Here is a 72,089-nt window from a genome sequence, read left to right on the forward strand (position 1 = left end):
CAGGACACCTGATATTACCACTTCTCTTTAGTATCATGTTTGAGTTCCTAGTCAGTGCAATAAGTGAGATAAAAGGAAGTTTATGTATTAAAAAAATGAATAAAACTATCATTATATGATTGTGTTTGCATGAAATCTAAAATAACCTAAAGATAAACTATTAAAATTAATAAGTAAATTCAGCAATTTTAGTAGATATTAAAAGGTCAATAAGACCGGGCATGGTGGCCCATGCTTGTAATCCTAGCACTTTCAGAGGCCAAGGTGGGCAGATCACTTGAGGTCAGGAGTTTGAGGCCAGCCTGGCCAACATTGTGAAACCTCATCTCTACTAAAAATACAAAAATTACCTGGGCGTGGTGGCAGACACCTATAATCCCAGCTACTTGGGAGGCTAAGGCAGGAGAATCACTTGAACTTGGGAGATGGAGGTTGCAATGAGCCAAGATTGCGCCAGTGCACTCCAGCCTGGGGGACAAGAGCGAAACTCTGCCTCAAAAAAAATAAAAATAAAAATAATGGTCAGTAAAACAAAAAAGCATTATATTTCTATATACCAATATACATTTAGAAAAAAATCTAATGATATCACTTACAATATCATCAAAAACATATCAATAACCTAAGGATAAACCTACCAAAAGATATACTTTCCACAGGCAAAGCTACAGAAAATTACTGAAAGAATGTCAAGTTAACCTAAATAAATGAGGGAATATTTATGTTTATGGATTGGGAGACTAAATCTTTTCTAATTTATACAAATTAACTTATAAATCCAATGCAATTCCAGTTATTAAAAGTCTACTAGGCTTCTGGGGAGAGAGGGGACAGGAATTGACTAGGTGATTTTTAAATGTATAGAAAAATACAAAAAGCCAAAAATAGCCATAATAATTTTGAAGAAGAACAGCATTTTATGACTTAAACTATCAGTTAATAAGAGTTATTATAAAGCAACAATAATTAGAAGAGTGTGATATTGGAATGAGGATAGACAAAATAGACTAATGGACAAGAAAGGAGTTTCCAAAAATAGACCTACATGGCTTTTTGTTTTATAACAAAGGTGAAATTTCACTGTACTGTGGAAAAAAATCAACTTTCAATAAATAGGGCTGGGTAAATTATCTGTATTTACGTTAAAAGTGAATATAAACACTCAAACTGTACACAAAAATCAATTGCAATGCTATTATAAATGTAAAATAAATGGTAAAAAATAAAGTTTCTAGAAGATAACCTGGGAGAGTATCTTTACGATCTTGGAGTAGACTAACTTTCTTAGAAGGGATGCAAAAATCTCTAACCACAAAGGAGAAGATTAATAAGCTGGACTATGTCAAAGTTAGAATGGTTGTTCATCAAAAGGCACTATCAATGAGCAAAGAAGCAAGCCACAGATTGAAGGAAGACATTTGCAATACATATATCCAACAAAGGGTTTATATTCAGAGTTTAAAATAACTACAAAACAGGAAGAGAAACACTGAAAGTTAAGAGAAAAATGAGGAAATATTTGAACAGAGATTGCACATAAAAAGGATATCTACATCACCAATTAGACTTTGAAAAAATGCTCATTCTCAAATTCACCAGAGACATACAAATTAAAACCACATTGAGATAATTCTAGCAGAATGGCCAGATATTACTAGATGACAATACCAATATCAGCCAGAATTTTAGAACAATGATAACTCTCATACATTGGTTGGTGGGTGTGGTGTGAACTGGCACAACCACTTTGGAAAATAATTTGGTAATACTTCCTAAACTGAATACATGCATACCTTATAAGCCAGGAATTCCACTCCCAGGTATATACCCAATAGAATTATGTGTGCACATGCCCCAATAAATGTATACTAGAATGTTCATAGCAGCATTATTTGTTTTAGCACCAAAAGTAGGTAAAGACTCTATGTTCCCTTTGAAGTTCTCCTCTTAATCTCTATTCACCCCTGTAACCCCTGTATGGTTTTCTTGCCTCAGGGTGCAGTGGGTCAGATGTGACATAATATACCTAAGGTGATGTGCATTTGTAGATATAAAATTAAATGCCCCCTTAGGAAGACCAAGGTATGGGCCCAGAGAGAAAGGGTGGGAAAATATTTGAAAGAAAGAAACTGGCACTCCTCATGGCAGGCAATGCCTTAGGAACCTCTGTTGACCAGTATACCAGGATGGAAACTTGACTTTTAGAAAATTGCAAGAGCTATACATTCACCTGGTAATTTTTTTTAAAAAAATCAAACAGTACGGAAATACATAAAATAAATTGTCTTCTTCCCACCTATTGCTCCTCAAACATAATCAATATTTTTGTGTGTACTTTCCAGGAAAAGAAGCAAGTATACTTAAAAGAGTTGATGTACACATATATCCTATTTTTTATATTTACCCAGTGGGATAATACTACAAAACCAATCTATATCTCACTTTTATTCTCTTCACATCAAACAAGGTGGTCTTCCCTTCTTGGCATGTTCAGATTTACCTTATTCTTTAATGATTGCTTGTCATCGTACGGATGAGTCAGAATATTCTTAAACAGTCCCCATATCGTGGTTTTTTGTTTTGTTTCCACTGCTTAGGCAATAATGAATGCTACAATAAACGTTCTTATAGAACTCTCTTCAGATACTTCCTTCAGGGTAATTTCCCAATAGCAAAACTGTAGGGTCAAGGATATTTGATTTTTTAAAACCTTAACTTTTTTTTTCCTTTGATCATCGGGTAGGAAACTGTGATTAGTAGCTGAAGACGGGTACTCCCACTTCCTTTTTTCAATTCACTAATGCATTCTGCTCCTTTTGAGAGTGCAGCTTCGCAGATGTGCTCCTTGGAGCTGGTGTGCAGTGTCCTGACTGTAAGATCAAGTCCAGACCTGTTTTGGACTTGAGAGAACTTCTCTTTTGATCTCAGCCCTTGGTGGTCCAGGTCTTCATGCTGCTGTGGGTGATATTACTGGTCCTGGGTGAGTAAAAGGGCTCACCATGGGCCCATGGGTGGGGTTTGGACGGCTTCTCTCTCCACCACAGGCCTGGTCCTTTCTTGGGGCTCAGCCCCTGCTGAGAGAATCTTTCCTACATTAGGAGACTGTATTTTTGAACTTTACTCTGTAGCTCAGGACTTTCTCCTGGGGCCAAAGAAAATGGTCACAGCTAGAAGGAATTTTCAGTCTTAAAGAGTAGGAAACCACAGTAACCATGACAATTAAAATTTCATTTTTTTCTTTAAAAAGTACTTCATAAAGTCCAGAAAATGTTTCATGTTTGTTTGTTCATATTGTCTTATTCATAGAAGAGCCCACTCTCCTCTCTGCAGAGGAGATGTATTTATTCCTTGTATGACAAGGCCAGATCCTGGCCCCGAGCATGAGAGCGCAAGGTTTCTAACGGGAAAGATGGCTCTTTCTCTTGCACATAATTGCAAACCACTGCAGCAATTGGCTGATTAAGAACATGGGGTGGAGGAGGTCACAGAGGAGTAGGTGTACAAAGCAAGGATAAATCTAAAGCACATGACTTTCTCTTTGTCCCTGTGGGTGTGCATAAGTCTCTATCAACTCATATGTGCGAACTGGTTGATTTTTACTAAAGTTTAAATATTAGAATTAAATATGTTTATTTACTTGTTCAGCAAATGTGTTTAGTAATATCTATGCACAGTATTGTACCAGGTGCTGAACAATAAGAGTCCACAGGAGACACTATGTCTGTGTTCTGGAAAGTCATGACATAGAAGGGCTTCCAGCAAGGCTAATGTACTTTCCTTCAAGCAGCTATGCAACAAGATCCCAGTTAAATAATTTTCCAGGCAAAGTTACCAATGAATGCTGTAGGCAGATAATAAACTGTATTCAAAATAGCTAGTAAAGACTTCATGTAACTTAGAGGTGAGTAGGAGCTAGAGGAGCAGAAATGGAGCAGGCATGGTATAAGAAAAGAGGACCTCATAGTTGGAAGGTGCATGGACTGTAATTCCCGAAGCAGGAACACATCTCAATGTGGCCCCACACAATGTGGGTAATGGCCAGGTCCTGGGCATGAGAGGGCAAAGTTTATAACATGGGCTCTGGTGTCAAACAGGATCTAGGTTCAAAACTTCATCCTGCCACCTACTGGCTACGAGATTCCTGGTCTACAAAATGGGGTTAATCCTAGTGCTTACCTCATAGGATTATTGGCATGGTTATAGGAAATAACCTATGTAAATGCAGACCATAAAAAACCACTCACAAAAATATTAGCTTCATTTAAAACAATGCAAAGAGCAAGGAAGCCAAAATATTCAGGTGAATGGTGAATAATTTGTGTTCTCAGTAAAACACTTAAGTTTGGATAAGTCTCCAACAGCCTCATGTGGACAGGGATGATGTGTCTCTCACACACTCCTGGATTTCTATTGCCTTGCTCTGGAGTATGATTGGCATTCCAAAAATCTGTTGAATAAATAAATCAACCCATATGCAGAATATCTACTCAATTGATAAATCTGCCAGTTTTGTGTCCTCTCTCTCTTCATTACCCATTTCTCAAATCTCTATCCTTCTACCCCTATATTATTAACCTAGTTCTTTAATTAATTCTTTATACAACAAAAATATATTTAGTGAATATTAAAGGAATATCTTTTACATGCCAGTCACTGTTATAGGTCCTGGAGGATATATGGTGAACAGAAGAAAAGTCCTAGGTCTCATAGAGCTTGCATTATAGAGAAGGGAAAATAAACAAGCAGATAATGAAGATAATTTGCATAAATGCTCTGACAAAAATTACACATTACCATCTCTTGGGCTGAGCATCAGATCTAAATAATCTGAGCATCAGTTGATTGTTTAAAAATTAGGCATGATGATAGCAAGCCCTTGGATTCAATGATCTCATGAAAAGAGTATAGCCTGGAGTCTGGTGCCCAAGGGAGGCTTAATTCATGTCCATTTCCTTGCCCTGCCTTCTAATCAGTCTTCCTGCTTCATATTGTCCCATTACATTCTGTCCACTGACAGAGGGCTCCATCAAAGTTTGAAATTCTAACCTTGTCAATCTCCTCCTTGAAACCATTCCATGACTCCTTATGACTTTTATAATAAAATTAGAACCACTTACTCAGGCCCTACATGCTTCTCTGGCCTTATTGCCCCCAACACTCCCAACTCCTGAGCACCAATGTCATTTCTCCACTTCTGTGCCCTTTCTACCTTGATTACCCTCCCCATCGCCTCTCATCACACACAAATGCTAACATCCACCTGCAGATTCATGTTCTCACTCACAGTTTTGTGAAGTATCATCTCCTTCAGGTACCTTCAAGGATCCACCCATCCTGTTCAACACATGTACACACAAACACACACTCTATGCACACACACATATATCCTACACACTGGACTAGGTGGCCCTTCTGCCCCCAACATACCCCATGTGTATCTCTGTTATTGCACTTACACCCTGTGTTATATTATTTTAAATCGTGTTTCTGTTTTTCCACTAGTCAACTTTTTGAGGGCAGATACAATTTTTAAAATTCATTGTAAAAGTCTAAATACCATGCCATATATATGTGTATATAACATATGTACATATATATGTATATCTATGTGTATATATATATACTTGATGAATAACTATTAGAGTTTTTAAATGAATAATTTAAAGGGACAAGCAATATATGCATGGGTAAAAAAAGGATTATTTTCTTAAAACAAAATAATCATGGTTCTGTGCTCATCTCTGGCTCTTATTTTTTGCAGCTCCTGTCAGTGGACAGTTTGGTGAGTTCTCCTGTCTTTGGCTCTTCAGCGTCTCTGGTTAAGAGTGTCTCTTCCTAATAAATAGAAAACATTTGTGATGGCTGCCTGAGCTCTCTAATATCTCCTATTTTCTTGCTGAGGTCAGCAGGGATTTGAAAGTGATGACTGGTTTTTTGGCATCGCCCAAGGGCCAGGATGGCTCCATGGTCACCCTCTGATCCTCCCTGGGGGAAGGGGAGCTGCCCAAGCAGCTCCTGGCCTTTGCTAAGCCCTGCATTTACTGTTATTGCCAACAGACCCCATATAGCCAGGCAGGACATCTTCAACTCCATGGCAAGCATACTGGACTCAGGATAGGATCCTCTCCATCAGCGAGCCAGAAAAATCCCCTGAAAACATCCCACTGTGCTGATGCCAGCAGGAATGCTGCATTCTCTACACTTTGGAGTCAAATCCTCCAGGACATCCAACAACTGGGTCCTTACAAAAAAGAAAGGCACAGAAAGGGGAGATGGGGAGAAGACAAGTTATCTGCATTCCACATTTAATTAGTTCTGGCTCTTAAAGCCATTCCTTTGGCTCAGAGTGGATAATTGAGAACCCATGAATAGCAAGAACCCTCTACAACCCCTCTCCTTGTCCTAATCAGTGGCCCCAGCTGTAACCTTGTCCTGGTCACCTCTGGATGCCAGTAAGTGACTTGTCCCTTCCTTGCTCTGACACAATTAGCTATGATGGGATTCTTCTGGGCATTTGAATCATCATCTACAAAATGAAGATGTTAGGTAAGTTGAGCTCTCAAGGTTTTCTCAGTGACAAATCTTAAGATAATATGATTTATTCTCTTAGGGAAAGTGCAAACTTGTGATTTTAACATAACCTTTGGAGTTTCTTATGAGTGTATGAACATGATGAAATGACAGGGCAGCGTTGATTTTCTCTGGGACCCACTTCCATGTAAGGCTACCTAACTGTGATATTTGATGGCGAATCCTGCTGGTGTCACTCTCCTGAAATCATTTTGCTCATTGCCATCCCCTGGGCAATTTCTCCCTTGGGTGAGGTGAGGGCCACTGGCTGACAGGGAGCTTTGAGCTATCAGTGACCCTCCCAGAGGACCTCTTTCAGATCCTCGAAACCCAGGTCCTCCAGGCTATGCAGCAGGAGGCCCTGAGGCTGGGCCTGCAGGAGCCTGCACCTCAGACTCCTTTTCTCTTTCCTCTTCAGCAACGACACACAGGTCCGTTATTTTCCTCCAGCCTCCATGGACCACAGTCTTTCAAGGAGAGAGAGTGACTCTGACTTGCAAGGGATTTCGCTTCTACTCACCACAGAAAACAAAATGGTACCATCGGTACCTTGGGAAAGAAATACCAAGAGAAACCCCAGACAATACCCTTGAGGTTCAGGAATCTGGAGAGTACAGATGCCAGGCCCAGGGCTCCGGTCTCAGTAGCCCTGTGCACTTGGACTTTTCTTCAGGTGAGAGAGCGTGAAAGACGCACCAACTTTAGAAATCAATTCAGCCCATGTTTCTCTCTAGCTGTTATTACAGTTTACCTCAGACCCTTCATGAGTGGACAATTTTATTTCACACTGTGGTAAGACAGGGAGAGAATAAAACGCTCAGAATGCAACCAGACAGGGAATGGGATTAGCTGCTTAATTTTAAACACTAAAATGATTAGAATTTTTACTTGAGTGGATTAATGTCTCTAAACTTGTGGTTCTTAAAGTTTGATTTGAGTCAGAAAGCCTGGGCAGCTTATCAATCATACAGATACTCAGGACCTACCTATGCTTATTCAATCGAAATCCATAGAAGTGGGGTCCAGCAATTTGTATTTTTTACAGGCTTCTCCAGTACCAGAAAGTCTGAGGACTAATTTATTTGAATGGTTCCTGAATCTATGTATAGTTTTTTGGTTTTGTTTTGTTTTGTTTTTTGAGATGGAGTTGCGCTCTGTCACCCAGGCTGGAGTGCAGTGGTGTTATCTCGGCTCACTGCAACTTCCGTCTCCCGGGTTCAAGCAATTCTCCCACCTCGGTATCCCTAGTAAGTAGGACTACAAGAACCCGCCATCACATCTGGCTAATTTTTGTATTCTTAGTAGAGAAGGGATTTCCTCATGCTGCCCAGGGTAATGTTGAACTCCTGGGCTCAAGTGATCTGCTCACCTAAGCTTCTCAAAGTGCTGGGATTACAGGTATGAGCCACTGCGCCTGGCGTCTATGTATAGTTTTAAGTCATATTATTTACTTGGAATAATAAGTGGCAGGAGAATTGTTCATACTTATGGGTAGATAATGCATAGGCAGATAAATACACAGAGAAAGAAAGATAATGGAAGAGACATTTCCTTTTTTGTCCTAAAGCCGCCTGTTTTGAAGTTGAAGTTATATCATCTTTTAATGTAGTGGAAGCAGTGTACTAGCAAGGAATAAATAAAAATGCTTATACTCTTTGACTTAACAATCCCTCTCTTAAGAATTTGCCTACTGAAACAATCATAGATATCCATCCCTGAAAATGGCAGGCCTTAACATGATTTAAAAAAAGAATACTCGGCTGGGCAAGGTGGTTCATGCCTGTAATCCCAGCACTTTGGGAGGCCGAGGCGGGTGGATCACGAGGTCAGGAGATCAAGACCATCTTGGCTAACATGGTGAAACCCCGTCTCTACTAAAAATACAAAAAATTAGCCGGGCTTGGTGGCGGGCGCCTGTTGTCCTAGCTACTCGGGAGACTGAGGCAGGAGAATGGCATGAACCCGGGAGGTGGAGCTTGCAGTGAGCCGAGATAGCACCACTGCAGTCTGGCCTGGGCGAAAGTGCGAGACTCCGTCTCAAAAAAAAAAAAAAAAAAAACTCATTAAAGAAATTACATTACTGTCAGTGAAGGAAAACTTTGTGAACATTAAAATCAGGTTCAATAATGATACTAATGACATAGGAAAGTGTTCATAGCATAATAAGTGAAAGGAAAGTTATCAAATCTACAAATATTATTATTATTCCATAAAAGAAATACACATGAGCTCTCAAGTACTTGAAAGTGGAAGAGAAAATCGGAAAAACATATGCCAAAATATGGGTGGTGAGATGGTAGGTGATTTTACCTACATTTCTGCTTTTCAACTTTTCTCAAGTGTATGTGTTCATTTTTAAATCAGAAAAAAAAAATGATAATTATTTTAAGAGTTCTTTTTCCCAACCCATTTTTTTTACATAAAATCTACTTGGAAAAACAATGAAAAGAAAGGGGAAACAATAGGATAAACCAAATAACTCTGTTATGTTTCTCATAGCTTCCCTGATCCTGCAAGCTCCACTTTCCGTGTTTGAAGGAGACCCTGTGGTTCTGAGGTGCCGGGCAAAGGCGGAAGTAACACTTAATAATACTATTTACAAGAATGATGATGTCGTGGCATTCCTTAATAAAAGAACTGACTTCCATATTCCTAATGCAAGTCTCAAGGACAATGGTGCATATCGCTGTACTGGATACAAGGAAAGTTGTTGCCCTGTTTCTTCCAACACAGTCAAAATCCAAGTCCAAGGTAAAGTGTTCATTATTTTGTGAAGTGAGTTGGTCAAAAGGAGTCTCCTTGGGGTCGTAGAGATAGAACAGGAGGAAAAGGGTGGACTGGAATACCACTAAACCACAGGGCACATTCCTGCAAGGACCAGAGGAAGTATAGTAGTGCTTTGGGCTGAAGGAAGCTAAGGATCAATGGCATTCCTTTCTTTGCCTGCTTTTGGATGTGCTGCTGCTTGAAGTGTGTTTTTCTCCAAAGCAGTTCCAGCCTCATTGCTCTCGGACTGTTGTGATTCTTCTTTCTAGAGCCATTTACACGTCCAGTGCTGAGAGCCAGCTCCTTCCAGCCCATCAGCGGGAGCCCAGTGACCCTGACCTGTGAGACCCAGCTCTCTCTAGAGAGGTCAGATGTCACGCTCCAGTTCTGCTTCTTCAGAGATGACCAGACCCTGGGATCAGGCTGCAGTCTGTCCTCGAAGTTCCAGATTACTGCCATGTGGAGTAAAGATTCAGGGTTCTACTGGTGTCAGGCAGCAACAACGCCTTACGGCATCATATCTAACAGCCCGAGATCTTGGATACAGGTGCAGAGTAAGTGTTGGTGGAATCTGAGATTTGCTGCAGAGAGGGCTGGAAAAGTGGGACAGAACTGCATATCAGCTTGGGTCACCAGTCTCTGTAGAAAAAACTCGTACCTATGAGAATGGGAGTTGTGCAAGCAAAGAGACCTCTACTCTTGTGAACATCTTAGAAGATCTTAGACCCAGGAAAATCCAAGAAAAGAAAGGTCTATTTTTCTTTTCTTTCAAAGCCATTAAATACAATTCTTTCTTTTCTCTCACAGGGTTCTTTTCCCTGACATCATTTTTTTTTCTTCTAGTCCCATAGGGATAAGCCATGGGCTGTGGCATAGCTCTCTGACTCTGGGGTACAGAGGTATCTGTTGTCCCAATTAACATTACTTATTGACATTTCCCGTAGGATACAAAAACAGGTTGCAACATCATAGTTACTCCAAATGTGTAAGTCTGGAGGTTTACCATTCCCTAGTTATGAGTATAAATATGCATGCCAGATTACATCACCTCCCTTACTAGTATACAGCACCATCCTTCCTTCAAAGCTATTGTGGTAGTTACAGTGATGAGGGAAAAACAGCTTCTGTAGATCCCTGTGTCACCCCTCCACTCATGGCAAACTCCAGGCTCACTTCTAAGGAGACAATGTGGTCATCACCAGACTAGGAGTCAGGACACCAACTCTGGCCCTGGCTGGCCCTGAAAACAGCCTACACAGGCAGGTCTCCTAGTCTCTCCCTGACTCAGTTTTCTCACCTGAGAAAGAAGGTCAGTCTGAGCCAAGGGAGAGATTAGGAGCAGAAGAAAAAGCTCTAGAAGACTATGCTAATCTTTAAGGAAAAACTATCAACGGCAAATAAATCCCTGAGGCCAATGCAAGTGAAGGAGAAATGAACAGGAATAGGAAAGAAGACTCAGAATAACTGGGCACTTCAGGTGCAACGTTCCATAGTCATAGGGCAGAGGGAAGGAGCAAGAAGCAGGTGCAGGTAAGGGTGTGTGGTTCTGATGGCAGCAAGGTAAGGGTGGAGACTGGAGACTGGGCATTTGCATTGGCCATGCCTTGTAATCTACAGTAAGAGGCAAAAGCAATTCTTGACTAATTTTTTCTCTTGCTCAGTCCCCGCATCTCATCCTGTCCTCACTCTCAGCCCTGAAAAGGCTCTGAATTTTGAGGGAACCAAGGTGACACTTCACTGTGAAACCCAGGAAGATTCTCTGCGCACTTTGTACAGGTTTTATCATGAGAGTGTCCCCCTGAGGCACAAGTCAGTCCGCTGTGAAAGGGGAGCATCCATCAGCTTCTCACTGACTGCAGAGCATTCAGGGAACTACTACTGCACAGCTGACAATGGCCTTGGCGCCACGCCCAGTAAGGCTGTGAGCCTCTCAGTCACTGGTAAGCCCTGCCTTTCTGCCAATCACCCACCTCTGGCCTGAGTCCTGTCTCACCCCACCCTTCAGAAGTCAGCATATTCCTTCCAGTATCCTCTGTTTCTTTCTTGGGAAAACTTAATGTCTTCTTCCACTCTCCAGCTCACTGAACCAGCTGTCTGCCTCTTGAGTCTCGTTGCATTGCAGTCTAGGTGCCTTCACACCCCTGCCTGATGGTGCAGCGGCTTTCTATCCCCTCGTCCCCAATTTCTGAGAAGCCAAGTACTTTTCTTGTGCTTTCCACTTGTCGTGTGGCTCCCCAGATGCCTGATTTTCGTTCACTATATTATTCTCAGTAGACACAGACTCAATTTCCAGTAGCACAGGGGTATCTCTTGTTCTGTTAATATCAGACATTAATCTATAAACCAGAGGCAAAGACATGTAAGACACAAAGACAAGTCGCTGGATCATAGTTAACCCAGCATGTCCTTCTTGTTCAAGCCTTTTTTAGAGTTGATAGGCAGTAGGTAAGAAAGGCACAGGCAATGGTGGGCTGCGGGCAGGCCAGGAGATAGCTTCACCTCATCTTGCTTGGCTTAATGCCCTCAGAGCTATTCAGGTGGCTGCCAAATAGTTATGACATCAAAAAGGTTTCCACTGAGCTTTGGATCTCAATTTTGAACCATCCATGCATGGCTGAATGCCAGGTCCAATGTTGAAGGAGACAGTGTGATTTGGGTCTATACTGGTGACAGAGAGTCCAGTCTTGGTTGGGCCTGGAAGCAGCATCAGTTTCCTCTCTTGTAAAACAATAATACCAGCTTGGAAGACAAGCAAGAATCCAGTCCCTCCCACATGGATGTGTGAGATTATAAAGGAGAGGACCAGGGTACCCAGAAGGAGACATCAAATGATGTAGAAAGAAAACAGTGTCCCTGACATTCAGAGGCCCAAGGAAAGTGGAAACAGTGACATCATGATCAAACATGCTCAGAGATGTATAAAATTCTATTCAATGATTCATTCCTTCACCTAATAAACACTGATTGCATATATTCCATGGAACAGACTGTAGCAACATCTAAGGATGCATCTAAGGCTACACTAACCTGGCCCTGCCCACACAGTTTGCAGGGGCTAATAGCAAAAACAGACAAGTAATAGAGAAAAGATCTACCTGAGGATAGAAGTACCTGGTGGCTGCAGGAGCAGATGGAAAGGCATGCCAATCTGAGCTGGGAAGTGAGAAAAAATTTCTTGGAAGAACTCATGTGTGAGTTGAGACCTGAGGATGAGTGGGAACATTTCAGGAGAAGAGGATTGTGGTGAGGGAGGGAAGACATGTTCCAGGAACTGGAGAGGCAGTCGGTTCTTGACGACTGCAGCACAGACTGAACAGTGGAGAAAGGTAGGATGAGGTTGGAGAGGAAGGTATGGTGGGACCATATTTAGAAGCAGAGTAAGGGCTTGGGCCATATTCTGCCGGGCAATCTGGGCTCCACGAATGCTTTAAATCTTGGGGAAAACCACTCCAGCAGCACAGTGAGAAACGAGTCACAGAGCAGCCAGTTTGGGGGGCAGCCAGGAGTGAAGGAGAGGGCTCATCAAGAGAGTGTCCAACTGGACCGAACCCCCAGGCCAGTCCCAGTAGAGGAGATGGGACTTGAGAAGGAAGGACTCTGGTCGAGGCAAGAGGCACTGTGAGAGTGTGCCCCACTGTCACCAAGGGCAGAATGTGTTCTAAGCAGAAGAGAAGGAGCTGGTTTGGATAAGGCAAAGCTAAGAGATGATGAAAGATAAAAACTGAGTCACATCCAGTGAATTTGGCCACAAAGTACTCTTTGGCAGAAGACAGACTAGAATCAGAATACCTGGGTTTGACTGCTGCCTCTGCACTTACTAGCTGTGTGACTCAACCACTTGGGTCCTCAGTATCTTCATCTGTGAAATAGGGGCAACAATTGTACCCACCTCAATGAATTGCTTTGATGATTAAATTAGTGTCTCTCTATATATCAATATTTACAAATTACATCCAACAAATACACACACAACAGAACTTAGTTAAAGACACTATAGTGTCATTATAACAAACATCTATTTTATTATTTTTATCTTTATCATCATAATTATATTCCAAAACATGAAAATCCACTTTAGTAGATTGTTGGGGATAAAAACTGAGTTGTAATGGACAAAACATGCATATGAAATATGAGATAAAGAAGTAGAGATGTTAAAGGTAGGTCACTTCTTCCAGAAGACTGACTACAGAAAGGTGGAGAAACCGACTGTGAGGAACTTCAAATGCAAATAGGGTTGTTTTTCTATTGTCTGATGGTTTTTTTTTTTTTTTTTAACATGGAGAGGGTTAAACACATGCAAATGGTGTTTGCAAGAAGCCAGTAGAGGTAAAAACGTTTTATCTAGGATAGAGGCAGGTGTGCACAAGGATGAAAAGACAGAAGAAAATCCCCCCAGGCAGGCCAAGGAGGGCTCTTCCATAGTTTCCGGGCGCAGTACGCAGTGAGGAGATGGTGTAGGTAAGGGTGTGGCTCCTCTGGTGGAAAGACAAGGGAATTCTTCTTTGAGAGCAACAGCTCTGTACAAGAGAGGCAGGTCCTACAATAAGGGGAGCTGGGAAAGAAGAAAAGACAAGAGGTCTGATGGAAAAGGAAGAGATAGGGAATGACTAGCATGGAGGACAGGAGAGATGGTGAGAGTAGCCTGGGAAGTGACTGGGTCACCCTGCAGGTGGGTGGAGCCTGTGGACTGGAGACTGAACATCAGCATAGGTGAAACATTGAATCTGTGAACCAAAAACTATCTGAGACAGGTCTCAATCAATTTGGATAGTATATTTTGCCATGGCTAAGGACATGTGCCCCAGATTCAGCTCCCTGCCTTCTCCAAAGATGATTTTGAGGGTTTCAATGTTTAAAGGTGAAAGGGAAGATACTGGAGAAAAAGGAAGAAATTTTTTAAAAAGTATGTGTAAATAACAGACAAACAGTTGCATTCTTTTGAGTCTTTGATCAATCTTTAGCAGAATACACAATTTACATCTGAGAGAGGGGCAGAGGAATAGTCACTTCTGTCTTCCTTTAGCCCAGTGAGTCTGCATTTTTAAGTCAGGGAAACAATCAGATATGCATTTGTCTCCTGTAAGCAGGAATGACTTAAAGTTCTGTCTTTTGTCCTGCACTTGTGAAAATCAGCTATCAATTTACATTGTTAGGGTAAAACAGAACCATTTAAAACAGAACCATTTTAGGGTAAAGATCTTGGGGCCCACAAAGAAATATTTCAGTGGACAAATTTTGAGGGAGGTATGTAGCTTTTAAAAAAGTCTTTGAAGTTATCTTATTAAGAAATAAAATAAAAGGCAGGTTTGCCTGAAATAGTGCCCAGCTTGACTTTTCCCTTTGGCTTAGCGATTTGGGGTTCCCAAGATTTATTTTCCTTTTACGAAATCTACAGCAAGAGGCAGAAGCAAATCTTGACTAATTTTTTCTCTCTCTCAGTCCCTGTGTCTCATCCTGTCCTCAACCTCAGCTCTGCTGAGGACCTGACTTTTGAGGGATCCAAGGTGACACTTCACTGTGAAGCTCAGAGAGGTTCACTCCCCATCCTGTACCAGTTTCATCATGAGGATGCTGCCCTGGGGAATAGGTCGGCGAACTCTGCAGGAGGAGTGGCCATCAGCTTCTCTCTGACCGCAGAGCATTCAGGGAACTACTACTGCACAGCTGACAATGGCTTTGGCCCCCAGCGCAGTGAGGCAGTGAGCCTCTCCGTCACTGGTAAGCCCTGAGTTCCTGCCAATCACCCACTCCTGGCCAAGAGTCCTCTCTCACCCAGCCCTTCAGAAGTCAGCATGTACCTTCCAGTATCCTCTGTTTCTTTCTTGGAACAACCTAATATCCTCCTCCACTCTCTAGCTCACTGAACCAGCTGTCTGCTCCTTGAGCCTCATCCCGTTGCAGTCTGGGTGCCTTCCCATCCCACCTAATGATGCAGCAGCTTTCTTTTCCCTGCTCCTCAAATTCTGAGCAGCCAATTGCTTTTCTCGTGCTCTCCACTTGTCCTGTAGATCTGCCAGATGCCTGATTTTCATTTACTAAATTATTATTAGTAGATATAGACTCAGACTCAGTTCTCAGGAGCACAGAAATGTCCCCTGTCCAGTTAACATCAGACATCAATGAATAACCGGATGCAAAGTCATGTAAGACACAAAGACAAGTCACTGGATCACAGTTAATCCAACATGTCTCCCTTGCTCAAGCCTTTTTTAGGGTTGATTGGGCAGTAGGTAAGAAAGGCACAGACAGCAGCAGGCTGGGGGCAGGCCAGGAGACAGCTTAACCTCTGCTTGCTTGGCTTAACGCCCTCGTGGCTACTCAGGTAGCTGTCAAATAGTTATGACATCAAAAAGGTTTCCTTTGAGCTCTGGATCTCAGTTTTGAACCATCCATATGTGGCTAAATGGCCAGGTTCAGTGTTGAAGGAGACAGTGTGATTTGGGTCTATACTGGAGACAGAGAGTCCAGTCTTGGTTGGTCCTGGAAGCGGCCTCAGTTTCCTCTCCTGTAAAACAATAATACCAGCTTGGAAGACAAGCAAGAATCCAGTCCATCCCACATGGATGTGTGTGATTATAAAGAAGAGGACCAGGGAACCCAGGGGGAGACATCAAATGATATAGAAAAAGAACAATACCCCTAACATTCAGAGGCCCAAGGAAAGTGGAGACAGGGACATCATGATCAAACACACTCAGAGATGTTTAAAGTCCTATTCAGTGACCCACTTCTTCACCTAATAAATGCTGATTGCATATATTCCATGGACCAGACTATACTGATATCTAAGGATGCATCTAAGACTACACTAACCTGGCCCTGCCCACACAGTTCATAGGGGCTAATAGCAAATGCAGACAAGTTATAGAGAAAACATCAACCTAAGTTTAGAAGTACCTGGTGGCTGCAGGAGCAGATGAAAGGCAAGCCAATCTGAGTTGGGAAGTGAGAAAACAATTCTTGGAATTTGAGATGATGTTGGGGGAAACTCACCCCCGATATTTCATGTAGGTTCTTTTCTATTTTCCCTAAGTGTCAGCTGGTCTGAGAAATAAAGGGACAGAGTACAAAAGAGAGAAATTTTAAAGCTGAGTGTCTGGGGGAGACATCACATGTCAGCAGATTCCGTGATGCCCCCTGAGCCGTAAAACCAGCAAGTTTTTATTAGTGATTTTCAAAAGGGGAGGGAGTGTACAAATAGGGTGTGGCTCACAGAGATCACATGCTTCACAAGGTAATAAAATATCACAAGGCAAATAGAGGCAGGGTGAGATCACAGGACCACAGGACCAGGGTGAAATTAAAATTGCTAATGAAGCTTCGGGCACGCATTGTCATTGATAACATCTTATCAGGAGACAGGGTTTGAGAGCAGACAACCGGTCTGACCAAAATTTATTAGGTGGGAATTTCCTCGTGCCAATAAGCCTGGGAGCACTACAGGAGACCGGAGCTTATTTCATCCCTTAGCGACGATCATAAGACAGCCATCCTCAAAGCGGCCATTTCAGAGGCCTCCCCTTAGGGATGAATTCTCTTTCTCAGGGATGTTCCTTGCTGAGAAAAATAATTCAGCGATATTTCTCCTATTTGCTTTTGAGAGAAGAAAAATATGGCTCTGTTCCGCCCGGCTCACAGGCAGCCAGAGTTTAAGGTTATCTCCCTTGTTCCCTGAACATTGCTATTATCCTGTTCTTTTTTCAAGGTGCCCAGATTTCATATTGTTTAAACAATTTGTGCAGTTAACGCAATTTTGACAGGGTCTTGAGGTGACATTCATCCTCATCTTACAAAGATGATGGGATTAAGAGATTAAAGTAAAGACTAAAGACAGGCATAGGAAATCACAAGGGTATTGATTGGGGAAGTGGTAAGTGTCCATTAAATCTTCACAATTTATGTTCAGAGATTTCAGTAAAGACAGGCTTAAGAAATTATAAAAGTATTAATTTGGGGAACTCATAAATGTCCATGAAATCTTCACAATTTATGTTCTTCTGCCATGGCTTCAGCTGGTCCGTCCGTTCAGGGTCCCTGACTTCCCACAACAAGATGAGACCTGATGGAGAAGAGGATTGTGGTGAGGGAGGGAAGACACTTTCAAGGAACTGGAGAGTGGTCAGTTCTTGATGACTGAAGCATAGACAGAACAGTGGAGAACCGCAGGATAAGGTTGGGGAAGACAACATCGTTAGAACCTACTTAGAAGCAGAGTAAGGGATTGAGCCATATTCTGCAGGGCAATCTGGGCTCCATGAAGGTTTTAAATGTTGGGGAAAACCACTCCAGCAGTACAGTGAGGATCAGGTCATAGACCAACCCGTTTGAGGAGCAGCCAGGAGTGAAGGAGGGGGCACAACAAGGGAGTGTCCAGTTGGACAGAACCCCCAGTCTAGTCCCAGTAGAGGAAACGGGACATGAGAAGGAAGGACTCTGGCCAAGGGAAAAGGCACTCACTATGAGAGTGTGCCCCACTGTCACCAAGGGTAGAACATGTTCTAAGCAGATGATAGTGAGCCAGTTTGGATAAGGCAAAGCTAAGAGATGATGAAAGATAAAAACTGAGTCACCACCAGGAGAGGTGGCTTATGCCTGTAATTCCAGCACTTTGGGAGGCTGAGGCAGGTGGATCACCTGAGGTCAGGAGTTTGAGACCAGCCTGGCCAACATAGTGAAATCCTGTGTCTGCTAAAAATACAAAAATTAGCCAGATGTGGTGGCAGTCACCTGTAATGCCAGCTACTCGGGAGGCTGAGGCAGGAGAATTGCTTGAATTCAGGAGGCAAAGTTTGCAGTGAGCTGAGATCATGCAACTGAACTTCAGCCTGGGAGACACAGTAAGACTCCATCTCAAAAAAAAAAAAAAAAAAAAACTGAGTCACATCCAGTGAATTTAGCCACAAGGTACCCTTTGGCAGAAGAACACAGACTAGAACCAGAATACCTGGGTTTGACTGCTGCCTCTTCAATTACTAGCTGTGTGACTCAACCACTCGGGGCCTCAGTATTTTCATCTGTGACATAGGGACAACAATAGTACCCACCTCATTGAATTGTTTTGATGATTAACTTAGTGTCTTTATACATATAGATATTCACAAATTACATCTGACAAATATACACACACCAGAACTTAAAGGCACTATAATGTCATTATAACAAATATCTTTTTTATATTTATCATTATCATCATTACTACATTCATAAACACGAAAAATCAGCTTTAGTAGATTATTGCGGGTAAAAACCGAGTTGTAATGGACAGAATATGCATATGAGATATGAGATAAAGAAGTAGAGATGATAAATGTAGGCCACTTCTTCCAGAAGGCTGTCCACAGAAAAGTGGAGAAACCAACTGTGAGGAACTTCAAATACAAATAAGGTTGTTTTTCTATTGTTTGATAGTTTTTCTTATATGGAGATAGTTAAACACACCAAAATGTAGTTTGAAAGAAGCCAAAAGAGGTAAGGACTTTATATTTAGGACAGAGGCAGATGTGCACAAGGTCAAGAGACACAGGAAAATCCCCCTTGGGCAGGCCAGGCGTGGCTCTTCCATGGTTGCAGGGAAGCCTGCATGGTTGCAGGAAGAAGTGAGGAGCAGTGCAAGTGAGTCTGGTGGTGGCAAGACAAGGAATTTCTTCCTTGAAAGCATCATCTCCTCTGCAAAAGGGAGGCAGATCACACTACAAGAGGAGCCATGAGAGAAGAAGAGACTATTGGTCTGCTGGAAAAATGAACAGATAGGGAAAGATCAGCATGGAGGGCTGCTGGTCAGAGAAACCTGAGAAGTTGCTTGGCTGCCCTCCAGGTAGGTGAAGCCTGGAGATCCTGGACTGGAGACTGGGCATCTGCACTGGCCAAGTGTTGAAATCTACAGTAAGAGGCAAAAGCAAATCTTGACTCAATTTTTCTCTTCCTCAGTCCCTGTGTCTCCTCCTGTCCTCACCCTCAACTCTGCTGAGGCCCTGACTTTTGAAGGAGCCACTGTGACACTTCACTGTGAGGTCCAGAGAGGTTCCCCACGAATCCTATACCAGTTTTATCATGACGACATGCCCCTGGGGAGCAGCTCAACACCCTCTGTGGGAAGAGTGTCCTTCAGCTTCTCTCTGACTGAAGAACATTCAGGGAATTACTACTGCACAGCTGACAATGGCTTTGGTCCCCAGCGCAGTGAGGCGGTGAGCCTTTTTGTCACAGGTAAGTGCTGGGTTCCTGCCAATCACCCATCCCTGGCCGAGTTCTTTCTCACCCATTCCTTTAAAAATCTGTTTGCACTGTCCAGTTTCCTCCCCTAGTCAACTTAATCCGCTTCTTGTCAACTTAATCCGCTTCTTGGCTTCCTCCTCAACTAACTAGCAGGGGTTCTCAGTCCTCATAAGTCCTGGCTCAGCCAGACCCCTCAAACAGCTCAGTAGATTCCCCAGCTTTTACCAGATGAACTTATTTATTGTATTTTCTCCTCATTCCTTGTATGTTCTAACAGTATGCCAATTTTTCTTGATGCACAGAGCGTGTCCTACTTCTCTACTGACATTTACATATAAACTTAGCTACAAGCACAGTCTTATAGATAACTATTGGTCAAGACCTTAAATTCTCCAAAGGATTTCCAATCTTATGGTAGATTTGGGGAAAGCTGCTGGTGAACAAAGGGGGAAATGGCTCCCTAGGAACCAGCTCCTCAAACTTCTGGAGTTTTTATGATCCCTTGTTTCCTAACCCGCTAAAATCAGTATCATTTTATTGCATTATTTTAAAAAACTATTGTTGAAGTATGACATACATTCAACAAACGTGTGCAAATTGTATGTGTATGATTTGCTGTCATTATAGGAGTTAAGCTGCTTCTGTTTTTACTTCAATCTTTGTTTATTAGAAACTGGGGGAAAGTTTATTTTCTTTTCAGAGAAGCAAAATGGTATGATAGAAAAATCTTAAGCCTGATGTGTCAGACATGCCCCTAGCATAACTTGTTGAGTAAAGAGGTTATTTTTAAAATGTGAATGTTCTGAGACTACTCCAAAGTCAGAGCCAAATCTATCTAGGAAGCTTCTAGACTTCACTCAATCTGTATCCCATTATCATGTTTTTATCCATGTTTTGCTTTCTTCTCATATTTAGCAGCATCTTAAGGCTCTGTATTTTCTGTTCCTTGACTGTCACCCTTAATGCCAGTAGAATGTAAGCTTCATGAGAACAGAACTGCATCCATCTTGGTCTCCACAACATCCCTGTGCCTACTTAGTATTTGGCACACAGTAGGTCCTCAGTCAACATTTGTAATTTAGTGGACAGATGATATGACAAGATGATAAGAGAGGATTTTAAAAAATCATCTAGCAAAGCCCAAGAGGAAAAAAAAACAAAGGTATTTTATAAATGAAATACGAATTTGAAGCAGTAAGAATAGAATGGATACCTTTGAAAACCGTTAATTGAATGAAGAACCAATTTGAGAAAACAATACAGAATACAAAGTAGAAAGATACAGAAATAAAGGCAAAAATTATAATATGGAAATCAGACAATGGAGCCCCCCCCTCCATTATCCAGTTATGTGGATAATTAAAATGGAGACCCTCAGAAAATTGAACCGGAGTAAAATGAAGCTCAAAGATGTAGTAGAAATTGTTGGGAAGTAAAGAAAACTTGAATATGTAGATCAGAACATATATGTTTACGAAGTTATTGACCTTTGAGGTTAAAAAAATATATATGTGTATATGATTATGGGGAAAAAAGCAGTCATCTCAGAAAGAAAAATATCAAGTTAGTCTTAGACTTTGCAGCACACTCAATACCAAAGAGAGAGGAGGTTCAGACTTGGACCTGCGAGGGAAGAATAATAACTGAAAATTTTATATCAAAAAGGCATCATCAAAAATACAGGGATTCAGGAAACTGAGAATGCACTAAGCCTTCTGGAAAAACCACCTAATGACAAAATCTAGCCCAACAAGATGTAAATGAATATAAAAGACTCATAATGAGGAAACCACATTATGACTGGCTCTCAACCCTGGCTGCACATTAGACTCATCAAAGACCTTTATAAAAGACACATTACTAAGCCCCTCTCCAGACTAATTCAATTCAGAATCTCACAGATGGGGCCACAGAATCAATATGTTTTGACACGACCTCAAGTGAGAGTATTGTGTAGACAAGATTGGAAACCACTGATTTAGATATAGAAACAAAGGCTAATCAACTGTGAGAATTATGGTCACAGAATAGAAAGTAACTATTATGAACACTGAAAATGTAAAAAAAAAAATGTAACAAAGAAAAATCAGTTAGTCAGAGGAAGGAGAGGAAGTAAAGGAACAATCATTTCCTCATGATTATTATTATTTCAGAGTAAATTGTGAATTATTTCACAATTCAAAAAGAATGGACAGTTTTAAAAAATTGGTGACAGATTTCAAAATGTCCATTTTGTAAATCGTTTCTGAATACTTTGTCAACAGTTACTTATCATTAATGGCTTATACTTCACTAAAATTCCATGGAAAACCAACTAGTAGCCTGTAGGGTCACATAGGAGAGAACAAGTGAATTCTTCGGATGGCGCAACCATAGATGTTAGGACTGACAAAAAAATAAATAATAAAAATAAACCTGTGCATTGATATGATCATAAATGATCAGGGAAAGAGGAAACAGAAACTCTCACACACCATTATTACAAGTGTCAATTGGTTCAACCTTTTCGTCTTAATTGACACATTGTAATTATATATATTTATGGAAGTACATTTTGATATTTTGATACATATACATGGTATATAATGATCAAATTAGGATATTTAATGTACCCATCATCTCATGCATTTATCATTTCTTTGGAATAAAAACATTCAAAAGCCTCTCTTCTAGCTTTTTTGTAATATATTATAACTGACTGTTAACCGTCATCACCCTACTGTCCAATAGAACAGAATTTATTCCTCCTGTTGAATTACAACTTTATACCCATTGACCAACTTCTCCCTATCCTCCTCTTCCCTCTCCCCTCCCCAGTCTCTGATAACCACAGTTCTATTCTCTGCTTCTATAGTATCAACTTTGTTTTTTTTAGATTCAAAATATGAGTGAAATCATGCAGTATCAGTCTGTCTGTGCCTGGCTAATTTCATTAAATATGACATCCTCCAGGTCTTTTCATATTGCTGCAAATCACAGGATTTCATTATTTTTTATGGCTGAATACTATTCCATTGTGTATATATTCCACATTTTATTTATTTATTCATCTGCTGGGGGGCACTTAGATTGCTTGTATATCTTGGCTATTGTGAACAGGGCTGCAATAAACTTGAGAGTGCAGATATCTCTTCAACATAGCGACTTTATTTCCTTTGAATATCCACCCAGCAGTGAAATTGCTGGATAATATGGTAGCTCTATTTTTATTTTATTGAGAAACTTCCATGCTGTTTCTTGTAGTGGCTGTACTAATTTACAATGCCACCAGCAATGTAAGGAATCCTTCCTCTCCACAACCTAACCAACACTTGTTTTCTTCTGACTTTTTGATAACAGTCATTCTAACTGGAGTGAGGTTATACTTCATTGGCGTTTTAATTGTATTTCCCCAATAATTAGTGATATTGACCATTTTTTTCATGTACCTGTTGTCCATTTTTATGTCTTCTTTAGAGAAATGTCTGTTAAAGTCTTTTGCCCATTTTTTAATCAGCTTGTTTGGTTTTTTCCTGTTAAGTTCTTTATATATTCTGGATATTAACACCTTGTCAGACATAGACTTTGCAAATGTTTTCTCCCGTTCTATAAGTTGTCTTTTTACTCTGTTAATTGTTTCCTTTGATGTGCAAATTCTTTCCAGCTTGATGTAATCCCACTTGTCTAATATTTGCTTTTGTTGCCTGTACTTTTGTATTTTAAAAGGTCCAGTCTTTTAGAAGAACAATTTGACATTATATGTTATTACTTAAAATGTTTGTATACTTCATCCCAGAAATCCCATGTCTAAGAATTTATCCTAAGAAATGCATGTGTAAATATACAAAAATATATCTACAGAATTACTTAACACAGCATTACTTGACATTTAAGAAGCAACAACATCCCAAACATCCATTAATGGGAAAATGCTTAAATGTATTATAGAATATCTATACAATGGAATACTTTGTCATTGTTAAGAATAATCAGGTAGGCTGGGCACGGTGGCTCTCGCCTGTAATCCCAGCACTTTAGGAGGCCGAGGCGGGCAGGAGGTTGGGAGTTCAAGACCAGCCTGACCAACATGGAGAAACCCTGTCTCTACTAGAAATACAAAATTAGCCGGGTATGGTTGTGCATGCCTGTAATCCCAGCTATTCGGGAGGCTGAGGCAGGAGAATCGCTTCAACCCGGATGGCGGAGTTTGTGCTGAGCCGAGCTCGCGCCATTGCACTCCAGCCTGGGCAACAAGAGTGAAACTCTGACTCAAAAAAATAAAATAAAATAAAATAAAATAAAATAAAATCAGGTAATATATTTCCAAAATTATCAAGTTGTAAATGTAAAAGTTGTACTTTATTGTCTGTAAATTATGCTTTAATAAAGATGAGTTTTAAAAGTTAGTGATGTAGATTTTTAAGTAATACCACAGAAAGATGCCCATAATATATTGCTAAGGGGAAAAAGCAGGTTGTAGACCAGTATGTTATTGTGATCCCATGTATGTGTGTGCTTTTAATGTATTTATTTATGTGTCTATGAGTATACTTATACATAGAAAAGATCTAGAAAGTATCACCAAATACTCAACAGAAGTAATTTCTGAAAAAAATAAAGAAAATGGTAAAACTTTTTATTTTTACGTAGATAATTCTGTAAAGTTTGATTTTATTAAATGAATAGCTGGGTTTTTCATTTTTTAAAAAATTTCAGTAGTTTTGGGGACCAGTTGGTGTTTGGTTACATAAGTAAGTTCTTTAGTAGTAATTTCCAAGATTTTGGTGCACTCATTACCAGAGCAGTGTACACTGAACCCAGTGTGTAGTACTTTATCCCTCACCCCACTCTCACTCTTCCACTGAATCTGCAGAATCTATTATATTATTCTTAGGACTTTGCATCCTCATAGCTTAGCTCCCACTGATAAGTGAGAACATACAATGTTTGGTTTTCCATTCCTGAGTTACTTAGAATAATGGTCTCCAACTCCATCCAGGTTGCTGTGAATGCCATTATTTTGTTCCTTTTTATGGCTGAGTAGTATTCCATAGTGTACACACACACACACACATGCACATGCATATATATAACATTTTCTTTATCCACCCCTTAATTGATGGGCATTTGGGCTGGTTCCATAGTTTTGCAATCATGAGTTGTGCTGCTATAAACACGTTTGTGCAAGTGTCTTTTTCATATAACGACTTCTTTTCCTCTGGGTAGATACCCAGTAGTGAGATTGCTGTATGAAATGGTAGTTCTACTTTTAGTTCTTTAAGGAATCTCCATACTGTTTTCACAGTGGTTGTAATAGTTTACATTCCCACCAGCAGTCTAAAACTGTTCCCTTTACGCCACATTCATGCCAACATCTATTATTTTTTGTTTTTTTAATTACGACCATTCTTGCAGGAGTAAGATGGTATCACATTGTGGTTTTCATTTGAATTTCCTTGATAGTGATGTTGAGCATGCTTACGTGTTTGCTGGCAATTTGTGTATCTTCTTTTGAAAATATTCTATTCATGTCCTTTGCCCACTTTTTGATGTGACTGTTTTTTCCTGATGATTTGTTTGAGTTGTTTGTTGATTCTGGATACTGGTCCAATGTCAGATGCATAGTCTGTGAATATTTTCTCCCACTCTGTGGGTTGTCTGTTTACTCTGCTGATTATTTCTTTTGCTGTGCAGAAGCTTTTAAGTTTAATTCAGACCCATTTATTTATTATTGTTTTTGTTGCATTTGCTTTGGGTTCTTGGTCATGAACTCTGCCTAAGCCAATGTCTAGAAGAGTTTTTTTAAGTATATTCCAGGGTTTATATGGTTTTGGGTCTCAGATTTATGTCTTTGATCCATCTTGAGTTGATTTTTGTGTAAGGTGAGAGATGAGGATCCAGTTTCATTCTTCTACATGTGGCTTGCCAATGATCCCAGCACCATTTGTTGCATAGGGTGCTCTTTCCTCATTTTGTGTTTTTGTTTCCTTTATCAAAGATCAGTTGGCTGTAAGTATTTGGCTTTATTTCTGTGTTCTCTCCTTCCATTGGTCTACCGGTCTGTTTTTATACCAGTACCATGCTGTTCTGGTAACTATAGCCTTGGAGTATAGTTCAAAGTCAGGTAATGTGATGCCTCCAGATTTGTTCTTTTTGCTTAGTCTTGCTTTGGCTATGTAGGCTCTTTTTTTGTTCCATATGAATATTAGGATTGTTTTTTCTAGTTCTGTGAAGAGTTACGTGGTATTTTGATGGGAATTGCATTGAATTTATAGATTGCTTTTGGTAGATGGCCATTTTCACAATATTGATTCTACCCATCCATGAGAATGGGATGTGTTTCCATTTAATTGTGTCATCTGCGATTTCTTACAGCAGTGTTTTATAGTTTTTCTTATAGATATCTTTCACTTACTTGTGAAGGTGTATTTCTAAGTATTTTATTTTTTGTAGGTGTCATAAACAAGTTTGAATTTTTTATTTGATTCTCAGCTTGGTCACTGTTGGTGTATAGCAGTGCTACTGATTTGTGTACATTGATTTTGTGTCCTGAAACTTTACTGAATTCATTTATCAGATCTAGGAGCTTTCTGGATGAGTCATTAGGGTTTCCTAGGTATACAATCATGTCATCAGTGAACAGCAACAGTTTGACTTCTTCCTCTTTATCAATTTGGATGTCCTTTATTTCTTTCTCTTGTCTGATTGTTCTGGCTAGGACAAAGAGCTGTTTTTAATTTTAAAAATACATGTGTCCCTAACTCATTTTCTCTCTCAGTTCCAGTGTCTCGCCCCATCCTCACCCTCAGGGTTCCCAGGGCCCAGGCTGTGGTGGGGGACCTGCTGGAGCTTCACTGTGAGGCCCTGAGAGGCTCTCCCCCAATCCTGTACTGGTTTTATCATGAGGATGTCACCCTGGGGAGCAGCTCAGCCCCCTCTGGAGGAGAAGGTTCTTTCAACCTCTCTCTGACTGCAAAACATTCTGGAAACTACTCATGTGAGGCCAACAATGGCCTAGTGGCCCAGCACAGTGACACAATATCACTCAGTGTTATAGGTAAGTTGACCTAACCAGCAGCACAAAAATAAAAAGACCATCTCCCCTAACTTTACCAGTAACCAAGATCGGAGGTACGGTTTCTAGAGTCATTTGCTGTGTGACATCTTGTCAGGCTTGGTGCCTACACAGCCTCCATCACTGAATTTTGTATCCTACGCATTCAGGAACTTGCACCTTCCCTTCCCTTGCTGTACTTTTCCTGCTAGCAGCAGTCCAGCCACCATGACCAAAATTCCCCTAACATAGGAGTAAAGGCTTTCAAAATACAAACTATATTCTGGCCAACAGTGATAGTAAGAAAGAAAGTTATAAAGTTCTGTGTGCTTCACCTTGGAAGAGATTTAGTTGTGGTTTTCTCTGTCTGCCAATCAATAAAGAGGCCAACACAATTCTCTTATTGGCTCACACATTTCTCTCTAGCCTCTCCTGCCCCTGTCTCAGAGTGGGTTGGGTCCCCACCTAAGACCCTTGTTAGAAGACATAATTCTTCTGCCTCCTTACCTGCTCCTGTTCCATTCAGCAACATCAAGATCTTCCATGCATCCTTGTCACAGGCAGATTCCTAGTTATGCTCATTCTCAATGAAGGCTTTGGCACTGTACTTTCAGTCCTTCTCCATACACCACAATCTGCCATCATTTCATGAGTCTCATGGTCACATGTATAACCCCCTTAACACCATGGCCTATCCTCTCCACACCAGTCAGCCACTCCCACATACATACACAACTTCATCTCCAAAAGGACAATTTTAAGCCCTTATTATCTGACAACCACCCCCTGGCCTTCTGCTTGCGTCAGCCCCTCCTATCACTATTGTTCTCAGACCTTGACAGAACTCCCAGGTCATTAATACCTCCACTAATTCCCTACTCCACTAGACAATAACCCCCTCCACTCCCGCCACCAAATTGAGTGTCTAGCTCTGTATCCACCCAGTAACTCATCTCTCCTTTTCCTAAAATATAGAGGAGAGGACTTCCCTCCCTATAGGTGAACATCTCCATCTGGTCTCCAGATTTCATCATTTTGTGCATTCTCAGAAGCTATACAACTGATTATCCCTTTCTCTTCTGTGGCCCCAACATCTCTGTCTCTGTAGGATCCTTTGCACTGGCATGTAACATGGTATATCTCTCCCATATCCAAGGAAAATGCTCTCTTGGTCCCACTTATGCCTCCATACACTACCCCTTCATGGCTAAACTTCCAAAAACAGTCAGTTACCCCGGTTGTCTCCATGTCCTCATTGTCCACTAGGCTCTAATCTACTAGGTTTTTCCAAGCTCTCCACCAAAATGTTTCTCACAAAGGTCACCGATGACCTTCAAGGCTTTAAATCCAATGGCCATTTTTCAAACCTCATCTTCCTTGACATCTCAGATATATTCCATGTTGTTTACCATTTCTTCCTTCTTGAAACCCTCCCTTCAGTGAATCTATCTTCTTCTGGCTCTCTTCTCTCCCTGGCCACTTCTTCAGTCTTCTTTACTGGCTCCACCTTTTATAGAAAACCTTTAAGCATTGGCATGTTCCAGAACTTTGACTTATGCCTGCTTTTCTAAATCCTTTCTCTGGATGATCCTGGGTATGTCATGTATAAATGGCCTTGTCATCTATAAATAATGATTCCTAAACTTCTATCTCTAAAAGGGACCTCCCACTTGAGCATCTGCACATGACATATCTTCACTCAAATATCTCAAAAACATATCAATCTGAGCATCTCTAAAACTGAACTGCTGACATTCCCTTCCTCTTTCAAGGGTTCCTACCTCTGTGAAACACATCTCTTCTCAACAGATACACAAAGCAGAAACAGAGGAGTCATCCTCAACATTTCTCTTCCTCACCCCTCACAGCCAGTTAATCATTAAGTCTTGTTGATTTGACTTCCTAAATAATTCTTGGGTCTCTATCTCTACCACCTCTATCTAGACAAGTCCACCATCATTTTGACTACTACAGTGCCATTCATCTATCCCTCAATTCCACTTCTGTTCCACCACAGTCCATTTCATGCACAGAGGTCAAAATGGTCTTTTAAAAGGGACTAATTTGATCATCTCACAGCCCTGCATAGATAGACTTATAGACTTCCCATTGCTCTGTGAAGAAGGATCAAAATCCTTTCATGGCTTATGAAGTCCAGCCTAGATCTCCAGTCTCCTATTTCATGGTACTTTGCAGACTCTTCTCAGCATGATGCCACTTTATTTCAATAATTCAAATGTGCCAGTCTTATTCCCAACTCAGGGCCTTTGCACATACTGTTTGCCTGCCTGGTGCACTCTCCACCTCCATCATCAACTGATTAATTTCAATGTTAATTTCAAAGGTCATTTTGTGAGGAAGCTTTCTTTGACTAACACATACATTTCATAGCACCCTGTCTTTTATCAATTATCAAAGTTTTAATTCTAATTTACTGTATTTTTATTTAATTGCTGCCTCTCATCCTTTTAGATTGTAGGCTCTATGAGACCAGCAACTATGTCTTTCTCATCATTGATTCCCTAGCATGTCATGCCATTCTTGGGTCTTATTAAATGCCCAATTAATTTTTATTTTTGCTCAACTTTTTAAAAAATTTTTGTTCGATTAATTTTTGATGGATACATGAATGTAAAAATGAGCAAATAACTTGACAATACTCATTCTCTTGTGGGCCCTATTTCCGATGCAGCCCAGATGCAATTACATCCCTGGTGATGTAAGCAGCAAGTCTCTCCTGTTCTTCATTTTCTGTTGAAACGATTTCTCCTCTCTCCAACTGTCTTTTTACCTCTAAGACACCTGAGTTTCAGTTTAATCTTTGTTTTCACATTCTTCAAACACATTTGAGTTTGTATATTCCAGTATTCCAAGCTGTTTATAGCACTACACAAATGTTGTTTCTGGAGATCTGAAAATGTTGCTGAGTTTTGAGTAATGTCACAAGGGCATTAAAAACTGAGAAAAACATTTTTCCATTTGAAATGTCTTTAGCATGAAGGAATATATTTTAGCAGAAGCAGCTGACACATAACGTTTTTCCTCCCTCAGTTCCAGTATCTCGTCCCATCCTCACCTTCAGGGCTCCCAGGGCCCAGGCTGTGGTAGGGGACCTGCTGGAGCTTCACTGTGAGGCCCCGAGAGGCTCTCCCCCAATCCTGTACTGGTTTTATCATGAAGATGTCACCCTGGGTAAGATCTCGGCCCCCTCTGGAGGAGGAGCCTCCTTCAACCTCTCTCTGACTACAGAACATTCTGGAATCTACTCCTGTGAGGCGGACAATGGTCTGGAGGCCCAGCGCAGTGAGATGGTGACACTGAAAGTTGCAGGTGAGTGGGCCCTGCCCACCAGCAGCACATCCAAGAACTGACTGTGCCTGCTCTCCCCACAGCTGAAAATGGAGCCACAGAGCTCCTCAGGGCTGTTTGCTCGTGTGGCATCCCAGCACACTTCGTGCCTGCAGAACCTCCCTGTGAAAGTCTCGGATCCTTTGTGGTATGGTTCCAGGAATCTGATGTTTCCCAGCAGTCTTCTTGAATGTGATCAAAGCACCTCACTAAAAATGCAAATAAAACTTTTTTAGAACATAAACTATATTCTGAACTGAAATTATTATATGAAAGTGAAACCAAAGAATTCCGAGTATATGTTTCTCTGCCCTAGAAAAGATTAGGCTGTTTTTTGTCCAGATTATTCTCTCATTGACTTCTAACAAGCCTCTACTCTTGAGTTTCTTTCATTACTGGGGATGTAAATGTTCCTTACATTTCCACATTAAAAATCCTATGTTAACATGAGCTATGTGTACAGCCCTTCAGGAGACACACTCGGTGATCTTTAAAGCAAGAGACGCAGGTGACCAGGGTGGAGAATGGGGAGCAGGATGACATGGAATGGAAATGGACATCCATCAACCAAATTCCTCTATTCTCAAAGCTGTTCTTTGATCTCTTTCAGTTAAGTGTAATAACCCAAGGAAAGCTGCTTCTAGTGAGCTTTGAATCTTTTTGGTGATGACTTCCTACAAGCCAAACTTTGAAACCTCTGTTTAGAGGGACCCAGTGTTTAGCAAAAGTATGCTAAGGGGTGTTGAGATGAATTTCTAGACTTGGCTCTGAAGATAACTAGCTGTATGACATTGGCCAAGCACATTTTCCCATGCTGACCTCAATTTCCACACCCATAAAGTGGGAAAATCAGACTAGATGAAAATCACGATCATCCCTTGTGCTAGAATTCTATGATTTTGGTAGACAGGGAATATGGATTATGCAGACTTACAGGTTCCTAGAAGGAGTTGTGCAAAAGTAAAAGCAGGTTGTACCTGCTCCTGGAATATATCCTGGAGAAACAGGAGACCATACAATTGTATGCAATCACCATTCTGGTCATGTAAAGCAAAATATACACTGATGCTCTTATTCCCTTTGGCAATGTGCCTGGGTATCATAAGGAATAGACAGAGTCACATAAGCAGGTTGATCTGGGCATGCTAATCCAGGATCCAGCAACTCACAAAGTAGCCAGTGCAACTATCTCATTGTTATCCAGGAGGTGATGACTTTAGATTTGGGTTTTCCCATTCAGTCAGCTCATTCTTCTTCCCCCACCAGCAGCACCAACCTCAACCAATTTTCCCGAGATTTGCAGGGGCTCTCCCCACACAGTTTACACACCTATCCCTTAGAGCCAGCACACAGGCATGTACCATGGACCGAGGGCTGCTCCATCTTTCCTCACAATACAGCAAACCAACACATCACACCTCCCACATTCTATATTTATGATTTCATGATTTTCTGCTCATCCTCACTCCCTTGTTTCTATAATTCTCTGTTTCAAATACATGTTATTTCTGCTGCTGCTGTTATAACAGCTAAAGGGTTTCTTGCTCAGCCTGAATGAATTGTGTCTGAATCCTGAAACTAGGACCCAGGTCATAGAGACCGGGAACTGCCAGAAAAGGAAATATTATTTCTTATTATCATCATGACCAATGGCATCATCATCAACACTCACTGAGCCTTCACCAGGTTCCAGGCTCTGTGCTAAATGTTTAATATGCAATATCTCATTTAATTATTAAGATAAACATGTAAGGATAAATTTTAAACCATTGTATTCCCTATTTGCAGAAAAGAAACTGAGGTTTAGAGAAGTGAAATAACTAGCTTGCAGACACACAGCTAGCCAGGGTAAAGCCAGGTTGAAGCATGGTCCTCTCTAACTCTTCACATCAGTCTGATACATGATGACATTTTCTCATCCATTGTGGCCACTTTTTAACACAACATTTTATTTTTAGTAATTTGTTATTCTGAAAGAACATGTGAATCTTTGTGATGAAAAAAATCAAATAATACAAAAGTGCCAATATTGAAAATAAAGGTCTCTTTCTACCTGCTCATGTCACTTCTTACGCACATGTTCTCCAGACATAACCACTGTTAACTGTTTCATGTGTATGCTTCTAGAAATATTCTACAAACCTAAAGGTATATAATTTTTAGAAAGCTAGAATAATATTACACATATAATTATGCCAGTTGCATTTTTTAACTTAAAAATACATCCTGACTTTTGTTTAAGAAATGTATCTTGGATATCATTCATATTTCATTACCTAATCCAGTAGATTGTCTCTAATTTTTAGCTCTTATAAAAATGCTACAATAGAAATTCTTGTAGAAATATATTGGCATATTTTAAGTCAGTATCCCTAAAGGAGATGGCCCTAGAAGTAGGACTTGAACTCCTGGTCTCAAGTGATCCTCCTGCCTCACACTCCCAAATCGCTGGGATTACAGGTGTGAGCCACTACACCTGGCCCACTAGAAGTAGATTTGTTGGGTCAAAGTTTATGTGCACTTTAAATTTTGTAGATATTGCCAAATTGCCATTCAAGGAAGTGTGTTAACTTTGTATTACCACCTAGGGCATATGTAGGTGCCTGTTTATCTACAAGCTAATCAGTATGATCAGTCTGTTTAAGCTTTGCCAACCTGAAAAATAGAAAAAAGAATAGTATTGTATGGTTGTCTTTGTGTTTAGTTAATTAGTAATGAAGACAAGAATCTTTTTATATATTTATTGTCTGTTTGAAGTTTTCAGTGATTTATACACTTTTTACAGTTTTCTATTGGATATTTTTGTACACTGAAAGCTATTAGTAGGTCAAAGTAATTAGCTTTATCATCTATATTTTAATCTACTTTCCAAGATTGAGATATGACTTTTTACATTTGTTTATGATACCTTTTGTTTCTTACACATGTTAGAAGCAGGAACTGTTGTTGACTCTTTGTTCTCTTTCAGTTCCGGTGTCTCGCCCCATCCTCACCCTCAGGGCTCCCGGGGCCCATGCTGTGGTGGGGGACCTGCTGGAGCTTCACTGTGAGGCCCTGAGAGGCTCTCCCCTGATCCTGTACCGGTTTTATCATGAGGATGTCACCCTAGGAAATAGCTCGGCCCCCTCTGGAGGAGCGTCCTTCAACCTTTCTCTGACTGCAGAACACTCTGGAAACTACTCCTGTGAGGCCGACAATGGCCTCGGGGCCCAGCGCAGTGAGACAGTGACACTTTATATCACAGGTAAGTTTCCCGTGCCCGGGCCACAGATGCAGGCAAAATGTTTCCTCCGCGGACCCTCTGATAACCCTCACAGTGCTTGATCAGGAAGGCACTCCTCAGGGAGAAGTAACACAGCTGGCGGCTCTCTAAACTGTTATATTTCCTGAAGTGCTTCTGAAGTGATGGCGTTGGGGCTGAGAGCGCGGGTTGGCGGGCGTGGGGCAAGAGCGCCACTGACTTTAGAGCTCCTCACCTGCCTGCCTCCTCTCTCACTGGCCACCGGCCACCCTGACCCTGGACACTTGCCTCAGGCGCAGAGAGGGCTTCCTCACAAAGACGGGAGCCATCTTCTGTGCCACACCAGCCCCTGCTTAGCTGCTGAGGCCCTGCTCACCTAGGTTCACCCTCAGGCCCAGGCAGCAGCTTCCGGGAGCGGGCAGCTCCAGACCACAACCTCTCCTCTGGCTCACACACAGGGTCTTCCCCTCAGGGCTGACCGCGAATAGAAGTGGCCCTTTTGCCACAGGCGTCACCGGGGTCCTGCTCAGCATAGCAGGCCTTGCTGCTGGGGCACTGCTGCTCTACTGCTGGCTCTCGAGAAAAGCAGGTGGGTGACTCTGGACACACCGTGGCTTGAGTTCATGCCCTTCCCAGCAACGCTCCCTTGGGCCTCATGCTGCCTTTATGACCATCCCAGGCTCGCAAGAGCTCATCCTCTCTGTCCCTCAATCCTCTTCCTTTCCCTCTGGGTCCTCCAGAATTGCTTTTACCAAATGCACAGTTTCCAAAACAGACCTATAAGGTGGGAGACATCTTGATAAGATGTAGTTTATCCAAAATCATAAACTACAGAGTGTCTTCCTCTCGACCCTTACAAGACGCCCCCGCCAACGAATGGGAAGAAGAGGAGAAAAACTCGGAGAAATAGAAGTGAAAATAGAAACCAGATAGGATTTGGTAATTTTCGATTTTTTTAATGTACACTATTTTTATAGTTGATCAAGTCTGTTTTCCTGCCTGCAGCTACCAATCATTATCTTTAAAATCTCCAGGTTAAAGGATTATGGATTGTGGACTCCTGTTTCACATCTTAGCAAACCCCTCTGGCAGGGTCAGTACTTTTTGCCCAATCTGCTACCTCCCTGGGGCATAACAAAGAAAGATTCAGCCTTCAGTGACAGCAACTCCTGGCAGTTTCTAAGTGAGCCTTGCCTGAGCTGTGCTCCCACTGAGGGTCTCATCTTCCTGAATCCAATGCTTCTCTGCTTTCCTTTACAGGGGGAAAGCCTGCCTCTGACCCGGCCAGGTAAGAGCTGAGCTGCATTCCTGTGTGATTAGTGAAATGTCCACAGGGTGGAAAAATGGAATTGAATCTGATGATTACCAAGAGCACAGTTTCTGCCAGGTTCTGCTGAGCTGGGGTGTGGCCACTACCTGTTGTACCTCCCTGGGGATATCTCAAGGCAATTCCCAGGACTTTTGCACCCACCCCCTTAGCTATATAGGCTGTTATCTCATCAAGTATTAATTGCCTTTTCATTTATTAACCCACATCCTTGGACCATGGTTGGCTTGGTTGTCTGAATGACCACTATGACCACCAAGTCTTTCCATATCTTGAGATGACCTTAGCTCAGTCAACCTAGAAATCTCTGAAGATGCTGATCTCATCAACACCTCTTGTGGTAACAACTTAGAAGATGGAGCTGCACAACTTGGCCACCCAGAGAGGTCACTCTGCCAGCAGGAGGTAGTCCCTGTGAAGAAGGGGCCACCATCTTGTATCCCTAAGGCTGACTTTAGGAGCCTCACAAAGGCTCACAGCTATCCTTGGGCAAGCCCACGATAGCAGCATCCAAACCATGTAGAGCACCTCGGAGCCTTCTGGTCACTGATCTCTCTGAGCATGCAGGCTTTGGAGCCAGCTTTGAGCCTTGGCTCATCCCCTTTCTGATTACATGATCTTCATAAGTCACTTCTTGGAGCCTCCATTTGTTTCAGCTACAAAACGAGGATGAAATAGAACTAACATCGTATTGCTGTAAGCATCAGCACCATGCCTGTTACATACTAGATGACCATAAAGCCTGGAAACATATATAATGTGATTATGATTCATAATAGAACGCCCATGGGCAATTTGTTATATACTTGTTCATGTTGGCCTGGCAGCCACCCTGCAGTAAGAAGTCACTCACTGGGAGTGATCATTATAGCTACTTTGTCTGGATTCCAAAGAAACATTCACGTTTCTGTCTCACAGGAGCCCTTCAGACTCAGACTCCCGAGAGCCCACCTATCACAATGTACCAGCCTGGGAAGAGTTGCAACCAGTGTACAGTAATGGTGAGGCCCAAGGATCCTGCATTTGGCAGAAGCCAGAGGGCTGGTGTGGGAAAGGGGTGGGGCAGGAGATGGGGAGGGACTATGCTGAAGGCCTAGAGGGCTTTAGTCCTTCCAGAAAAGAGACTCTGGCTGGGGGAGGAGGAAGTATCTCTAACAAGAGGCAAGAACCTCAGCATCCTCTGAAACTTCAACTTCTTTCTAAGTAAATCCTAGAGGAGAAAATGTGGTTTACTCAGAAGTACGGATCATCCAGGAGAAAAAGAAACATGCAGGTAAGACCCAAGGATGTCTCTGTTCTGGCCCACCCTCAACTTAGACAGTATAGCTCAGTTTCTACCCCCTCAGCAGATCTGAGCCAGACAAGCATAGAGCCGCCCCTCCCACTGGGTCATAGGGCTTCTTTATTTGTGCCTACGCTGCTTCAGGTGAATCCAAGCCTCCCCTGCACTCTCCTTTCCCTATTCTCTGCAGAGAGCCCCAGTATAACCTGAATAACAAAACTATCTTTTTGGGCATTCGCTTAACCTCTCAGAGCTTCAGTATCCCTCTCCATAAACTGTGACTACTTCCCTACTGTCTTAGTTCTGACTCCTGTAACAGTGTACCATAAACTAGGTGACTTAAAGAACTAATATCTATTTCTCACAATTCTGGAGGCTGGAAGTCCAAGATCAAGGTGCCAGCATGGTCAGGTTCTTAGTGAGGGCCCTATTCCCAGTTTCCAGACAGATGACTCCTTGCTGTATCCCCCACACAGCAGAGAGAGAGGGAGAGATCATCTCTCGTGTCTCATCATGATAATCATCATGACATAATTGTCACCCAAAGGCTCCACCTCCAAATGCCATCACATTGGGGATTAGGTTTTAACCCATACATTTGGAGAGCAACACAAATATTTAGTCCATAGCACCTACCTACCTGTACTAGTTTCTGATTGCTGCTGTGACAAATTACCATAAATTTAGGAGGATGAAGCAGTACAAATTTATCATCTTACAGCTCTGTGGGTCAGAAGTCTGACACCGGTCTCACTGGGCTAAAATCACGGTGTTGGCAGGGCTGTGTTCCTCCCTGGAGGCCCATCCAGTTTCCTGGGCCGGTGTCCCCTTCCTTTCCCAAAGCCAGCAAAGTCACATTTCTCTAACCATTATTCCATAAACAGGCCTCCTTCTGACCTCACCTGAGAAAAGTCTTTGGGTTTTAGGGAGTCATATGAGTATATTGGGCTCATCTGGATAACCCAGAATAATCTCCCTATCTCAGGGTCTGTAATCCTAATCACATCTGAAAGGTCCTCTTTTCCATTTAGGGTAATATAGTCACAGGTTGCAGCAATTAGGGTGTGACATCTTTGGGGGCACATTATTACAGCTACTATGCTGTTTCATGGGGTAACTGTGGGGACTAAATGAGAAAATAGGTGTGGAAATGCTGTTGAAACCGCATAGGGTTGAGCAGCTGTGACGATGACTACATGCTGGAGGTCTGGCTGTGTCATCAGCCCTCACTCACAGTCGGTGGTTTGAAATGAGGGAATCCCAGCCCGGCTGCCTCCTTACTCAGAGCAGGAAAGAGGAACAAAATCCTTCGGGGCAGGCTTTTCTTTCTACCTCTGCTTCATAAAAAGTGCTGCGTGATTTTAGCCACTGTGCTTCCCTCTCTGGTTTTCCAATTATTCTTATATAAAGTCAAGTGACTTGTGTTTGTGCCTCATTCTTGGTTCTATAGCACCCCTCTGAGACATGTGAACTCATTCACTCTTACAAGCCCCTTTGAGGTATGCGCTGTTACTACTCCCATTTTACAGATGAGGAAACCGGGCATAGACACCTTAAATGACTTGCCTGAAATCTTACAGTCAATCACCAAACAGTCTTCTCCAGAGTTCAAACTCTGGACCAAACTCTGCTTCTTTGTGCAATTCCAGGGAGTCCTGATCCTCATTCCAAGCCAAAAGGGCAGGGCCTTGTCTGAAGAATGTCACATTTCTCTCCAGTTTGATGATAATATAACAATAATAATTTATAATATCTATCATGTGCTGAATAGTTCCTATTATGTGCTGGGTATAGTTCTATAAGTGCAATAAGTAAATATACTACATTTGTATTCATAGCTGTTAGAACTATATGTCATAGTTCTTATATAGAACTATGGCATGCATACATATGATAATAGAGAGAGAGAAAATGTATTGAATATAGCAATCAGGACTGTACCTGACACATAGAAACTGCTCAACACATGATGGATGATAGAAATAATATATGCACAGACACACAGATACGTGTGCACACACATATGTGTAAACTCATATAGCTTCACCACAACCTTACAGGCAGAGGATATTTTTATTCCTGTCATATAGATGAGGCAACCGAGGCAAGAGACGTTGAGTGGCTTCCCCCAGCCACAGAGGTGACAAGGCAGGTGGCAGGCTCAGTTTCAGGTGGCCTAGACCCTGATGGAGTGTGCTCTGTAAAACTTGCACCCGCCACACCTTCCCAGAACAATAATACCAATTATGCTCAAATAACTAACAAGATAAAAGACAAATGTCTTTCTCTTGAGAGCCTCGAGGCAGCTCAGAGTGGGCCACAAAGTGTGAAGGGGTGTTGAAGAGAGGGTCTGTCAGTGCTGAGAGGCTGAGGGAGTTAGGAATGGAGAGGGACAGGGTGAGCACCAACCAAGAGGAGTGGCTGACTCACCGCCCAGAGGGAGAGCTGGCCTCCGGGAGGCTCAGGGCCGGCCTGACAGCGCAGGCGCAAGGGGAGAGCTCCACGCCAGTCTTCCACAACTGAACACTTTCCTCTTTCCACAGTGGCCTCTGACCCCAGGCATCTCAGGAACAAGGTGAGTCTCCCCTTCTGCATGCCCTCCCCCACCCCCAGGCCCACCCTGGTGCTCACGCATGTGCTCTTGCCTCCTAGCATTCCCCTATCATCTACTCTGAAGTTAAGGTGGCATCAACCCCGGTCTCCAGATCCCTGTTCTTGGCTTCCTCAGCTCCTCACAGATGAGTCCACACATCTCTCCAACTGCTGTTTCAGCCTCTGCACCCCAAAGTTCCCCTTGTGGGAGGAGAAGCATTGAAGTGGGAAGATTTAGGCCGCCCCAGATCATATCTACTGGCCTTTGTTTCACATGTCCTCATTCTCAGTCTGACCAGAATGCAAAGCCCTGCTAGACTCTCACCTATTTCCTAGTTACAGCCCTGACTGGCAGGTTGTTTAATCCAGTGGCGAGGTGCTCCCACCCCAGGGCCCAGCACATCTCCTGGCTTCCTTAGTGGGCTTCAGCTGTGGTTGCTATTCTGAGTACTGCTCCCATCACACCCCCACAGAGGGGGTCTTACCACACAAAGGGAGAGTGGGCCTTCAGGAGATGCCGGGCTGGCCTAACAGCTCAGGTGCTCCTAAACTCCAACACAGAGTTCCTGCTTTGGGTGGATGCATTTCTCAATTGTCATCAGCCTGGTGGGGCTACTGCAGTGTGCTGCCAAATGGGACAGCACACAGCCTGTGCACACAGGACACGTAATGGATCTCCCCACGGGGGCTGCATTTCACACTCCTCCACCTGTCTCAAACTCTAAGGTCGGCACTTGACACCAAGGTAATTTCTCTCCTGCTCATGTGTCAGTGTCTACCTGCCCAAGTAAGTGGCTTTCATATACCAGGTCCCAAGTACCTCCCATCCTAACAGAAGTAACCCAGCAAGTCAAGGCCAGGAGGACCAGGGGTGCAGACAGAACACGTACTGGAACACAGGAGGTGCTCAATTACTATTTGACTGAATGAATGAATGAATGAACGAATGAATGAATGAGGAAGAAAACTGTGGATAATCAAACTGGCATAAAATCCAGTGTGCTCACTAGGAAATCCAGGAGGTATTTTGGCTTCCCTGAGTAAGAAATAATGGAAGAGAAGGAGCTTGGATGAGGAAACTGTCCAGCAAGAGGAAGGGCTTCTCACACTTTCATGTGCTTGTGGATCAGCGGAGGATCCTGTGAAAATACAGATACTGATTCGGTGGGTCTGTGTAGAGCTGAGACTGCCATTCTAACATGCTCCCAGGGGATGCTGATGCTGCTGGTCCTGGGACCACACTGCATGCATGTGAGGCCCTGTAGGTCTCAGCAGAGGCCCATGGAGAGGCAGTGTGTGGCTCTGGCTGCCCAGGGCCCAACTCGATTCACACGGATCATGCTGCTCCCTGGCCAGCCCTTGGCCACAGCACCACCAGCTGCTGTTGCTGAGAGGGCTTCTCTGTAACATGATGGCTTTCATCAGCCACCCTGGGAAGGGGAAAGTAGCTGCCACTATCTTTGTTTCCCCACCTCAGGCCTCACACTTTCCGATGAAAAGGGTGAATGTATACAACCTGAGCCCTCTCCATTCAGAGTTGTTCTCCCATCTCTGAACAATGGGATGTTCTCTTCCACTTTTATGATGTCCGTCACACCTTATCTTGATCTTTGCTCCCAGTGGATTGTACAGTGATCACTTTTAAGCCCCATGGCCCTGAAATAAAATCCTTCCAAGGGCATTGGAAGCTCACTCCACCTGCCACATGGCTTTTCATGCTTCCAAGTGTCAGGGCCTTGCCCAGATAGACAGGGCTGGCTCTGCTGCCCCAACCTTTCAAGGAGGAAACCAGACACCTGAGACAGGAGCCTGTATGCAGCCCAGTGCAGCCTTGTAGAGCACAAGGCTGGAGGCATTTGTTGTCACTACAGATATGCAACTAAAATAGAAGTGGAGCAAGAGAAATGCGTTCCCACCGAGGCCGCTTTTTTAGGCCTAGTTGAAAGTCAAGAAGGACAGCAGCAAGCATAGGCTCAGGATTAAAGAAAAAGAATCTGCTCACAGTCTGTTCTGGAGGTCACATCACCAACAAAGCTCACACCCTATGCAGTTCTGAGAAGGCGGAAGCACCAGTCTCAAAAGAGGAAATTTAGAATGTCTCATTGGGAGAGTAAGGTACCCTCATCTCAGAATGATAACTGCACAGTGGCAGAACAAACTCCACCCTAACGTGGATGGACCCCGTCCAGTCTGTTGAAGGCCTGAATATAACAAAAGGGCTGATTCTTCCTCAAGTAAGGGGGAACTCCTCCTGCTTTGGGCTGGGACATAAGTTTTTCTGCTTTTAGATGCAAACTGAAAAATGGCTCTTCTTGGGTCTTGAGCTTGCTGGCATATGGACTGAAAGAAACTACACTGTTGGATCTCCTGGATCTCCAGCTTGCTGACTGCAGATCTTGAGATGTGTCAGCCTCTACAGTCACAAGAGCTAATTCATTCTAATAAACCAATCTCTCTGTATGTGTGCGTGTGTGTGTGTGTGTATAAACGTATATGTGTTCGTGTACACAGATGAGGTGTATATCTGTGTGGTTACCTCATGGGTGCATGTGATTACACACAAAAAAACCACACACACACAAGCACACACATCCTGTTGGTTCTGTTTCTCTAGAGAACACTGACAAACACAATGATTAACAAGGGTGTGAGAACCAAATGGGCAGGCTAAGCGTCTGCTCTTGCGGCTGGACTTCCGTGAGAGGGAAGGCTTCCGTCTTTAGAACAGACACATTTTTCTAGTTTGCAGCCTTGTGCTGGTCCTGAGTGAAGAGGAAGGAGAAAGTGAACAAATACCCCATGCTTTAGCCTGGGATAGGACAGACCCAGTGAAATGGGTCTATCTTTAATTTAGAATGGGCAAACAAAGAGCAAACCTCAGCCTCGAATATAGTGTGGCCTGGAGAGGACTCGAGTTCTTGAGGGACAAAATCTCAACTGCCCAGCAGTGGCCTCAGGAGGCTCCACAGAGGCAGAATGTTTCTTTGAGGGGACAGCCCCACATACTAGGAGAGCAGTGTGGCTCTTGTGACTGTAGAGGCTGACATATCCTAAGATCTGCAGTCAGCAAGCGGGAGAACCAATAGTATAGTTTCTTTCAGTCCAAATGCCAGCAAGCTCAAGACCCAAGAAGGGCCATTTTTCAGTTTAAGTCTAAAGGCTGAAAAACTCATGTCCCAGCCCAAGGCAAGAAGAGTTCCCCCTTACGAGAGGAAGAATCAGCCCTTTTGTTTTATTCAGGCCTTCAACAGACTGGATGGTCCCCACCCACATTAGGGAGGGCAATCTGCTCTATTTAGTCTAATTATTCACATGTTCATCTCACCCAGAGAGACCCTCACAAAACACTCAGAATCATGTTTGCCCAAATGTCTGGACACTCTGTGGCCCAGTCAAGTTGACACATAAACTTAACCATCACAATCACAAAGGTGGTCTCTCGGCTCCACACATTTTTTGGGGTTGTTTCTCAGTTGGTTCAGATCTCTAAGCTGTTACTTTTAGGGTCTACTCAAAGAGAAGAGAGGCTTGGCTTCCCTCATGTTTGTGGTTAAAAGAAATATTCTAAGATTATGCCCACTTCCTCTTTTTGTTTTGTCTTTCGTCACTTCTCAAAGTCCACCTGTCTCTTTGACATCTAGCTGACCTGTTTCATGTCTCCTAATTTTACCTCAGCTAACCAACTTTATTGTCTTTCCCCTCTTCCAATCTCCTCTGATTAACACTGCCCACTCAACAGAGAGCTTGCCATAAGAATAACTACTACTTATTAAGGAATTAATGTGTCATACCTTATGCTAAGCTTTTTGCATAAATTATCTTAATTAGGGTGCATAACAGGCCTATGCAATACGTATCCATTACTGTCCCTGTTCCTGGAACCAAGCTGAGTTCGGCTGCGTTTTCTCAAGGCCCAATGATGAGAAGCAGACAAACTAGGAAAGAAGGGAATTTGCTGCTGTAACCAGATACAGTGAGAAGGCCAGAGATAATTCTATCAGTCCAACTCAAAGTGTTAGAATTTTCTTAGTGCTTATATAGGTTGGGGTTATGTGCCCCAGTGCGGTATAGCATTCACCTAAGTCTATTGGTAACTAATTTTGTTTCAACTAGAAGGTCAGAGGCAAAAAAAAAAGCTTGCTAAGTCCAATTAAAAGGCCCCCAATAACTTCAAGGCCTGTCTACTGTGGTACTGGAGTGATTATTTCTCTCATCTCCTTTACGGCTTGGTCCAGAGAGCTGTCTTAGACTCTCCAATGAATCTATTCAAACAGCTGCCTCTGTTACCTTGACTTGTCTCAGATTTCATTGACCAGAGGCAGGTCCTGGCACTAGGAATCTATGACTGTCTCTATTATTTTGGCTTGCTCCAGGTTAGGGAGAAGCCCATGCAAGGCTCCTACTGACCATATGTTTCATTTCCAGCTTTGATGTCTGGGCACCGATTTCCCTAGGTTTAACTATTTGCTCCGTGTTAAGGCAGTGCTGTGGAAATTTGTCTGTGTAGCTGGGCTGCTATGCAGGCCTGTCTGTGTGTCATGCAGGCCTGTCTGTGTGACTATCAGGGAGAATTGGCCTGCCACATCCCTATTTTACAGATGAGGTAACTGAGACTTAAAGAAATTAGTTTAGCCTAAGACCACGCAATCGTAAGTCAGAGCTAAACTGTGCATCCCCGGAGTCCACGCTTAGTCACTTCACCAAATGTCCTCAGTGAGTATCATGGGCCACAGAGTCCTATTTGGGGAGAGGCAATTGTGAAGCAGGAAAACAGCACATGAGACTTGGAGCCGGAAGGCCTGGCTCCTGTACAGGCCACTACCCATTGCTGTTTAACCTCTCTGAGCTCTGGTTACCTCGTCTATAAAACTGGAAAAGAAATAACAGCTGCTTGACTGAATTACGTATGGAAGGAGGTAAGGTTTGAGAACACCATGCAGATGTTCATGGAAGCAGGTGGGGAGGTGCCTGTGTTTGTTATAAAGTTTGCATTGCTTTCTGTTTGCCTTTCTTGGTCCCTCCCCCATCATTACAGTGGAGCAGCTGCTGAATTGCAAAAACATACTTCAGGGCCAGGTGCACTGGCTGACGCCTGTAATCCCAGGTAGATCACGAGGTCAGATGGAGACCATCCTGGTAAACAGTGAAACCTCTTTTCTAAAAAATAAAAAATTACCAGCCTGGTGGCGGGCCTCAAAAAAAAAAAAAAAAAAAAAGCACGCTTCAGAAGAAAATGTTGGAAAATAATCTGGTCTTCTTTTTAATGTGAGGGGAATGGGATAATTAGATGGGAGGTGTGGGAATGCATAAACTCAGCATTTCAGGGATTACATAAATTCATAAAATCTTTCTGATTTGAATGTTCTTTAATCATTTACCAGAGAAATAAAAGCAAAGGGGTGATGTCCCCAGAGACACTCTTCCAGGTCACTTATTGACAAAAGAACATGTTTGCCTATAAGAAGGCTTTGAATAAATACAAATTTCGTGCATGGGGCCCAGCATATCCTGCAGCTCTACGTTTCTTGGCATCAGACAGTTTAAGAGATTCAGGACTCTGATGAAAAGAGATAAAATGAGAGTGTTCAGGCTGCTGGGTGCCTCAGGGACGTGTCCTCCACGCTCGGCCTCAGCCTCCCTTCCCATCTCTCCATCATTGCTCTCGTCCATCTTATGCATTTGTCCCACATCTCTGAACACCACGTCCACCTGTGTCTCCAAGTGGGGCACCACAGAGCAAACCCGATGGAAGATCTGGTCCAGAGGTGGCCTTGTGGCCATGTTGGTGGATGGAGGAGAGTTGGGGGAAGACATGGGAGAGTAAGGCTGAGAGGCAGGTGCCCCTCACTTGCCTTCCTTTTTTTTGACCAGGCTGCACGCTCTGTCAAGGTCACTGTCACCTGGCCTCACCAAAAATAGAATGAGCTCTGCGTGGGAAGGGAATGAGGAGGAGGTGCTGTGGCCATAACCACGGGGTAACAGAGGTGTACGGAGGATCAGGGAATGGCTCAGGAGGACCCTCCCCAGCTGGCCCAGGGACTCCAGGCTTCGGGCTTTGGGGTGTGGGAGTGGTCAGGGAGGGGTGAGTTGTCTAATTTTCAAGTCTTATCACTAGAGAAGGCCTTGAGGGCATCCACTTCTTGTACTTTTCTCATGCTTGGGCCCCTCCACAGCATCCCTGCTGAGACATCAGCCAGCCTATGCTGGAACGCCTCTGGGGCCAGGGAGCTCAGCACCTCACCTGGCCTGAAATCACCGAAGGTTAGAGCTGGAAGGGGCCCTTGAGACCGTCAGGCCCTGTGCATGCTCATGTTTCCTGTCACCCTTCTTGCACTCTGAAAGTGACCTCCCTCTCACTCTTACCCTTAAGGAGAGTCTGCTCCCTGTACTTAGCCAAACCGCCTCCTTCAGGTGTCACCTTCAACAGCTAAACCGTGGGGCAAGGCAGTGTGGGAGCTCCTCCACTCTCCTCACTATCATTTGCAAATTCCTTCACTGAGTATGTGTTCTTATTTAGTATGAATTCATATTCAGTGCCTACAACTGAGAATTGCTGAGAAGTCATCAAGAAGACCCACCTTGCTGCTACACATATCCTCAGTTTTACCTACAACTGAGAATTCTTATTCATATGTATTCATGTTCTGTACCTGCAACTAAGCCAGGTGCTTGCTGTACTAAGTACTTGGAATACATTGGTAAACAAGGCAGATTAAAAAAATTCTGCCCTCAAGGAGCTGACATTCTAGCAGGGGAAACAGTGAATGCTAAACATGATAAGTATGTAACTTATGTCATGATTTAGAAGGTGGCATCCACCATGAAAAAGAAGAAATAGAGCCAAATAGGAGGATTAGGATGCCCAGAGGAGGCTGCAACAATAAAGAGTGGTCGAGGAAGTCCTCACGGAGACGGTGATCTGAACAAAGGCATGAAATGTTCCATGGCCATTCGGACAGCCTACGGGTGTCAGAGGGAGGAGTGCCCCAAGAAGAGGGCATAAAATAGGATCACACCCAACAAGTTTGGGGCTAGATAGCAGAGAGCCACGTGGAGGCAGGGAGGCCAGTTAGGAGACCACTACACCATCCAGGTGAGAGATTATGACAGTTGAGATGGTGGGGTCAGAAGTGATGGAATACTGGGCATATCTTGAAGCTAAAGTATCCAGAATTTTCTGATGGATGAAATGAAGATTCAAGAGAAAGAAAAGAATCAACATGATTCCAAAATATTTGGCCTGAGATTCTAGAAGGATGACAGCTCCATCCTGAGGTGGAGAACACTGTAAGTGGAACAAGTTAGGGGAGAGGATCAGAAGTTTGGTTTTGAGCAATGGACATGCAGGTGGAGATGTCAAGGAGACAGTCAGCGATGGAAGGCTGGATTCAGGAGGGAGCTCTGGAGACGTACATGTCAGTCATTGGCATCGAGGATGGCATGAGGGCACTGAGGATGTGCATAGTGACGAGGTGGGCCTTCTTGACTACTTCAGAAATATGTCTTGTCTGCCAATTCAGGATGGCCAAATGAGCACATCCCTTTACTTCTCTCCCTTGCAAAATCCACCAAAATATTAGATATATCATTTATTGGTCATTGTCCTAACAGTACTATACATATTGTCTCACTCCATCTCAAAATAACTTAGAAGAGAGCTGTATTGTGCCTGTTTTACAGCTGAAGATGCCACAGTGCTGAGATCCAGTTATTCAAGGCCACAGGATTAATATGAAGCAAGGTTTTAAACTCAGGAGGCCCACTCTTAACCACCGTGTTATACTGATGTAGCACATGTTCCAGCAAATCTAAACTTTAACAATAAAAATAAAATCCAGGAAAGAAAATGTCACAAGATCCATGAGAATGTAGGACTCAGGCGTGCCAGAAAAAAATCCAAGCTGACAGCTACACAGCAGCCCCAGAAAACAATGCATCCAAAAAGTCAGAGGACTCGGTGAAAACTGTGCCACTTCCACCAGAGCAAGTCACTTCCACTCCAGAAATTATAGAAATAAGAACACAGAATAAAGATTCTAAGCAGGTCTAAGTCAATTCTAAACAATCAGATGAGATATGTGATTCTTCAATAAAAATTACAGCAAATAGAATGACAATTAGAAATCCAGGGAAAACAAGGCAGTCTAAGAAAGTCGTGGTTCAAATTTGAAGCAACTGAAGTGTGGGTAACTGGATAATTAATGGAGTGGAGAAAAGAGACCTTTATTCGTAGAACATTCTCCTTTGAGTGCCCAAGGTTTAATTACATAGTATTTTATTTCCTTTTCTGTGGGCCTAATCACAGTACTTGGCTCTGCAGTGAATCGTGTTTACATAATCATAATGCCTTAAATACAATTTAAGGGTTTTCAATTTTTAGAATCAACTTCAAGTGCAGAACACTTAATTATGGCTACTTCAGTATTCAAATTCCATAAACATGTGCAACAGAAAAGTAATATTATGGCTCACAGAAATCTGGAGGTGGAGAACAGAGGAAAGTCTACATGCACTAACTTTGTGTGTGTGTGTGTGTGTAGTGGAGAATCAATATAGACTTTTTCTAAAAATGGTACATCAAAAAATTGAGATTCGGCTGGATGTGGTGACTTACAGCTGTAATCCCAGCACTTTGGGAGACCAAGGCCGGTGAATCATTTGAGCCAGGAGTTTGAGACCAGCCTGGTCAACATGGTACAACCCCGTCACTAATAAAAATACAAAAATTAGCCAGGCATGGTGGCACGCGCCTGTAATCCCAGCTACTCAGGAGGCTGAGGCAGGAGAATTGCTTGAACCCGGGGGGTGGAGGTTGCAGTGAGCCAAAATTTCTCCACTGCACTCCAGCCTAGGTGAGAGAGTGAGACTCCGTCTCAAGAAAAAAAAAAAAAAAAAGAAAGAAAAGAAAAAGAAACTGAAATTTAGCTACTTGTTTTACAGCATAAATCTAGCCATTAGAAAAACCTAGTCGTATTACAGATTGAATCCAGGAAGTAAATGGGACAGGAAGACAGGAAAGCCCTATAATGCCCTAAATTCTTGATCTTTCCTACAATGTAGTTAATAGACACCATCTAGAATAGTTTGGATGTGTGTCCTTGCCCAAATCTCATTCTAAAATGTAATCCCCAGTGTTGGAGGTGGGGCCCAGTGGGAGGTGATTGGATCTCTGGGGCAGATTTCTCATGAATGGTTTAGCACCATTCCCCCTTGGTAATGTCTTCACAATAGTGAGTTCTTGTGAGATCTGGATGTTTACAAGTGTGTGGCACCTCCCCCTACACTCTCCCTCTCTCTCTTGCTCCCGCTATGGCCATGTGATGCACCTGCTCCCACTTTGCCTTCGGTCATGATGGTAAGTTTCCGGAAGCATCCCAGAAGCTGAGCAGATGCCAGCATCATGCCTCCTGTGCAGCCTGCAGAACCGTGAGCTATTAAACCTCTTTCCTTTATAAATTATCCAGTCTCAAACATGTCTTTATAGCAAGAGAGAATGGACTAACACGCTATCTAAAGTGCATAAATCAAGGATTTACATGTATTATCATGTTATTTATATTTGTGTGCTGACCAGATAACTAAAAACAGAAAACGCTAATCACAGGAGTAAACGCGAGCTATAGGGAGGAGAAACTTTACTTTTTATTGTATGTCTGTACCAGCTATTTGAATTTTTAAACACAAGCACGTATCCTTTTGCCACGTATGTGCCTATTTAATGTGAAGCTGCATCAGAGCCTTCTTGTTGCACATTGAACTCAAGTACAGCCACAGTTCTAACAAATGGCCAATAGGTGTCACTAGGTCCCTGGGCTGTGCGGGGCTCTGAGCAGAGGAGCCGGGAGAGCTGACTGATCTGTCTCTCTGGGACCCTGACAGGGAATGGGGCAAAGGGAGGCAGCAGCTGGAGGCCAGTGGCTTGCCAGCAGCAGAGCTGGCATTCGGCACACAGCTGCAGTTCTCAGGGCATGGGCAGCCCCAAATGGCACCACCACGGGGAAAATGTCCTGATGGAGGAGGTTCACAGAAGGCTGGGCTGGGCCAGCCTGCATTAGGAGGGCAGAGACTGTGAGAAAGCAAAGGAAGCCAGTCCTGAGAAAACAGAAACTGAAGCAGAGAGCAGTACTTGCATCAAGCGAGAGTGCCTGAGCCCACCTTCCCTAGATCTGAGTGCCAACTTTGTGACTGCAGCAAGCTGCTCAGCCCAGGAGAGCTGAGCATCCTCACCTGGGAGTGGGATAATAGCAGTACCCACCCCGAGCAGTTCTGAAGACTAAAATATTCATAAACATTTTAGAAACTGCTTCTCAGTTTGGCAATTTCCTATTAAGTTAAGCATACACTTGCTGTACAAGCCAGAAATCCCCCCTAGGTTTTACCCAAATGAAATGAAAGCTGAGATTTACAGAAGAACCTATGCATGTATATTTTTAGCAGTTTTGTTTATAGTCACCCAAAACTGGAAACAACCCAAATACCCCTTAATAGGGAAATGGATAAACAAATTGGACAAATTCCATACAATGGAATCCTATTCAGCAACTAAAAAAATGAACAAACTCCAGAAACACACAACAACATGCGTGGCAGGACTTTTTCTTCGTTCAGCTAAAAACGGGGTTCTTTGTCCCATGGTCACGAAAATTCAGGCTCACAGACAATTTTAATGGTGATTAAGACAGGTTTTTATTGGGTAAAGAGGAAGAAAAGGAGCAAACAGGAACTCTTGCAAGGCCAGGGTCCCCGCTAGAGCGCTTACCGCCTGCCCTTGGAATCACAGGTTCCACACAGGAAGAGGAGGGGCCCGACTCCTCCCCACAAAGGGTGTGAACTTCTGTGGCTCTACCCCAGTGCACAGGCTGGTTAGAGTTTTTCCGGGGAGCCCCCTCCCACCCGGCTGTCTCATTCCCCTTTCTAAAGAAGTACATCAAACTTTTGTTAGATTAAGGATAAGGATGAAGACCCAGCTTAACTGCTTCCTGCTGACAGGGGACGCTGTTTTGGGGAAACAACAGTCCGAGCTCCCTCAAAGGTCTATTTAAAGTTTCCCAGCAGAAGGGGACATTGTCAGAGGCTCCACTTGCACGACTATTTGGAGTTTGATGGCCTGAAGGCAAGAAGAGATAAACTATGTTATTAGAAAACATGTATCAATATGAAACAAGGGGAGGGTTAAGGACAGCTCAAAAATTCGGAGGCCTTTTACCAGTTTGCACAGGAAGAGGGAGGCCAAAAGCCCAGTTGGTTAAAATACTTTACCCTTTTGCCAGCATGTTGGGCTTCTGGGTTCCCTTCCCCTGAGCCCAATCCTAAGCCAACCAGTTTAAGGTTTGGGAAATTAACTCTTTCCAGTTTGTAGGATGCATCTGAAGGGAGTGTCTTGTAGTACAGAGACACAATGACCTATTAGTGAAGAGAGGACAGAGAAGGAGAAAGGAAAAAAAGAGGCACCTGTTAAAGGAGTCCCAGAGGTTCAGGATGTGTTCAGAAGGGGTATAGACTGAAGATGAATGGCTACCCATCTAGAAAGAGGGGAGCAGACATCCCTGGCTCCCTTCTCTTTCTAGCAGATACCCGGGGCATGTGACGGAGAGAAGGAAGAGTGTCCTCTTTCCTCTTCCGTCCTTGCATCCCCAAGTCCCTACGACCTAGGCGGGTCCTGCATGATTGCCAAAGTGGCTTGCACCCATGAAGCAGGGGGCCCTTAGGGGTGGGAATCATCCACTCTTACCCATGTATGCCGTATCGCCCCTGCTGTTGCTAGCCTTGGAGTTCCCTGTATCTCATTTATGGCGTGGACGTTAACGTGGCCTTTATCCATGAAATAGCAAGCTCGGGGTTGGCTTAATCGGCAGGAATTAGCCACGCTCACCTGCGCTGTGTCTTTTAACCTTTGTAGTTGCCTGCCTCTGGATCTGTTAGATCCCGTTCTCTTTCTTTCTTTCCTTCTTTCTTTCTTTCTTTCTTTCTTTCTTTCTTTCTTTCTTTTTCTTTTTTTTTTTTTTTTTGAGACAGAGTCTTGCCCTCTCACCCAGGCTGGAGTGCAGTGGCAAGATCTCGGCTCACCGCAAGCTCTGCCTCCCAGGTTCACACCATTCTCCTGCCTCAGCCTCCCGAGTAGCTGGGACTACAGGCGCCTGCCACCAAGCCTGGCTAATTTTTTGTATTTTTAGTAGGGATGGGGTTTCACCGTGTTAGCCAGGATGGTCTCGATCTCCTGACCTCGTGATCCACCCGCCTCGGCCTCCCAAAGTGCTGGGATTAAGGGCGTCAGCCACCGCGCCTGGCCCAGTTCTTTTTCTTATAGCATTGACCTGAAGCTTGGAATTGAGTTTGGGACAAAAATGTTTCTCAGGGGGTTGCATGGACTCCTTATCATAAGCCAAATGCTAAGGTGAAACTGTGGAACTGAGTCCTCCTCCAAGACGGGAAAGAAAAGGATGTCTTGTGACACACCCAGATAACTGGTGGCTACAGTTATGCTTGCTAGGATTTGGATGCATGGTCCTTGGCTTTGGTTAGCTCCCTTGGTGTTACTTTCCCAAAAGAGAAACCTTCACGTGATGGGCATCCTATTTATTTCCATCACCTGGCAGGATTTGCAGGATAATTGCTCAGAACTAGAATATCGATCCAGATTTCTACATTACCCATCCTTCCTGTTCTTTCTGAGCTGCAGCTAGAGATTGCTGGCTGGTTCACAGGAACAAGCAGGGTTATCCTAAAATGTAGGCGAAAACTTACAAACAACTAGTGTGTTTAGAATTTAATGACAAATATATGATAAGCTTTGAAACATAATTTCTCTCTCTGTAGTCCTCATGTTTGTTAAAAAACAAATCGTCATAGGACTGAGGGTTTGCAAAATAGACTTCGGTTTTATACTAGGCCTGATTATTTCCATAAAGTGCAACAAGAATAATTATTTCTACATAGGACTTTTGGATTGGCCTTGATGGAATTCTGTTCCACAAGGCATCTCAGATAAGACCTTTTAAAGCTGAACCAACCCAGCCATGGGTTTGTATCCTCAAATACCTGTGAGTTGCATGGTCCTCTCCTTTTAAGTTCCCAAGATAAACTTGGAGCTCCTAGACTTGTTAGAAGGTCACATTCTTTACTGACCACAGGTCAGGAACCTTGTACAGAGACTGTGTAGGGGAAGGTGTGAGGCCACTCTTCCATGAGGCTTTTATTGGCTCTGTAAGTCAAGCTTGACTCCTTAAAGGGAAGTATGCCCTTCCAGTCAAACCCTTGTAGAATAACCATTTTTTCTAATTGGGTCCTGTTGCAAAAGAAAAATGGATTCTTGATGCACTGATGAAAAAACTATATTGCCATAAAAATACTCACAGATAGTTTCCAAAGTCTAGAGGAACCAGGCAGAGAGAAACAAACACGTATATACCTGAGGACTAAGCTCTGATTCTTTATCTTGCCCACATTCCTACCCAAAGGGTCTAACGAGTCATGCCCTACAAACCATAAATTCTCATCAGATGGGCTTTATTTTAACCCTGTATATCATGACTTACTTTCCAATCTGACTCTGGCATAATAAGGAAGAAAATCAAAATGTTTAACCCCAAAATATATTTTCTTGCCATACCTTGAAATTGACCTGCAGAGTCTCTTATGGGAAAAATCCACATTCTATAGAAAATCCCATTTCCCCTTTGTTTTCCTTCCTTCCCAGACCCAGGAGATAATCAACTAAGAGCCAGGCACCTTTTTAAGTCCAATAAGAAACATTTTACAACCTGCTATCTCTAAAGTCTGCTATCTGAGAGTTTCCTCTGCACAATAAAACTTGGTCTCCACAATCTTTACCTTAACCTGAACATTCCTTTTCATTAATCCCAGGTCTTCAGACAAACTCAAACAATTGTCAACCAGAAAATATTTAAATTTACCTATAGCCTGGAAGCCCCTGCTTTGAGTTGTCCTGCCTTTCTGAACCAAACCAATGTATTTCTTAAATGTATTTAATTGATGTCTCATGCCTCCTAAAATATATAAAACCAGGCTGTACCCCAACCACCTTGGGCACATGTTCTTAGGACCTGCTGAGGGCTGTGTTACAGGCCATGGTTACTCATATTTGGCTCAGAATAAATCTCTTAAAATATTTTACAGAGTTGGACTCTTTTCATCAACATACCTTACTTAATTACTAAAGGCTATAAATATTTCAAAATAAGTTTCCTTGACTCTGAAAAACAAAACAAGGATCAGCAATATTCTAAGCAAAAGTCAAAAAGGTTGCTTCAGCTTTCCAAGTTCAGTCCATTTAGTTAACTCTTGTTTTGCTTGACATTCATGAACATTTCAGCTCTTCATGAATCCTGTATGTTTTCCTTTATTCTAGTATTATAATCTCTAAAGTTATCAGAAGCCTGTATTTGAGACTACCTGTTAAAATTCTATAGTTCATTATAAACCATCTTTTAAAGGATTAAAACAAAACAACAATTATCTGTGAATAGCAAAATGCCTAGGGCAGTTACAGTTAGAAACATAATTGACAAAGAGGTTTGGTTATCTCCGTGGTTCACAATAACTTAATATAAAAAACTTTAATTATGATTGATAGCATATACTCAGAATTCAGAAATTAGAATTTTAGAAACTCCACACAATTTTGGAACATATATTAGCATTATTCTCCAAGACATAACCTAAAGAAAATTGAACATCATTTTGGCAACCCCATGTACCTAAACATGTCAAATAATCCTGTTTACCTGTCTTTTCTGGACACTTCAGGGGTGCTCTGAAGCATCTGAAAAGCTAGGTGTCAGGAAAGACAATTTTGAAACTTAAGTTTGATTTTGGGAAGGCTGTTAAATGTGTTTAAAGCACTTGAATAAAGTTCTAGATTACCATAAACTTTTTGCCAAAATGATGACTTAGAAATTTAAAGAAGCAGAAACTTTTTATAACCCCTTTGAATTTAATTAATATGTTCACACAGAGAACCTCTTCTGCAAGATTAATTTCCACAATTCTTTCACCACTTCTTTGAACTTTCAGCTTTTCATATCTAACTCAAAACAATCCTTTAACCCTAGGCAAAAGTTTACATTTCCATGCCTTCTTATAACCATTTACTAAAAAACAAATGTTACTGTTCTTACACACCTTGCATGTAAATCTATTTCTAGTAGTTTCAATTAACTCCTAGACATTTTTAACTTTAAGGTAAAACTTGGTAAATTGCTTTAATTGTGTGCTAACTGCAGCCAAGGTTTGCCTTCTAAATTAAGGGCATGGTTAGTTCCATATGTCCCTAGGCCCTACCAATTGTAAAGCAGGAAAGGCACAGTTCTCAAAATCCAAAGAGCAGTTTGTAACCTCAAAACACTTACCAAACTTTGCATCTGACCTGCATAATTTAGTTCACCTATTTACATTTGAATGACAGCAGCATTTTACCAATAATCTTTAAGGCTGCTTTTATTTCTCAAAGATTAAAGTCACGTGAACTGAAAGGTACCGCAACTTTTAACTTCCCTTAAAAAAATACTTGATTCAAGCACTTGTCTTTCTTTAGGACAAATTAATTAGACATTACACACAATACACAGACCGGCAGAAGAAAACCCAGTCTCCATGAGATTCTTTTTCACAACCAAAACTTTATGGAGAGTACAAACAGTGATAGTGATAGTTGGGGGACTTAGCCTAGTAAAACATCTTCTAAAACAAAACAAAACAAACAAACCAAAAAAAACTTGCTTGAAACTTAACTGCTGATAGGGTAGAGAAGAGGGAAAAAGAGAGAATAGTTTAAAAATCTTGGGAGGAAACTCTTATTCTTAGGCAAGTGGTTTCCCCACGAAGAGAAAAGCTTAATTACTGTCCAGTGGAGCTGAACCCCTTGGACAGAGAAGGGGAAGTCTCCAGCGGCTTGTGGTGGAAAATGCCAGCCAACTGGCTGTGTGGGACCCTTGGGCCATGCATCCCAGACCCGGCAGGGAGGGGAGAGCAGCGGGGAGCTGCTGCTCACCAGTGGGTCCTGAAAAAGGAAGGGAAATGCCACGAAAAGTCCCAGGAGCTAAGGGGGTTGGGGGCGTGTTTTCCCCCACCCTCAGAAGTCCAGGGATGAAAAGGCTTAGGAGCAACATTGAGAGGTTTTGAGTCCCCATTTCACTCACTGCTTTTGTGGCCCAACGTTGTGCACCAAAAATGTTGCAGAACTTTTCCTTAGTTCAGCTAAAAACAGGGTTCTTTGTCCCATGGCCATGAAAATTCAGGCTTGCAGACAATTTAAATGGTGAGTAAGACAGGGTTGTATTGGGTAAAAAGAAAGAAAAGGGGCAAAGAAGAACTCTTGGAAGGCCAGAGTCCCTGCTGGAGCATTTCCTTCCCACCCTTCACATCCCAGGTTCCACAAAGGAAGAGGAGGGGCCTGACTCCTCCCCACTGGAAAGAGCACAAACTTCTGTGGCTCCACCCTACTGTGCAGGCTGGTAGGAGTTTTTCTGAGGAGCCCCCTCCCACCTGCCTGTCTCACGTGGATGACTCTCAAATGCATTATGCCAAGCAAAAGAAGCTGTTCTCAAAAAAAACTGCAAACTCCATGATTACATTTTGACAACACTCTTACAAGACAAAACTATGGGGACAGCAAACACATCAGTGGCTGCCAGAGACAATGGTAGGAAAAGAGGTTCACAACCAAAGGACATAAGAGAAGGAGCTGTCATCAGGGGTAACTCTGACTTCCTGGTTGTCACTCCTGCATCCCTCATGGGGTGTGACTCGTCTCAGCTCCCCAAGGCTGAAGGTGCCAGCCTGGGAAGGAGTGGGTTTCTCCTTCCCTGGAATTAACCAAGCAGAGGCTGGAGGAACTCTTAGCAGTGAAGTGACAGAAGTCCTGAAAGCTTTTGCCACTGACAGACAATAAATACATATTTCACCATTGATTCTATGACGTGATAACTCTAGTTGTTTCTTTTTTTTCTCCCCTCTCAGCCTATCCCCTCCCACCCCCGTCTCTGTTATTTTTTTTCTATGGGTGGGGCCCAGCAATCTGTTGTTCAGCAGGCTTTCCAGGTGATTCTGATGCAGCCTAGAGTTTGAGAGTCATTGCCCTGGAGAAAAGAACAGATGTGCTCCAGATTGCAAACAGATAGGGAAAGAATTGCACCTTTGTGACGATGAAGGAGTCAAAGGTGGCCTTGTACTTAATGTGTCACAATATGTGCAGTTGGAGACATAGGGGTTTGAGCTATAGATTTACAGTGCAAACTCAATGATAACAGAGGCATAGCACGCACAAACACCCTCACAAGGGTGAAGCCCTTCAACTATGATGACTTCAGGAAAAAATCCACAGAGGCCAGGAAGAAGAGCAATGGCAATATAAAGTTGTTTCAAACAAATGTGATAAAATTATCAAGGTCATGAGCAAAATGCAGTTAAGAGGTTATGAGATATTCATTCCAAGTATGATTGTGACCAAAGTCCTGTTTACAAAGAGGAGATTTATGGCGATCCTGAGATAAGAAGAACCTGTGTTCAAGAGACATATTTGAAAACAACTGTCATGGTTCTACAGACCTGAGAATGGGGTTAACAAGACAATTCTCATTAAATGAAGGAGGCAGCCTAATAAATTAAGGGGATCATGACGCCTCTGGATTCCAGGCTTTCCAGAATTGAGAAGGATCAGATGCAAATGATTTCTGCATTTTGATTCTCAGCTATGATTCCTCTGGCCCTGAGCTGTTTGTGGCAGGTGCTCTCTCCCTGGGCATGTTGTGCTGGGGAACCTGACCATCCTCTTCATGTTTGATTTCCTGCCCATGTGTGACCTGCCTAAACTTGACAAGAGTTTCCTTGGAATCAAGTGACACTGCATCCTTTTTGCCTGAGAGTATGTTGACCTTTGGGCCAATCTGGGGAACGTCTGGCAACACTGCAGAGCACAATTGAATGAAATTCCAGGCATTCCATTTGAAGGTAGGGATGGTCTGTTTGGAGACACAGGTGGGTCTAATATCCTGCAAAGATTGGAAGGGCTTCATGTGGCCTAGGAATGATGACAAGTTTGTGGGTCATAACTGTGACCACCATCTGGAGACACACTCTAAGAACAGAAGTTGAGTGTGCAGGCTCTGCAGACAGATGCCCAGTTCTGTCACTTTCTTACTGGGTGTGCCTGGACAACTTATGAAAAGTAGTTTCACATCTTTCTAAAATGGAAATATGAATATATTAATGGTACCTACTGTTAAAGGACCAATAGTTTCCTATGACTGCTGTGCTGTAACAGACCAATTACACTAAGTCAGCAGGGTTTGCAGCAGAGAAAGAGTTTAATGATCACAGGGCACTGAGTGAGGAGATAGAAGAAGATCCTCAAATCCATCTCCCTGAGAAGTTCTGGGCTGGGGTTTTTAAGGATATCATGCAGGGTGAGAGGCCAGAAAATTGGGGTTGTTGATTGGTCGGGGTAAGAGGGGAGAAATAATCAGCATTTGGAAATTGCATATTTTGATTATTCAGCAGCTCTTGGGATCATTCAGACCCACTGAGTCAGTAGTTTCATCAGTATGCAAGACCTGAGGGAATATCTCAAAGGGAAAACATAACATTTCAAGTTGTTATTTATAGAACAGTTGATAGGAGCTATAATCTTATAAGAGGATCTACATGATTCTGAGGCCATAGGCACCAAACAACTGTGGGGAAGCAGTTAGAGAGCAGCAGACCTCATGATTAGTGCCGAAGGTGCTGCAAGCTTGGTTTATTTTCACTTCTCCCCTCTTACTCTCCCTGCCCCCAATTCCAGTATGCAGAAAGACAATTACGAGAGTTCAGAGGTGTTGGTGCCTCCATGATGCTGCAAGCAACTTTTTCAGGATGGCTTTGAACTTGGGTGGGAAAGCAGGCATGGTAATGGGAATGGGTCAGGCACAGGCTGCTGAGGACAGATCATTGTAAAGACCATGATGACCTTTAGAATTCTGTAATCAGTGGATTTGATCATTCATAAATTGCCTGAAGTTCTGTAGCACGTAGCAATTCATAAATTTACAAATATAAAAAAATTGAATTGTGTGTTCTATGAAGTTGGGGTGATGTAGATGGCTTAGCTAGTGAACGAGCCTAGCAGACTGCCAAGTGATCCTAAAATCATGGCTTAGTGGCTTTCGTGCTGTACATTGTTGAACCACTCTGTTAAAATGTCTTCCTGAAAACTTTCTCACTCTAAAAGTCATCATTAGTTTCTACATTCTGTTCCTAGTATACGAAGTGTCATTCCCTCCTCCATAAATTTGCTTCAAATAGCTGAAGAGTCAATGTGGAACAGGCCAATATGGGAGACACCGGGGACTGGTAGTCCCTCATTTCAACACCACCGGCTTATCCAAGAAGAGAACCTGTTTTTCTTTGAAATCGTCCACCATTCAATGAAGTTGCAGTTCTTGCTTGAACCACTAGGTGTCACTGACACTATGCGTGGCCGACACTTGCGTGAGGGCTGAGAATGAGTCCCCTGTTAAAAGTGAAACATCATGCCCTTTGAACCCCAATTTTGACTTAAATTGTCTTACTATCACATTACTCAAAGTCATACAAACACAAAATCTATACACCGTATGTTTATCTCAAAACAATAAAATTAAAAGTATAGAAATAGAAACAGCAATAAAATTCAAGTTAATATAATGTGCTAGGTAATGTTATTTTACTGGAACTAAATGGATAATTTGGACTTTTTAACATTACTAATGTGCATTCACATTTTTTTGATCTACTGGTCATGGGCTTAAGTCTATTTACTGTACACATGATGGACCATCATTTCAGTAATTTTTAAAACTCCTACTTAAACATTAGCTATTTTAAAAATCATCAACCCATTCTTTTCATGTGCCAATACATTGAATAATACAACTCCAATAATTCAATTCATTTATACCCCATTTTCCACAATCCCTTGCTGTATTGATTCATTGTAATGCTAATTACCTTTGAAATATTTCCCTAAAGGAGTTATATATAAACACAAACTATTGCAGTAGCTATTAATATTTTCTTTGTGTCCTTCCGTGAATGAGAGCTAGCCAGACCTTGTGGAGCAGAAACTACCAGGTCTGCTCCATCCTTCCTGACACCGCCACCAGGTGCAACTTGGGTCAAGTGGTGCAGCTGCTTCACCCCTGCCCTGTAGGTCTCTGTGGTCTTAAGGCCCCAATACACCTGCCTCCACCAGCTTTATCATCAGAGGCAACATACTCCAGAACCATCAGCTGCTGACACTGGATCTCAACTATGAGGCCAAATACATGGGTTACCCTCCCTGCCCTGCCCTGCTCAGCTCAGCTCAGCCATCGCAGGTCCGGGCCTTCAGGTGCAAGTTCTGAAAGGAGTCTTAAGCAGAACAGCATTATATCCTGAGAGCACAACTGGGAAGCTGGGAATCCATGTGTGGGTTCCATCTATCCCTAGCCTCTGCAAATTAACGTATAAGGAGAAGAGTCCCATTAATTCACCCAAGCTACCAGCTCTTTCCCACAGTGGTGCTGCACACACCAAGAAATGTGAGGATGCAGCTACGCATCTGTTAGAAAAATTCCCAAATATTCCATTGTAATTACAGGTCTCTCTAACATCTACAGTGAGAGCTGATCTGCATTGAGTAAGCATCTCAAGAGTGAAGAATGGCTCAATTCCAAGTGAACCCAAATCTCAGCCCTATAACAGCCAAGATACCCTGCTCTGCCTTTTGTTTCAGGAAACAAACTTTGTAGTTTCTGCAAAGCTCTTCATCCTTACCCCAAAAGAGTTTGCAATGAGCATGCTGTTTCCTTCCTTCCTTCCTTCCTTCCTTCCTTCCTTCCTTCCTCTCTCTCTCTCTTTCTTTCTTTCTGACAGATGCTCGCTCTATCACCCAGGCTGGAATGCAGTGACATGATCTTGGATCACTACAACCTCTGCCTCCTGGATTCAAGTGATTCTCCTGCCTCAGCCTCCTGAGTAGCTGGGATTACAGATGCGCACCACCATGCCTGGTTAATTTTTGGTTTTTTAGTAGAGACAGGGTTTCACCATGCTGGCCAGGCTGGTCTAGAACTCCTGACCTTGTGATCTGCCCACCTCAGCCTCCCAAAGTACTGGGATTACAGGCGTGAGCCACTGCACCCGGCCCTTGCTGTTTTCTTTAGGCTCTGCTCCCAGACATAGTAACACAAATAATACTGGTTACCAAGGTGGTAGGTCTTTCAGAAATTAAAATACACATGCACACTCACAGACATGTACATCAATGGGGCACTGCTGTCACTGGAAAATACTGCATAAGCCCAGGACATTGACCTGAAGTACAAATGTTTCCAAAAAATTCAGAGAAAGACCACAGAAACTAAGCTTTCAGAATATAGCTACCCACAGTCCAGCCTCTAAACCCATCTGTGTCTACACAGTAGCTAAGCAGAGAACATCAACATCAACATGTGTCTCTCTCAACTTAAGTTCCAGGGGGAAGATGCAAACAGAAAGGGGAGACATGGTTTGACTCATGATATCATCAGAAAAATGACAGACCAGGCCAGACTGTCCCCCATTCCCATGTAAGAAGAAAAACAGTACATGAATCTAATACGCAGTTGTAGAAAAGTTAAAATTTTTCTCTAAGAAACACAAGGAAACTTTGTTAATACACTTTAAACTGATGAATTGTACTGGATGTAAACTGGACCTCAATAGAAGCCATCAGCCCCTGAATCACACCTGCTCCCTCCTATCTCAGACCTTCTCACACACCACTGCCTCTGCCTGGAATGTCACATCCATTTCCTCCCGGTTCCCGGCTCCTTCATACTACATCTCATCTGCACTGTTTTGCTCCTCAGGCATTTATTATTTGTCATTAAAGATTATGTGTGTCAGTTGTTTTTAACACGTGGTCCTCTCTGCATACATATGCTCCATGAAGGGCTGTTTTCTCATCACCAGATGAGCTCATCTGGGGATGTGGAGTGAAACTATCACTTTTTACCCCATCCTGGAATTGTGAAAAACAGAAGATTTCTAAGAAGACTCTGAGCAAATCCTTTTCTGGCACCTGTGGTCAGTCCCTACCAGGGTCCCCACCTTGAGCCTTCAAGACCTTTATGTTCAAACTACTTTTTTAAAGGTAGAGAATGTAACAATACAATCAAACATGGACATAGTTTTGTAAAAGGAAATGGAAAGATAATCCACAGATGGGAGAAATTATTTGCATTTGTATATGTGATAAGGTATTTTTATCCAGGATATATGAATAACTCTCACAACTGAACAATAAAAAAACAAATAACCTAATTTACAAATAGGCAAATGATCTAATAGGCATTTCGCCAAAGAAGATATACAAATGGCCAATACACACATGAAAAGGTGCTTACAGCATTAGTCATCAGGAAAATGCAAACCAAAACCATGAGATACCACTTCACATCCATCAGGATAGCTAGAATCAAAAAGTTCATAACAACAAGTGCTGGCAAAGATGTGGAGAAATTGAAGCCCTCATACATTGATGGTGAAGTGCAGCTGTGTTAGAAGGCAGTCTGTCAGTTTCTCAAATGATTGAACACAGAATTTTACCATATAATCCAGCAGTTCCACTTCTAGGCATATACCCAAGAGAAATGAAAACACATGTTCACACAGAAACTTGCACATGAGTGTTTATAGCAGCATTGTTCACAATAGCCAAATGGTGGAAACAAACAATGGATGAGTGAATAGATTTAAAAAATTATATATCCATTCAATGGAATATTAGTACTGATACACAAAACAACACTGATGAACCTTGAAATTTTGTGCTGAATTAAAGAAGCCAGTCACAAAAGACCACATCTATTTGATTCCACTCCTATGAAAGTCCAGAATAGGAAACACTATATAGAGAGAAATTAGATTAGTGGTTACCCAGGGCTGAGGAAAGATGGGGAATAGGGGAAAATGGGTGGATGGCTGAAGGATACAAACTTTTTTTTGAGGTAATGAAAATGTCCTAAAATGGACTCTTTTGATGGCAGCACAAACTTGTGAATATATTAAAAAGTATTGAAATGTACACTTTAAATGGGGAAATATGTGGTATGTAAATTACGTCCAAGCTAACTTGTTTTCTTTTTAAAGATTGTATTGTAAGTATAGAACAAGTGATATGGGGCCAGACTGACCTGAGTTTGAATTTTTGCTCCAGTATTTACCAGCCTTGGGTCTTAAGTCCCTTTGATCCTCTAAACCTTGCTTTTCTCATCTATAAAGTGAACACATTGATTATACCCACCACAAAGAGTTGTTTTGGGAATTGAGATAATGCATATCAAGTGCTTAGCCTCATTGCCTTGTGCATAGTAGGCACTAAATGACTGTTAACTGAATGAAGTTTGCCAGGGAGCACACAGCCAGATGTAAACACGTAGAGCAGATGCCCAGGGCCCCCAGAGATTATTCAGAAGCCTGCAAATACATTTGTTAGAAGAGCAGATTTTGCCCTTTGGTGGGGACAGCTTTCCAAAAGGGATAAAACCTATTTCAAATCCCCAAGGATAGGGACACCCAGGCCAATCAATTAGTAGTAGACATTTTTTCTGGGTGGGAGTGGGGATGCTCTTTGCACGGTTAGATTCTGATAAGTGGGCCCTCCTGCCTCTGCCTACCCTACAGAGAATGGGGACAGTGCACTTCCCTCCTTTCCTCTGCACATTCCCTGGCCAGAAGGTCCAGGGGAAAGAAGGGGTGGACAGAGAGCAGAGTGGTTACATGGGTGTGATGGGCAGAGGCCAGATCTCCCTCCAGGTCATGAGGACACTCGGGGCAGATCTCAGTAGATGGAAGTGTTCAGCCCCGGGAGAGCCGTCTCTGCACAGGAGAGGTTCTTCCATCTCCCGTGTAGGGAGGTTTTGAGGACTTTGGCAAGAGCAGCCAACATCATTTGTGGGGTATGAAGGTCTCTGAAGGCCAGTGGGGGAGAAAACATCCACTCCTTGATGGAGCTCGTGCCGAGTGAGGGTCCTGGCAAGAACAGGGCTGCACTCTCTAACCAAATCCCAGACGGGAGTGAGGGCTTCTGCCTTATTATTAGCCTTGTCTTATCTCTGATTGGTATTTTGGTTGGTGAGGTGCTTGGGATCATGCCACACACTTAACTCTATCCCAGAGGCTGTGGCCCTGGGCACACATTTATACAGTTCCCCATGGTTTCCTAGTGTTCATTTGAAATAATTGCCTTTTTCATAACCTGTTCTTTCTAGTCCTTTGGAAACAAATATATAATCTATTCAGCTTATCCATTTGCTTAGGTTTAATGACATTTCTTTCTGATGAGTGAAGAATCCACTGGGGGTGTGAAGGGCAGTGTTATAAATATACACTTTTAAAATTTTCTTTCATTGTAAATGGGTTTCAGTGGTTCATATTTTAAAATGCAGAAATAAGTTGACTAAAAGAATTAGTGTGTATCTATCCTCAGGTGTCTCCTATCCTCAAGGACATTTTTTTTTGAGACAGGGTCTCCCTCTGTTGCCCCAACTGGAGTGCAGTCGTGCTATCAGTGCTTACTGCAGCCTCGACCTCCCTGGCTCAAGCGATCCTCTCACCTCAGTCTACCAAGTAACGAGGACCACAGGTGTGCACCACCACGCCCAGATAATTTTTAGATTTTTTTTTTTTTTTTGTAGAGACGGGGTCTCATTGTGTTGCCTACACTGGTTTCAAGCCATCCTCCTCTTCTGCTTTCCAAAGTGCTGGGATTACAGGTGTGAGCCACCGATCCAGTCCAATAGCTTTATTTTGAAGAAAAAAATTGGAAAATGCAGAGCCACGAGGGGGCGCCCTGGACTCTGGCCTGGTGGTAAAGCCAGCACCTTCAAAACGGAGGAAGGATCTCCTAGATGCGGAGTTCAGAATGAAATAGGAGCACTGGCTGAACATCTGCCGGGGACCTCACTGGGGACGCACAGGGCCTCACTTACTAAATGCAGACACTCCCTGAAGTGGGTGCTTGTGCCCCACTGTGATGAGCTCACAGGCTCAGGCAAGTTCAGCAATCTGTCCCGGGTCATTAAGGTAATAAGTGGGAAATGAGATTCAGACCCAATTCTGTGCAGTTCTAAAGCCCGGGCTTTCCCAGGCCAGCTGACTAAGGCTCGGCCCATCTAGGGAGGGCTCAATACTTGGAAGGTGCTGGTCAGCGCGGAAGCGAGGCTGATGGGCACGTGTCCTCGGGGCAGGGTCACAGGCATCTGCCCACCAGGGAGGTGTTTCCAGCCGGGGTCACGGAGTCTCTGAGTGTTCCTGAATGTGGGAGAAACAGTCCCTCACCCTGACCATCTCGGAGTCTGTGTCCAGCAAGAGCCCTTGTTATTTGGAAGATACTCCCTTATTAATGGGGAGTATCTTGGTTTGCTGACTTGGTGCCCAGCCCCAGACAGGAGTATCTTTTCTATTATAAATGAGTAACTTGCTTTCCGCTTTACAGATCATTGTCCGCATAATTTTGTCACCACGAATGTGTCACCAGGAGTCTGTTATAAATAGTATAAGAATGTAGAGTTTTTAAACCTAAGATACTGAGGATAAAAACTGTAGACTTTGAGGTTCTCCCCATGAGGGGTAAAGGGTTTAGGGGAAATTAGGTTCTACATCTGAAAAATAAAGTCGAAAAGATGTGGCCAGGAGAACTACTGAGGGGGTCAGGAACCAGGAAGGTGATGTTTATCAGGATGGGAGAGGGGGCTGGAAGAGGGTCGGGAGCAAGATAAAGGCAATAAACACTTACCCAGCATTCATCTAATGAGATGACAATTCTTGTCTCCATTTTATACATGAGGAAACTGATGCTTAGAGAAGTTGCATAACTTGATTAGGATCAAACAGCTAATATTTGGCAAGGCTGGGACCTGAACCTGGTTTTCTGGGTGCCAGTGCCCAGTCACTTTCCATAATGCCAAATGGCCTCTCAGAATCCCAACACCTCTTCTTTAAATGCTTTCCCTTTTTTCCTCAAATCCAGAAACTGTTGGTCTTTTGGGCAATTCTGATCACAGCCACTAAGTGGCGATATTGTCCAACTATGGCTCAGCCCTGTCTCTCCTAGGAAGAATGGGGGAAGGGAGGGAGTAGAAGATGCCCTGTTGTTTGTGTGTTGTGCTGTTCGTAGAGCTTTTTTTTTTTTTTTTTGAGACGGAGTCTTGCTCTGTTGCCCAGGCTGAAGTGCAGCGGCGCGATCTCAGCTCACTGCAAGCTCCGCTTCCCGGGTTCACGCAATTCTCCCGCCTCAGCCTCCAGAGTAGCTGGGACTACAGGCTCCCACCACCACGCCCCGCTAATTTTTTGTATTTTTTAGTAGAGACGGGGTTTCACCGTGTTAGCCAGGATGGTCTCGATCTCCTGACCTCGTGATCCGCCCACCTCGGCCTCCCAAAGTGCTGGGATTACAGGCGTGAGTCACTGCGCCCGGCCGCGTGGGGCTTTCTTCTATTTAGCCCTCCCGGCAACCCTGCAGAGGAAGTATTATCCCATTTTCCAGATGACGCCATTGAGGATCTGCTGGATGACAGAGCTTAGCGGTAGAAGCAGGAATGGAATCAGTGTCCCGCTGGTTCCCAAGTCCTGCCTCCAAACATGCTGGGTTCCCAAATATAAAGTCATTTTATGCCCTCAAATTTTAGTCTGGTGGGGAGGTAGATGGAGGAGCTCCTTTAAGCTTGGGCTTGGACAGCCTGGTGAAGAAGAAGGGCAGGTGAGAAGTAACGATGCCTTTCCTTTGGTTACTGGAGGGAAGAATTAAGTTTTAAGGTGGAAGTTAAACACAGTTAAAATTACTCTGGTGTTGGGACAACTGGATTTCCACATGCAGAAGAGTGAAAATGGATCCTTATCTCACACCATGTGCAAAAATCAACTCAAAATCAATTAAAGACTTAAATATAAGACCTGAAATTATAAATCTACTAGAAGAAAACAAAAGCAAAAAGAAATAAATAGGATTATATTAAACTAAAATGCTCCTGCCCAGCCGAGGAAACAACAGAATGAAGAAACAATCTATGGAATGCGAGAAAATATTTGCAAGCCATGCATCTGATAAGGGATTGCTATCCAAAATACATAAGGAACTCAAATCACCTAATAATAAGAAAACAAAGAATCTGATTAAAAAATAGGCAAAGGGTCCGAATAGACATTTTTCAAAAGAAGACATACCAATGGCCTATGAGTATATGAAAAAATGCTCAAAGTCACTAATCATCAGGGAAATGCAAATCAACACCAGTGAGCTATCACCCCACACCTCTTAGAATGGCTATTATCAAAAAGATGAAAGATAGCAAGTGTTGGTGAGGATGTGGAAGAACAGAACCCAAGTACACTCTTGGTGGGGATGGAAATTAGTACAATCATTAGGGAAAACAGCACAGAAGGTCCTCAAAAAATTAAAAACAGAACTACCATATGATCCAGCAATCCCACTTCTGGGTATATATCCAAAGGAAATGAAATTAGTATGTTGAAGAGATAACTGCACTTCCGTGTTTATTGCAGCACTATTCCCAATAGCTGAGATATGGAATCAACCTAAGTGTGCATAAAATGATGAACGGACAAAGAAAATGTAATATCTATACACTGTGGAATACTATTTAGCCATTGGAAAGAAGAAAATTCTGTCATTTATGACAACATGGATGAACTTGGAGGAAATTATGTTAAGTGAAATAAGCCAGCATAGAAAGAAAAATACCTCATGACTTCAGTTATATATGAAATCTAAAAAGTTGAAGTCATAGAAGTAGGAAGTAGAATGGTGATTACCAGAGGCAGGGGAGTGGGAGGGATGTTGGGCAAAGGATACAAAATTTCATTTAGAGAAGAATAATAAGTCCAAGAGATCTATTTTTTTTTTTTTTTTTTTTTTTTTGAGACGGAGTCTCGCTCTGTCGCCCGGGCTGGAGTGCAGTGGCGCAATCTCGGCTCACTGCAAGCTCCGCCTCCCGGGTTCACGCCATTCTCCTGCCTCAGCCTCTCCGAGTAGCTGGGACTACAGGCGCCCGACACCACGCCCTGCTAATTTTTTTTTTTGTATTTTTAGTAGAGACGGGGTTTCACCGTGGTCTCGATCCAAGAGATCTATTTTAAAACATGGTGACTATGGCTAATAGTTAACACACTGTATTCTTGAAAATTTACAGGAAATTAGATTTTAAGTGCTCTTATCACACGCACACACACAAACATAAGTATGTGATGTAATGTATATGTTAATTAGCTACATATAGCCATCTACAATGTACAAGTATTAAAAACATGTCATATACAATAAATATACATGGTTTTGTCAATTAAATAAAAATAGCATTTTAAAAATAGAAAAATATATACAATTACTCTTGGGAATCCCTTAGAGTTCCTCCTGCTTTAGAAGAGACTGCATTTTCTTCCTGATGAAATGGTTGGCTGGTGTTTAGGGGCCATGCTATGTGAAAAATGTGTCCTTCACATTTAAACGTTAGATCCACCCATGGACAGTGTGTGCTGGAGCCAGCTGGAAACCACTTGTGAGCTGGTTTTGTTCATCTCCTCCCAAATCTATATTCACAGTCATGATGTTGGTAGCTTGAAATCAGCCACACAGAAATTGGCAAATGCTTGAAACCAGGGCTCTTTGCTCCTTGAGAGCTGGCCTTTAAACAGATACAAGCACACCATGGGCACCCAGAAAGGGGGTAGGAAGAGAGAGATGGACCAAGGGAACCATGGATTTACAAATCCCAACTCATATTCACTCCAAGGCTTTAGGTATTTGAACGAAGTCGATTCTATTGTGGTAGAATTGCTGTACGATTTCAACTGTTATTTTCTCTCTCATTTTTCTTTGCTGAGGGTAAAAAACTGCATTTGAGAAGTTCAACCTGCACCTGAGGTGCCTTCCCTGGCAAGCAAGATGGCTGATGCTGGAGTGTGTCTTGGGGCCCAGCCCTGAGCTGGAGCCCTGCTGGCTCCTAAGGAGGTGGGCACCACACAGCCAGGGTGGGCTGCTATGTCAGCGATGGAACAACAGTGCACACCTGACTGCTCAGGGCCGCCTGATAACATTTAAGGGAGAGGAGCTCTCCTTCATTTTTCCACAGAACACATAGCTTGGGCCCCTTGTGGGCTGAGGTGTCTGTCAGAAGGGGAGGTGCTGGGTGAGGCTGTGCTCTCTGTGAAGCCACCTAGGGGCTCAGTGACAGCACAGGTGGTGACTAGACAGGAAGGGAAGTCTCCTCCAGTGCCAGGCTCAGGTGTGCTCAGTAAATATGTGCTGCATGACAAGCAGTCCAGGCTGCCGCCTGTAGCTTAGGTGGAAGCTGCTTGTCTTGTTCCTGTGTGTTCCTGACAACCTCAGGATGTTTACAGGCAGGGTTGGAACTGGGGTGGGGCAGCACAACCCCCACTCTCAGGTGCCCACCCTGCACCAGGGTGAATCTCAGTATTGTGGACTGAATTGTTCCCCACAGAATGCAGCTGGGGATGGAAGTCCTAAGCACCAGGACCTTCGGATGTGACTGTATTTGGGATGGGGCCTTTAAAGACATGAGGAAGGTAAACTGAGGTCAGATGGGTGAGCTCTAATCCAATACACCTGGTGTCCTTATACGAACAGGAGATTGGGAGTTTAGGCAGGCGCACATGAAGACCTGGTTAAGACACAGAGGGAAGACAGAGGCCTCCAAGAAACCCAATCTGCCAGCACCTTAGCCTTGCTCTTCTAGCCTCCAGAACTGTGAGAAAATCATCATATGTTGTTTAAGCTTCCCGGGCTGTGGTCTTTGCTGTGGCAGCCTGAGCTGAGCTGACTAATAGAGTGAGGGCCTCCCCGCCTCACCTCTTCATGGGGCCTGGTCCTGCATCAGCAGGGGGGCAGGCAGAGCCAGGGCACCTGGTTACATCACAGATGATTGACAACTTGCTATGAGTACTGAGGGAGCCCAGAGCCCCTAATTAATCTGGGGCAGGTCAGAGCCAGCTCCCCAGGGCCATGTGAGCTGCATGTGGAGGGGGCAGCAGACATTTGACAGGGGATGGCAGGGAAGGGTCTTACTCAGGGACTGGGTGCAGGTGGGCAGACTGGAAGCTGACGGGGCGGCCTTCTGTGGTTCATAAGGGATGGGGCTGACCCCCACAAATTGGGAGTTGTTTTCCCAATGAACAGCTCCTCCTGGGCTCCCTCTCCCCTCTGTGCCATATTGGGAAGGGTGTAAAGGTCTGTGGGCACATCGTGGGGGCTGCAGGTAGAATCTCCCAAGAACACATGCATCCCTAGGTGGGTGGAGCACCTAAGTCCTGAGTCTCTGGTGGGTTGAAGGTTGTTTTGGATGATGTGGTCTGTCCTCTCCTGCTGTACAAGACAGATGCTGGGAAATGAGGAATCAGGAACTGAGAGTTAACTCTCATGATAAAGGAAGGCTTCTATCTGGTGATAAAGAAAGGAGCCTGTCTGCTGTGGTTGGGTGTGAACGTCACCAACACACTGAGGCAGGGCAGGAGCCCTGGGTGGGAGCTGGGCCCCAGCACAGGCCTGAGCCTTGTCTCCCAGGCTGTGAAAACAGCTGAAGTTGTTCAGGCCAGCACCTGTGCAGAGCTGGGCGGGGTGCGAGGCAGTACAGGCCTGTTTGTGACTCACAGAATGCAAAGGGCGGTGGCTGCAGTGGGTCCAGGGCCGCCTTGGGGCCCAGAGGCTCCGGAGTTGCAGCCCCAGGCCTTGGTTCCTCTTCCTGGGGGTGATGTGAGGGAGGTGAGATGCTGCCTGGGACAGGCCTGGCTTCCCTCTCCCTTGGTGTGGCTCCTCAAGGTCTGAAGCCATCCTAGTGTGGGAGACTCACTTCGCTGAGAGGGGACTTGAATTAGGAAAGACCATTGGTTTGGGAGGCCAGGGACCTGGTCCTAGGCTTGGCTCTGCCAGTTACTCACTTTCCACACCTTGGGTTTACCGGTTCATCTCTTTGGAACCTCAGTTTTCTCATCTGTAAAATGAGAAAGTGATCATAATGATACCCATGTGCCCCTCACAGGTGACGAGCCCCAATGTGTCCATGGGTCAGACTCTCCCTATTCTTACCCCATGGAAGTTAGTTCAGGGCAGTAACCCATCTCATTGCCATGGGCACAGGGGGCCCGTTCAGTGACCTGAGCACAGGACCTTCTATCACCCACGTTTGAGATCCCTTCCCCACAAGAGTAGTCTCAGGCTGCCCAGCCTCACAAAGTGGAGAAAGTCTCCAATTGTCTCATACAAAACAGTGAGGCTTTCTCTTTTGATATTATATCAAATAAATACAATATACTAGCAGATAATATTACAAATATTTTTTAAACCTTACAAGAAAAAGATATAAAAAGTATAATGAAGGGTGATTCATCCATGGGTTCCTCTGTGAGTCTCCTGAGATCATGCCCATATGGAACATTTTATCTCCGCTCAGTTATTATTGTTGAGTTGAGATGAAGGTCACCTGATGGAATGTTCTCATCACCCCTGCTGTTCAGCCTCATCCTGATCGCTTGTGGTGGCTGGTGTATGTAAGGTGCAGCTATGAGCCCCAGCCACAGAGGACAGTCACCACCTTCTTGAGAATGAGGTCTGTTCCAAGGTCCTGGAGACCTTCTCTGCAGGGGTCAGAGCTGTCCCGGCTCTTCTGGTCAACCTCAGGCTGTGGGCTTGGAAATGTCGTGTTAGGATTGGAGATTGGAGACAGAGAGCATGGGGCAGGGGAGGAAAGAGGCTCCCCAAGTGGACTCAGTGTAACCCCATGACTGGAGCCCATGATAGACGCAGGCCCTGGGTGTGCTCCTAACAGCAGACATTCTTGTCTTTGTTTGTTAATGATGAATAGTTCCTGCCTTTGGGTCACTTCCCCACTAATTTCCACCTCTTCTGACCTCTCATGCTGTGTTACCAACTGTTGGTGGTCTCGAAGGCACCTCACACTCAGCCCCCTTAAATTAAGCCTCCCCTTTCTCCCTAGATTCTCTAAAGGCCCAACACCCTCCCATCTTGATAGAGTCTCTAAAGGCCCAGTACCCTCTCATCTTGATACCTGGATGTCCTTCTTGCCTTTACCCTCATAACCAATCTTCTGCCAGGTGATTCTTCTGCAGCAACGTCTCTTTCTCTATCCCTTCACCTCTGCCTCCGTCATTGCCCTTACTTAGTTCCTCATCTCTTGCCTGGATTGTTACAGCGTCTTCTTTCTGGCCCTATGGCTCAAGTATCTCCCAAAAAGCCAGGCTGCACTGATCGAGCCACCTAAAGCATCCTCTGATCCTGCCTCACCCCTGTTCAAACAACGTCAGCGATTTCCACTTATCGACAGCCTTGCTACTCAAAGTGTGGTCCTCAGATCAGTGGCATCGGTGTCATCCAGGACCTTGTAATAAATGCAGAATCTCAGCCCCACTCCAGACTGAGGAAATCAGAATGCGCTTTTATAGAAAATTACCAAGTGAATTATATACACGTTCAAGTTTGACAAGTGCTGCCTTACAGTTTATAAATTATATATGTAATATATTTATATTTATATAAAATTACATATAATATTTTTAATATATACATATATATCAATAAATAAAATATATAATAAAAATCAGAAAAATATAAAATATTATATATATTATATAATATATTATATTATATACAATATATACATATACACATATAATTTTTTATATTAATAAATGAATATATTTTATAATATAATATATATTTATGTGTATATATATGAAAACATTATAAGTATATATGATACATATGTATATATATCATATATGATATATGTATATATGATACATATGTATATATATATCAAAGTCATACATGTATGTGGTTTGTAATGTATGTGGTTATAATGTATGTGGTTTATGTGGTTTATAAAAACATACTGAAAATTCCCGGTCCCTTGTTGGTCCCAGTTTCTCTCCCCAGAGGCAACCATTTCTGTCATTATTTCTGCCTTTAGTTTTTCTATGGGCATTTCTCTGTTTCTAGGTAATGCTTTTAAGGCTGTTTCAGGAGTTTTCAATTTGAAATATCATCCAGTGCCCTCCTGCTATTCCAAGAGGCACTCGGCTCAATCTCATTACCCCGACACCCCTTCTACTCAGCTCTGGAAGTGGAATTGTTCCTGACTGCCAGTTTTTCTCACCTGTCTGGTGATCTTTGGTCGTCCTCTTATATCTAAATAGAGCCAGGTTGTTCTGTCAGGCTCCACTTTAGGGGGTGGGGCAGGGAGCTGGCGATTATGCTGGGGATCCCCTAAATGTCAGAATGAAGAGTTGATTCTAAATCCTGGCTATTGTGAGTAGCGCTGCCGTAAACATGGGCATTGCAGATATCTCTCAACATACTGATTTCATTTCATCTGGATATGTATCCAGAAGTGGGATTGTTGGATCATATGGTCGTTCTGCTTTTCATTTTTCTGAGGAATCTCCACACTGTTCTCCATAGTGGCTGTACTAATTTACATTTCCACCAATAGTGTAGAAGAGATGGATGCCCCAATTACACGAATGTAATGATTACACATTGTATGCCTGGATCCAAACATCCCATGTACCTCATAAATACATACACCTATTGTGTACCCATAATAATTAAGAAGAAGAAAATTTAAACAATGAAGGAGGCTTTCCTGAGTCTCCATTACCCACA

General features: G+C 43.1%; 1 protein-coding gene across 1 annotated transcript; it reads left to right on the top strand.

Moving 5' to 3' along the window:
• The first annotated feature begins 2,833 nt into the window (after window positions 1-2,833).
• Window positions 2,834-40,837, top strand: FCRL5 (Fc receptor like 5). Its single transcript, XM_032154090.2, has 18 exons — window positions 2,834-2,980; window positions 5,762-5,782; window positions 6,989-7,243; window positions 9,070-9,321; window positions 9,606-9,890; window positions 10,998-11,276; window positions 14,779-15,057; window positions 19,267-19,545; window positions 26,312-26,590; window positions 29,639-29,917; window positions 32,904-33,179; window positions 33,649-33,765; window positions 34,437-34,464; window positions 35,422-35,504; window positions 35,708-35,776; window positions 38,329-38,360; window positions 38,438-39,280; window positions 39,388-40,837. The coding sequence occupies exons 1-17, from the start codon at window positions 2,950-2,952 to the stop codon at window positions 38,525-38,527; spliced, it is 2,934 nt and encodes a 977-aa protein (XP_032009981.1). The 5' UTR covers window positions 2,834-2,949; the 3' UTR covers window positions 38,528-39,280; window positions 39,388-40,837.
• Window positions 40,838-72,089: the final 31,252 nt, after the last annotated feature.

The sequence above is a fragment of the Hylobates moloch genome, unplaced genomic scaffold, assembly GCF_009828535.3.
Source record: "Hylobates moloch isolate HMO894 unplaced genomic scaffold, HMol_V3 SCAFFOLD_5, whole genome shotgun sequence".
In the NCBI taxonomy this organism is placed as follows: domain Eukaryota; kingdom Metazoa; phylum Chordata; class Mammalia; order Primates; family Hylobatidae; genus Hylobates; species Hylobates moloch.

What these genes read in the sequence shown, in the direction of transcription:
- FCRL5 (XM_032154090.2), top strand. Translation starts at nt 2,950, where the DNA reads ATGCTGCTGTGGGTGATATTACTGGTCCTGG. An exon ending in AATATCACTCAGTGTTATAG is followed by an intron (nt 26,591 to 29,638) that starts GTAAGTTGACCT and finishes TTCCTCCCTCAG; the next exon opens with TTCCAGTATCTCGTCCCATC. An exon ending in CTGGCTCTCGAGAAAAGCAG is followed by an intron (nt 33,766 to 34,436) that starts GTGGGTGACTCT and finishes TTTCCTTTACAG; the next exon opens with GGGGAAAGCCTGCCTCTGAC.